Source organism: Setaria viridis, chromosome 6, assembly GCF_005286985.2.
Source record: "Setaria viridis chromosome 6, Setaria_viridis_v4.0, whole genome shotgun sequence".
NCBI lineage: Eukaryota > Viridiplantae > Streptophyta > Magnoliopsida > Poales > Poaceae > Setaria > Setaria viridis.
In genome coordinates this window covers 23,399,334-23,470,426 of record NC_048268.2, presented here as the reverse complement: position 1 = coordinate 23,470,426, position 71,093 = coordinate 23,399,334, and the positions used below count along the sequence as shown (strand labels likewise).

Genomic DNA, 71,093 nt, shown 5'->3' with positions numbered 1-71,093 from the left:
ATTATAGCCGATTTCTTTATTACAGCAAATTGGCCGATTCGCTGATAAGCTTCCTCGAGATCAGAACCTTAGCCAATCGCAACCTCTGGGATTTGACACATTTCTTTCCTTGCCAATCAACAGGTTAGATTGGCTGGCACGCCACGCGAACCGTATTAGGGCGATCACCCGAACAGGAGTTAAGCAGATTCTCCCGGGTCGTGTGTCCGACGCTAGAGATTCAATCGGCTGATTTCTAGTACCAACACACTTTTGGCATGCCCGGTGGGACCTACATAACCACTACCATGTCGAAAACTGCCAAAATCTCTAAAAATAACATCATCGAGGTGACGGAAGCAGACCTCAAGGATGACCAGAAGGAAGAGCTGGAGAAGCAAATAGCACACTACCGAAAGACATGCTTACAATCCTTCAGTCGTACCAGGTGTTGGAGGTATGCCCTAGAGGCAATCATAGAGATCATGATATTCCATTTGTATCCATGATTTGTATATTGTGTTCATTGAATATCCATTAAAGGCTACTTGAATTGATTTGTAATTATGTGAATTGTATGTGAAACTCTTTACTTGTATGGTTATTCTAAATTTGTCCCTAGTCGGAGTTCATGTGAGGACACACATGAATATTAGACTAGCACATTTATTAGTTGATGACTATGTTTCACAAGTCATGGACATGGAGATGTTGAACTAATAATGTGGACACATGTGGAGACATGTGCTAGGACTGACCCAACACGAGAAGTAGTTCTCTCTTTAAACAACATATACGCTTTGTCCTTAGACCTGAGATTGTCCCATGTATTCTAGATGTGGATCGACCTACTTAGGGGCTATCAAACGCTACACCGTAACAGGGTAGTTATAAAGGTAGCTTTCGGGTTTGTCAAGAAGCATGCTATGAGACATGGTCAATCAAGATGGGATTTGCCCCTCTCTGATTGAGAGTGATATCTCTGGGCCCCTCGAGTGATCGGATCCGAAAATGCATGGCCATGCTACGTATGGTTAAGAGTTAACCTACAAAGGGATTTCGAATCACAGGATCGAGAAAGAGCGGTCGGCTTGAAGCTAGACCAAATATCATGAGGCAAAGGGAATAGCATGTATATTATGTTGTGATGGTTCGTCTGATATGATCTTCGTGTGCGTATAGGAGTTGGCACGTCTTGCTAGAGGCCGCTACCGACTATTGGGCCGAGTAGGAGTACTCGGGCCATGTCTATACGTATCTGAACCCATAGGGTCACACACTTAAGGGGCTGGAAGCCCAATTCGGATCTGATCCGAGTTGGATTAGGTTTAGAAGTACTAATGGGCCTTGGACCTAGAGGCCCATCAGGAACCTCTATAAATAGAGGGGTGGGGGTGCCCTAGGGTTTACACCTTTTTAGCGAAACACACCTGCCGCGCCTCCCACGCCCTCGCCTGTTGCAACTCGCGGATCTAGCAGTCTGGCTTGCGACGCTTCCTCCCTGCACGTGTGGATACCTTGGAAGTGTTGCGCCTGCAGCACTTGGACGAGCCGCCGACGAGCCACGACGAGCCGACGACGAGCCGCGGCACCGGAGGCGATCTTGCTGCACGTGGACGAGCTGCTGAGGAGCTGCTGGACGTGACGTGATCGACTACGTACGACTATGTTGATCGACTACGTACGACTACGTGATCGTCTTCACTGCATCGACGCATATCTACATCTTCCGCACCAGTAGTGCGTCGAGTGGTAATCCCGTGATCCTTATACGGTAGTTCTTCCTGGTTTTACACGGTAGAAATTTTGATTTGCGCTACTGTAGCCTACCTCGTATCCCAACAGTGGTATCAAGAGCCGTAGCTGCTTAGTTTTGGATTCGGGATGTGTGCATATGGAGATATGCGAGTTTTCAGTTTGATCTATGTCCTGGTTTCTTGCCCTTGCTACAATGGTAGTGTAACGACATACTCCTACTGGTCGGTTTCCACCATCGGAGTTAAGTGATACACGTAAATCCAGTTGCAGTGAGCGAAGATCAATATGATTGGTCGAATCGAAATCCAGGGTCATACGCTAGGCGCATTAGATGTGCAATAGTAGATGAGATCTACTGCCGGGGTCGGGATTTTTGCCGTATGCATATGCTTCGGTAAATCAGACGTAACTTTTCGGTACGATCTCGGATGTATGTTTGTATCTTGTGATCAGTATGGCCCCCTTGTGTATTTGATGCATGTGTGTAACTCATTCGTGACCTGCGTGTCGCGCGTACGGCAACACGGCAGGAGCCATATGTGTTGTCACTTTATTGTATTTAATGGTTTGCGTACCAATCTGTGATGATCCAAGCAACTATGTAATCTTCATTACTAGATTCTTTACTAGCTATTAGGCGTAATAGCATGTTCTAGTTCTTGGAGGACTCATCACCAGGAGGATGGCGCACATGGAACATGGAGATGGAGATCACCATGGTGAACAGGTTCTATGGAGATGGAGATCACCATATGAAAACGGGCCATACTGTGTCACAACTGTGTGAATGTTATTCTGTTTATGTTTTACTTTCTGCATGCTGTGATGTTAGAAGTAGAACGATCCCTCACAAAGTTTAAGTTAGTATGCCCTCCCAAATAAAACTTGCACCGTCTCATGTCTTGTACAATTAGTGGTGGGTCTATGAAATTAGGGTGCCACTAGTTTTCCTTGACTAGACGGGTTTGTGTCGGACACTTACACGCATAAGGGTTGGTTTGCTTAACAAGGTTATCTTAACGGTTAAGGACCTTGGGGCATAAAGGTTGGGCGCCGAGACATAGAGATGTCACCCAACAACAGGAGTCATATGTGATATGATTAGCAAAAGTTGCTTACCGATCTACCTTGTTTGCTAGCGGTGATGCTAAAGCTCACTAGTGGACTTGTTAGTTGTGGATCCTGAATCACTAAGTTTCAATAGAGGGATATTGATTTTAGTGGGAGTAGATTCTGTTAAAATAGTTTAATGTAATTTGCTCTATCATGGATACGTTTGTCTTAGTGTATTTTGCATTACTTTTGTTGTAGATTAAATGGCACCTAGCAACACCACCACATCGTTTGCTTTGCGTTCGGTCCTTGAGAAGGACAAGTTGAATGGAACAAACTACTCGGATTGGATCCGTAACCTGAGAATTGTTCTCAGGGCTGAGAAAAAGGAAGATGTTCTAGACAACCCACTACCAGAAGAACCTGCTGAGGATGCACCCGCTGCTGCTAAGAATGCTTACAAGAAAGCATGTGATGCTAACCTCGAAGTAAGCTGCCTTATGCTTGCTTGCATGGAACCCGAGCTGCAGATGCAGTTCGAAACAAACCATGAGGCGCACGATATGATCGTGGCGCTTAGAGACATGTTCCAAACACAGGCCAGGACTGAAAGGTTCAATGTGTCTAAGGACTTTGTTGAGAGCAAGCTAGCAGAAGGCGCAGCAGTAGGACCACACGTAATCAAGATGGTTGGTTACACTCAACGGTTGGAGAAGCTAGGTTTCCCACTGGGCCAAGAGTTGGCCACTGATTTCATTCTTTCGTCTCTTCCTCCTAGCTATGGGAACTTCATCTCGAACTACCATATGCATGGGACGGAGAAGGGTCTGAATGAGTTGTGTGGCATGCTTAAAACAGCAGAGGCTGACATAAAGAAAAGCGCTAGTACCTGTGGCGGAACCGCCCAACTTAAGCTGGTTTAAGTGCGCCTAATTGCTGTCGGAACAGCAATTATCCGAAACGCACCTAAAACAGCGTAAGTCCGGTAGTCCGTCGAGTGTCCCTAGGACTCCTCGAAGGATCCACGACGTGTCTCATAGCCATACATCAGGATAATATCCGTGATGGGATAATATCAACAAATATTACATTTTTAAAGACATAACCAAGGTACGATATATTACAACCATAGTTCGAAACAACTTAATCATGCAAGTCAGCGTGGTTCTAAGAATTTAAAACCAGTCTGGACGAAAAACAAATATTTAAGTTTCAATCTAGAGTATCATGAGACTCATAAGATACCCTAGGTCTTCGGGGCTTCCTCTTCGGTGAGTCCCTGCTGGCTTTCTGAAAACAACAACAAGGGATCCCCTGAGTACGAAGTACTCAGCAAGTCTTACCCGACTAACCAATATAATAGCTTTCTTTAGAAGTGGATGCTTGGCTTTTTGGTGTACTTGGCTAATGCAACTTTCGCCGAAAAGCTTACTACAAGTAAGGCCTTAGTTTTATCTTTTATTTGGATTAAGTTATTACCTAATCATTCTAGATGATAACAGAAGTAAAAGCAACCACAGCTGTTAAGTCATACAATACTTGGCAACAGGAGATTTTATATTGCATGAAGTAATACTACGATGCTCAACGGTGATCAAGTGCATTCATAACCGAGAATTGCGGCGATCCGGATCAATTTACATCCTGCAGGAGAGTACCCCGATCACCAGCATTATACGACTGTTCCGGTCGTATCTCACAACCTCTCGATTAGCAAAGTCAATGATTAGGAATACAACTACCCGGACCCAGGGATGCACCCCCACATGGGACCCCACGTCTGGCCCGATCTCCATGTGAGTTTCAGGCTACACCCCTGCCAATCTCCAGCACGTCAAATGCGGGTACGAAGCATTCCTGATCATAGAATTTACTAACCTACTGGGCTTTACTGGTCCCATACCCAGTAAGTGATCAGATGTTATCACTTGACCAGCGGTTAAGACACGGCCCGGTCCTTAAGCAGATTAATCTAGCAGACAGAACTACATCTCTAGCTTCTGTCCGTATTCATATTCCAGACTATCCTTCATAAGCAACATGTATGACTTAAGAGTTTTCCTTAAGGTTGGTAAACCAATCATGTAAGCAAGTAAGCAATTCTAGACTTGGGTAGTTTCTAAGATTTGAACAAGTGGCAAAGATGTCCTTAAATCAAGGCATGATCATACACAAGAATAGGTTTCATTCAACTCCTAGACTTAGTGCATACAATAAACCAATAACCTATAACTAGTCACATGAAATAACGACTCCAAAATAGATAGGTATAAATGCACCGGGGCTTGCCTGGGATCAACAAAGGTTAGTTCTTCGGGAAACTTGTTTATTGAAAGAGGCACTCCACACTTCGCGAACGCTGTCCATTTCCAGCTGAATTCCATGAATTCCCACTCCAGGAGTTGTGACGTCTACGATTCAGTATATGCAAGCGTTAGAGATGCAAACTTTTGAATACAAGACTATACAACTTTCCTTCATGATAAAGTTGCAAGCCAACAAGGACTATACAATTTATCATGATAAAGTTGCAAGCCAACACACAAAAACCCGAAAAGATTAGCCCACCATTTTTATTTCCTTTACTAAACCTACCTTAGACCTTTTTATTTATTTTTAAAAGCATTATAATAATTTTCTAATCTCAAAAACCTAATTCCTATGAATTAATAATAATTTGTGGATAAAAAAGCACTTTCAAGTTTTATATATTTAATAAAGTTTAAGCATTTATTTAAATACCTTACACAAAAAGGCATTAAATAAATACCTAAATTTTTATTATTTTTCCTAGGGTTTAAGAATTTTAATGCATAAAGGAAAATAAAACAATCCTAAAAATTGGTTTCACTAATTTTGGGCACTTCTAAAATTTCTTGTGAATTAAATGGTGAAAACAGCATTTAATCTATTTTATCTAATAAAAGAAAACCTAAGGTTTAATAAAAACCGCCGGCCCAAACTTTTCTCACCCGACTTGCTTCTACCCACTATCACTTCCACCTAGGGCCCATAAGCTGGTCCACCAAACTTCTTTTCTCTTTTTCCCCTGGCGCACGGGCTTTGCTAATCTGACCCAACGAGTGCTCGGCCGGCCTGCCTTTCTTACAGGCCACGGCCCAGCTTCCTCCTTCTCAACCATTTCCGGCCCACTCTTTTCTTTCTTCTATTTTCCTCCTGGGCCGCACGGCTTATTTCTTCCCAACGCTCAACACGGCCCACCGGCTCCCCCTTTCCTTTTACTTGCGCGGGTCGGCTGGGCCGATTCCTCCCCCTTGGCCCACGAACGGACGGCGGCCCCTCCTTTCTTTTTCTTCTTCCCTATTCTCACTTGGGCCTCTCCTACCGCACACTGGTAACACGGCCCAAGCGCACAAACCGGCCTGCTTCCCTTCTCCTCTTCTTCTATGCCGCACGGGCTTAGCTGGGCCGCGCCTTTCCCTCGGCCCATGTCGCACGGCTGGCCTGTCTTCCTCCCCCCTTTATCCTCTCATCTTCCTGGCGCTCGGTTCCTTTCTCCCTGCGCCAAAACAGGGGCGCACGGGACTGATGGGGGCTCGCCGGCTGGCGGCTCGCCGGCGGCCGAGAGGGACGGGGTGGCGGCGCCCCAGGTCAGGCGCACCCGCGCCCACTGCCAGCTCGCCGGGAGGTGGCCCGAGTCGGCCCCTCCACGGGCGGCCGCGGCTTGGCCATCGGCCGGCCATGGCGGCGCACGGAGGCGGCACAAGCTGTTCCCCTGACTTCCCCAACAGCTCCCACATCCTAGCAGGACGCTCCTAAGCCCGCTAATTGAGAAGAACATTCGGTTCAGGAGCTCACCTTGGGGAATTAGGTGACGGCGGCCGGCGGACAGTAACGGCGGCGATTCGAAGCTTGCCGGCAGGGAGACGAGCAACGGTTAGGCTTGGGCGTCGTGGTGGGGCTAGTGGAGCTACTTGCTGGCGGTGACGCGAAGGGCAACGGCGGCATGGGTGTTGGCCGGCGCTGGCGCTAGCTTGCTCGAGCTCTGTTCGTCACGGTGAAATCCAACGGGATAAACGGATAGGCACAGAAGCTTGATTTATCCAAATTGGTACCGTTTGCATGCCATCCACCTCGACTTGTGGCAGATGCATGTAGATGCAACTGTGGATTAACTTGTTGCGCTGGCCGATGCTTCGAGATGCCAGTGACGATATGGCTCTGCCTGTCGCCTCTGTTCTTATCTCTTCCTTTCAAAACAATCTGTTCATCCCTCCCTTGCTCAAGATATTCCATCTCAACTCGTAGAACTCCCTTAAGCAATCTTGTAGATTAATCCGAGCACTACATTCGATAGATTGGCCTCCAACCGAATTAAGCACCCTAAGGTCGAGATTTTTGGAGCTCCAAGTTTCTGTCAACTTGTACTGAACTTCAACGATTCAGTTCGACAGTTCACAAAATGTGGTCATTTACTCTTCTTTGGCACCAATTTCAGTAGCCCAACTGTATTCCCTATAGGCCAACCACTCCCTATTTGTGTTCTACCACTAATAAGGATTCCATTTTGCACCAGAAACCATGTAGCCTTTGCACTGGATTTTCCTGAAAATTGCTCCAAACATTGCTAGTTAACATTGTTTTCAGACTTAGAATTTACGCAGCTCGAGAGTTGGCCGAAATAGCTAGAGTGCTGACTTTGAGTTCTGATTTAAATTTGATTCTTTCGCTATCTCTGAGCAACAACACCTTATTAAACATGTCCAAGGATCATACTTCACCGCTGTGTAGTTTCCTTTGCTCACTTACTTGAAAAATTGGGCAGAATTCGGTTTCAAACATAGATACTCGTCATGTTTTCCAGACTTAGACTTAATTCGGCAAGGAGCTCGAAATCCGTTCAATTGCTGACTTTTGGCTCCAATTTGAATTCAACCCTTCCACTTTCTCTGGACAACAACTATTCATTTACCTTCTCCATAGTCCATATTACACTAATGTCCAAAAACATCTGCTCACTTTTAAGGAAATTTCTCCAGAAATTGGTTCTAAAGTCATGTACTCAATGTCATTTTCAGACTTAACCAAATTCCAGCAAGGTCGCCTATTGTGACAAAGTGCCAACTTTAGGCCTCTATTTAAAATGGTTCCCTCCAATATTCCTGATCAACAACACCTAGATTTAGGAGTCCAAGGTTCATACTTCAAAATGGTATAGTTGTCCTGATTTACTTATTTGAGAAATTTATCAGAATTCACTTTCCAAAATGGACTCTGAGCTGTTTCTCTGATTTCATGTTTTCGGACGGTGAATAGTAAACGTAGCTTTTCATTTCCTTCTCTGATTTCTTTTGAGTCTTTAGGATCAAATATTATTCCAAATTGTTGACCCTTAAGTTCAAATCATCTTTATACTTACACTCTATATTTTCGCCGAATTTTTCTGAATTTCAAATTCAAAATTCAAATTTCGGCCGAATTTACCCGAATTTGATTTTCGGTCAATTCTTCTTTCTTTTCTTCTCGATTTGCTTCCAACTCTTCAAAGTCACTTTGATGACTAAAATGGCGGGTGTTACAGTACCAGCCATGTGATGGCGATACAGAACAAGCCCAGCTTTAAGAAGAAGGGCAATTCTTGGAAGAAGAAGGGCAAGGCTGGAACGTCCAAGCCAAAGCCACCGCCCAAGGTTAAAGCTGGACCTGGACCTGCTCCAGATAAAGAGTGCTTTTACTATCATGAACTTGGTCACTGGAAGAGAAACTGCAAGCAGTACCTAGCTTCGTTGAAGAACGGCGGAAGTAAGAGTACTTCTACCTCAGGTACGCTTGTTGTTTATGTTATAGACAACATATTTCTCGCTGATACAGTTATTAATTCTTGGGTATTTGATACCGGATCGGTTGCTCATATTTGCAATTCGATGCAGGGAATGATAAGAAGTAGAAGCGTGGAAAGAGGAGAAGTTGATTTCCGCGTGGGCAATAATGCAAGAGTTGCTGCTTTGACCGTCGGTACGATGCAACTCCACCTCCCGTCAGGATTTATTATGGAGTTGAATAATTGTTATTTTGTTCCTAGTTTAAGTCGAAACATTTTGTCTCCTTCATGCTTGATGAAGGATGGTTATTCATTTGCGAGTGAAAACAATGGTTGTGTGATCTCTAAGAATAATATGTTTATGGCTTTTGCACCCATTGTGAATGGATTATTTGTTTTAAATCTTGATGGTTCACCTGTCTGTAATGTAAGTGCTAAAAGGCCTCGGCCTAATGATTTGAGTCCTACCTACTTGTGGCATTGTCGTTTGGGTCATATAAGTGAAAAGCGCATGAAGAAGCTCCATTCTGATGGACTTCTAACTTCGTTTGATTTTGAATCATACGGGACATGCGAGGCTTGCTTGCTAGGCAAGATGACCAAGACGCCTTTCACAGGATTTCCTGAGAGAGCAGTAGACTTGTTGGAACTCGTACATAGTGATGTATGCGGACCAATGAGCACGACGGCTAGAGGAGGATTCCAATACTTCATAACTTTCACTGATGATTTTAGTAGATATGGCTATGTCTACTTGATGAGGCACAAGTCTGAAACCTTTGAAAAGTTCAAGGAATTTCAGAATGAAGTTGAAAATCAGCGTGGCAAGAAAATTAAGGCCTTACGATCTGATCGTGGAGGCGAGTATTTGAGCCACGAGTTTAGCAATCATCTAAAGAGTTGCGGAATTGTTCCACAACTTACGCCGCCTGGAACACCTCAGAGAAACGGTGTGTCCGAGCGACGTAATCGAACTTTGTTAGACATGGTTCGATCAATGATGAGCCAGTCGGACCTACCGTTGTCATTTTGGGGATACGCTCTAGAAACAGCAGCTTCCACACTAAATAGGGTACCATCTAAATCCGTAGTTAAGACACCATATGAGATATGGACTGGAAAGGTTCCTAGTCTGTCTTTTCTAAAGATTTGGGGATGTGAAGTGTTTGTCAAGCGACTTCAGTCGGACAAGATCACACCCAAGTCGGATAAGTGCATTTTCGTGGGATATCCAAAGGAAACTTTGGGGTATTATTTCTACAACCGATCAGAAGGCAAAGTGTTTGTCGCTCGGAACAGGGTTTTCCTAGAGAAAGAGTTTCTCAAAGGAGAAAAGAGTGGAAAGACAGTGCATCTTGAAGAAGTTCAAGATGAGCCGATCGGGCAAGAATCAATGAGTGATGCTAACGTAGCAGAACAAGTTGAGATACCCATGGCAAGAGAAGCACCACCACAACCACGAAGGTCGGCAAGGCTCCGCGAAATACGGGAAATATTATTGTTGGACAATGATGAGCCTGCGACATATGCAGAAGCAATGATGGACCCAGACTCCGAAAAATGGCAGAGTGCCATGCAATCCGAAATAGAGTCCATGGGAGACAATCAAGTTTGGAACTTGGTTGACCCGCCTGATGGTGTTAAAGCCATAGAGTGCAAGTGGATCTATAAGAAGAAAAAGGACATGGATGGAAATGTTCACATCTATAAAGCACGACTTGTCGCAAAAGGTTTTCGACAAGTTCAAGGAGTTGACTACGACGAGACCTTCTCGCCCGTAGTGATGCTTAAGTCCATTCGGATTATTCTAGCTATAGCTGCATATTTCGATAATGAGATATGGCAGATGGATGTCAAGACAGCTTTCCTGAATGGAAACCTAGCTGAGGACGTGTATATGATACAGCCCGAGGGTTTTATCGATCCGAAAAATGCTGGAAAGGTATGCAAGCTTCAGAGATCCATTTATGGATTGAAGCAAGCATCTAGGAGTTGGAACATTCGTTTTGATGAAGTGGTCAAAGGGTTTGACTTCACCAAGAACGAAGAAGAGTCTTGTGTTTACAAGAAGGTTAGTGGGAGCTCTGTAGTATTTCTAATCTTATATGTGGATGACATATTACTGATTGGAAATAACATTCCTATGCTTGAGTCCGTAAAGACTTCACTGAAAAATAGTTTTTCGATGAAGGACTTAGGGGAAGCGGCATATATTCTGGGCATTAAGATCTATAGAGATAGATCGAGAAGGCTTATAGGTTTGAGTCAAGATACTTACATTGACAAAGTGTTGAAGCGGTTCAGCATGGAAGAGGCAAAGAAAGGGTTCTTGCCTATGTCACATGGCATACATCTTAGCAAGACTCAGTGTCCTTCGACTGCTGATGAGCGGGATCGCATGAGTAGAGTACCATATGCCTCGGCTATTGGATCTATCATGTATACAATGATAAGTACTCGCCCAGATGTTTCATATGCGCTAAGTATGACAAGCAGACACCAATCTGATCCAGGTGAGAGTCACTGGACAGCGGTGAAAAACATTCTTAAGTACTTGAGAAGGACTAAAGATATGTTCCTCGTCTATGGAGGTCAGGAGGAGCTCGTTGTAACAGGTTACACCGATGCTAGTTTCCAAACCGACAGAGATGATTCAAAGTCACAATCAGGATTTGTGTTCACACTGAATGGTGGTGCTGTTAGTTGGAAGAGTTCCAAGCAGGAGACGGTGGCCGATTCTACAACAGAAGCCGAGTACATCGCGGCTTCGGAAGCCGCGAAGGAAGGTGTTTGGATAAGGAATTTCCTCATTGAGCTTGGTGTGTTCCCGAATGCGTCCAGCCCATTGAATCTCTACTGTGATAACAATGGGGCAATTGCGCAAGCAAAGGAGCCAAGGAACCACCAGAAGAACAAACACGTAATGCGGCGATTTCATCTCATTCGAGACTTCGTTAACCGGGGTGAGATCAAGATATGCAAAATACACACGGATCTGAACATTTCTGATCCGTTGACAAAACCACTCCCGCAGGCTAAGCATGTTGCGCATGTAAGAGCTATGGGTATTAGGTACCTTCTAGATTGACTCTAGTGCAAGTGGGAGACTGTTGGAGGTATGCCCTAGAGGCAATTATAGAGATGATGATATTCCATTTGTATCCATGATTTGTATATTGTGTTCATTGAATATCCATTAAAGGCTACTTGAATTGATTTGCAATTATGTGAATTGTATGTGAAACTCTTTACTTGTATGGTTATTCTAAAGTTGTCCCTAGTCGGAGTTCATGTGAGGACACACATGAATATTAGACTAGCACATGTATTAGTTGATGACTATGTTTCACAAGTCATGGACATGGAGATGTTGAACTAATAATGTGGACACATGTGGAGACATGTGTTAGGACTGACCCAACACGAGAAGTAGTTCTCTCTTTAAACAACATATACGCTTTGTCCTTAGACCTGAGATTGTCGCATGTATTCTAGATGTGGATCGACCTACTTAGGGGCTATCAAACGCTACGCCGTAACAGGGTAGTTATAAAGGTAGCTTTCGGGTTTGTCAAGAAGCATGCTATGAGACATGGTCAATCAAGATGGGATTTGCCCCTCTCTGATTGAGAGTGATATCTCTGGGCCCCTCGAGTGATCGGATCCGAAAATGCATGGCCATGCTACGTACGGTTAAGAGTTAACCTACAAAGGGATTCCGAATCACAGGATCGAGAAAGAGTGGTCGGCTTGAAGCTAGACCAAATATCGTGAGGCAAAGGGAATAGCATGTATATCATGTTGTGATGGTTCGTCTGATATGATCTTCGTATGCGTATAGGAGTTGGCACGTCTTGCTAGAGGCCGCTACTGACTATTGGGCTGAGTAGGAGTACTCGGGCCATGTCTATACGTATCCGAACCCATAGGGTCACACACTTAAGGGGCTGGAAGCCCAATTCGGATCTGATCCGAGTTGGATTAGGTTTAGGAGTACTAATGGGCCTCGGATCCAGAGGCCCGTCAGGAACCCCTATAAATAGAGGGGTGGGGGCACCCTAGGGTTTACACCTTTTTGGCTGAACACACTTGCCGCACCTCCCACGCCCTCGCCTGTTGCAACTCGTGGATCTAGCAATCCGGCTTGCGACGCTTCCTCCCTGCACGTGTGGATACCTTGGAGGTGTTGCGCCTGTAGCACTTGGACGAGCCGCCGACGAGCCGCCGACGAGCCACGACGAGCCGACGACGAGCCGCGGTACCGGAGGCGATCTTGCTGTCCACGTGGACGAGCTGCTGAGGAGCTGCTGGACGTGATCGACTACGTACGACTACGTGATCGTCTTCACTGCACCGACGCATATCTACATCTTCCGCACCAGTAGTGCGTCGAGTGGTAATCCCGTGATCCTTATACGGCAGTTCTTCCTGGTTATACGCGGTAGAAAATTTTGATTTGCGCTAGTGTAGCCTACCTCGTATCCCAACACTAGGACCGATGCTTGTACGAGTCCTCTTCATCACGAGTCTTGGCCAGCTTGGCGCGATCGGCCATGTGAGGTAGAGCCCTAAAGACCGCATCTATTCAATATAAGCGGCGGGTGCCAAGGCTTCTTCTGCTTCCTCTGGGACTCAGCCGCTGACGTCACCAAAGAGCTGCCGAATCAGCGAGGCATCCTCCACCAATCGGCCGATGTCTTCTTGAAGAAGGGACTGTATACTTTCAAGCTTAGCGCGGACGTCATCGGGGACGGAGCTCAAAGTGACTTGACGAGAAGCGACTTCCTCGTCATCAGAGAGCGCGACCGCAAATGAGAAGAGGCTATTATTGGGAGTGCCCTGTTCCTGCAAAATGACAAATGAAGAATAAGTCAGCTGATGGTGGTAGCAAATCGGCCAATGCGGGTTATAAGATTTCTTATTTCTTTGAAGCGGATCTCTTCCATTTGCGTCTGCGGAATCACTACCCTTGGCTCGGGGACTGGTGCGATCGGCTCGTTGGATGAGGAGGATTCGATGACAATCGGCGTCCTGCTAGGGCTGACTTCTTGAAGGATTTCTCTGGTAGATGGCTGTTCAGGGAGCACGGTTAGCATGCCGATGACCTGCATCAAAATCGGTAAGGTTATCGCTTAAAAATTAAAAGAGTTAAGTTGAGAGATACCTCAGCGGGCGGAGGCACTAGTACTTCGGTTTCTATTTGAGACATCGCCGATTGCTGTAGACCCACCGGGGCGGTTTGTGCTCCCTGGTATAGGGAAATTTAGTATTGAAGTAATGATCGGGAGAAAATCGAATGGTGAGTTTACCTGAACGGCTTCTACCAACAATGACGCGGCAACCGCTCCAGCTTCTGTAGCAGCTTGGAGGTCAACTTCTTCAGCAACCGGAAGGATTGGCGCGGCCGAAGTTTCGGCTGATGCAACCACGGGTGGATTGGCTGATTCCATGCGGGCTCGCACCCGGCGACTGGTTTTCTTGATGATCTTCTTCTGCGCTTGTTTTGCCCGGCCAACTATGTCGTCAACAGAGGGGGCGTGATAGCCGATGAGGGGAAATTCCGTGTATGGATAACGGTCCTCTATCGGCTGGCCACTCCGACTACGTCTTGGGGGAGCACGACTCTCAGAGTGAAAAAATAATAAGAGTCAGTATATAAAAAGAGGAAGTTGAAAATCAGCTAAAAAGAGAGCGATACCTCGGCATTCGGGTCAATGTTGTTGGGATCCAAGAGATTGCAGTATATTGTCGTAGAAGCGCAGAATAGATGTTGTTTCCATTCGACCCACCATAGCTTGAATTGCTGAACGGCGAAAGGGGCCACTATCCAATCGGTTAGGTCTATGGTGTTGGAGTCTGGGATCCGATCATACAGCCGACTGTAGTCGAGACCTTTGGTGAGCTCGTCTCAGAATTTTGCTCAGCCGGTGAAGTATGCATAAATCGGCAGTTGACCTAAGCCAAATTGTCGTGCTGCAATAGAGGGGTTGTAAAACTCATAAGTGGGGGCGTCCTTCCCCGAGAAGAAATTGGCCAACAGAATCCCCGGTTTGATCAACTCATCTATGAGGTCCTCATCAAATTTATTGGTGGCCGAGTCAAAACAAGAAGGGAGCTCGAAGAGTGGTTCCTCCTTTTGATAAGGGAACCAGCTGGTTGCGTCTTCGCTGAAACCATTGTAGAAGCATCTGAAATATTCGGCCACCTCGGTAGCAGAATATAGGCAACCAGAGAAGGCCAATGCTGCTTCACCGAAGGAAGTACAAAGGCGCCGTACGGTGGGGTTCTCTGCCGATTCGATGTTGGGGAATGTCATGTACTCCACACGCTGCTGGGAGATCTTGCTCATGTACAGGTTGAGCCACAAGTTGACGAACCACTAGGGTCCCCCTAGGTTTCCAATTGGCTCTCCTTTGGATAGCTTTACGCCGATCTGGTGCAGCATATGATAAACTGATCCCAATAAATGCTTTCCAAGAGGAACAGAAGCTCCTATCGATAGCGCCTCGGCTAGGGCCTGTGTGTTAGTAGATGGACCAGCTGCCCTCCTGCAAAAGAGGTGTTTCTCTAGCCACATCATCAGGAAGGCCGCATGCTCCCTTTCTACGACTGTCCCGGCCCTCCTGTTGCACTTGATGAATCCTTTCCATCCGCCGATTCCCTATGTCTCCAGCCGATGGGACGTTTTGGCCAGGTAACAGAAAGGAGTATCAGGGGAGGAAATATCAAGGCCGGTCAACATGACCAAATCGGCCAAGGTGGGAGTCATAAGCCCATGTCCGAAGAGAAACGCGTTGAGAGCATCGGACCAAAAGTAGGAGGCTGCTATTACTAATAGCTCATTCCTTTCCATTTGGGATAAAGACATATCGATGCACTGGCCGATTTTGTGCTCATCCCAGTGAACTCTTTTGGAGGCGGCTATCCGTTGGTACCATTCCCTCCAACTGGGGGTTTCATTCGGCCATGATCTAAAAGTGCCTGACCAGTGGTCTAGGTCCATGGTTGATTGCTTGAATGGAATTCTATGGGTTAACAAATTGATCAGGTCAGTTGGATCTGGATTTCCCATGGGACCAAGGCAGATAAGACCAGGGGTTTCGGTAAGGCGGATGGTAATTTGGTGTCTAACCGCCTAAAAAAGGGAAAAAAGGGGGCGGAAGTAAGAACGGATCTAAGGTAAATGCATTGGTATTAAAGAAAGAGAAGTTTCGGTAAAAACCTCCGGTATGAAGCTCATCGTGGTTGACGGGATCGCCGGCGAAGCTACGGGTGCTGAAGCTGTTGGTGGAACCTCCGTCGAGGCTCCCGCTCCCGCCGATGGAGCTCCCGCTCCTGCCGATGGAGCCGCCACCATTGCCGCTGGAGCCGCCGCTGGTGGAGCCGTATCCGGGGCTTCGGATGTTGGTGAAGTGCCTGAGGGTGTCGCCATTGGGGAAGTGGGATGGAATGTAGATGGAAGAAGATGTCGGAGGGAAAGATTGGAAGCTAGGAAGACGCCGGAGGAAGGAGGAGATCAGTGCGCCAAAGAAGGAAGACGTGAGCTTGTGAAAAGGAGTACGGGACGTGCTGATATTTAAGGATGGTCTGAGAAGGGGTAAAAGCGGGATTTTTACCGCGCTGTCGGTTCGATTTTTTTGGGAGGAGTGGTTGTCGTGGGCGCCCATTTCGAAAAGGTTGCAATCATCAGGCAGAAGACCGCGAAACGGAAGGGTATTTTCAACGCATTTGTTTCGGAAGGGAAGTTGAAAGGAATTTCGAAGTAAAGATTATGTTTTGTTCTGAAACTGGGGGGCATGTGTTGACGCTAGATTTTGACACGTATGGAATCGGCGTCAAGAAGGGTAAGAATCAGCTGATGCGGCGAGGCACGGAGGTCACGATTGGGAATCGGCCGATTGATGCTACAGTTGGAGATCGGCCAATTGGTGCTGCAATGTTTCGGCGAAGGGAGTTGATGGAAATCGGCCGATCGAGAGGCTGGAATAGTTGGGCCAATATGGGCTTAGAGTGGCTTACGAGGATAAAAGTGGTCGGCCCACAGAACATAGCAATCAACTCCGATGCGAGTCATACTTGTAAATATTCGTTTTCGTTTAAAATTAGAGATAGAGTCCTAGTCGGTTAAGAGATTGTTTGTAATAGGCTATAAATAGCCGCTTTCATAGATCTGTAAAGAATTATCAAATCAATACAACAACCTACTATTTCCTTGCACTTTACTTTTCAAGCAGGTGACTTCGCCAATACTTTTCTTACTTTCACGAGTTCGTGCGAGTTGGCGGGGTTGCATCAACTTGATCTCCGGCCGATTCTGTAAGTTCCGTTTATCGAGTAGTATCTAAGCTTTAACTTCGGGTGCATCGCTGTCGTTTCGTTTAGATTTATTCATCAGTTATTGATATTCACTTGAATTCTAGGTTTTACCTGTTGTTCTAGTTTTATCACCAGTTATCCAGCTTGGAATTAAAACTTTCGGCTTACTCACATCTTGTTGCTTAATCTACCACTTTTTGCATAGCCAATTAAGATCTGTTCCTAGTATTGCTACTGTAGCGTTGTTTAGTTTACTCTAGCAGTTTTCTTCACCAACGTTACCTAGTAATCGGCTGTATTATAGCCGATTTCTTTAATACAGCAAATCGGCCGATTCGCTGATAAGCTTCCTCGAGATCGGAACCTTAGCCGATCGCAACCTCCGGGATCTGACACGTTTCTTCCTTGCCAATCAATAGGTCAGATTGGCTGGCACGCCGCGCGAACCGCACCAGGGCGATCACCCGAACAGGAGTTAAGAAGATTCTCCCGGGTCGTGTGTCCGACGCTAGAAATTCAATCGGCTAATTTCTAGCGCCAACACCAGTAAACCCCAGGTGGTGCCCTGACGGATTGACCAAATCACAAAAATGAAGAATCCAGCATCTCCACCAATGGGAACAACAGGAAGAGGAGCAACAACAGGTGATGAACAAGAAAAATGACAAGCCTCGGGTGTGGCGCCCTAGAAGAAACGACAGGGAAGGCGATGACAACTAGGGATCGGCAGCCGATGTCAGCATGGTTTTCATTCTGCCGATGGAATTCATGACTCCTGCTGACCGACATAACATGTCAGCAATAGAAGAACAGATGCCGCAATTGGCTTTGGAGCCAATGACAGCCACCTTCGAGAAACCCGAGGACGAAAAAAGGCAGCACCTCAAGGCGTTGTTCCTCAAAGGACATGTCGACGACCGACCCGTCACCAGACTACTAGTAGATGGAGGAGCTGCAGTCAACATCATGCCGTACGCCATGTTCCGGAAGCTAGGAAAAAGTGACGATGATCTGACCAAGATGAACATGATGCTCAAAGACTTCGAAGGCAACGTGTCTCCCGCCCGTGGCACGCTTTGCGTCGACCTCACCATCGGCAGTAAGACTCTTCCCACCACTTTCTTTATTATCAATGGCAAAGGGTCCTACAATGTGCTACTCGGCCGAGATTGGATACATGCAAATTGTTGCATCCCGTCTACAATGCACCAATGCCTCGTACAATGGGTCGGCGATAACATCGAAGTGGTCACCGCCGATTCCGCGTACAGCGTCGCAGCGGCCGATGCACAGCAATGGAGCTGCACAAACATCAAGTGCATATCCGGGAGAATTTGGGACACGGATTTCCTAAAGGTGTCCGATTTTGGTCTACAGCCGATCCGATCAGTCGGCTCCGAAGATTCAGATTAAATGGATCAGTTCGTCCGGGAAGATGGGAAGCTAGGGCACGGGTTTACATCGGCCGATTCATTAGAGATGATAGATTTAGGCGATGGGACCAAGCCAAGGCCGACATACATTAGTGCTAATTTGGATCCGGAATACAAATGTAAATTGACAGATTTATTGAAAGAGTTTAAAGGTTGCTTCGCTTGGGAATACCATGAAATGCCCGGATTAGACCGGTCCATTGTCGAACACCGGCTGCCCATAAGGCCGGGATATCGGCCTTATCAGCAGCCCGTGCGACGATGTAATCCTAAAATCTTACCTGATATAAAGGCCAAAATCACAAGGCTGATTGAAGCAAAATTTATTCGGCAATGCCGTTATGCCGAGTGGATCTCCAACATCGTGCCCGTATACAAGAAGAACGAAAAGCTACGCGTGTGCATTGACTTCAGCAAACCTTAATCAGGCCACGCCAATGGACGGATACCCGATGCCGACGGTCGATGTGTTAATAGACGCCGCCGCAGGGCACAAAGTCATCAGTTTCATGGATGGAAACGCCGGATACAATCAAATACTAATGGCCGAAGAGGACATATCGAAAACAGCTTTCAGGTGCCCAGGTCACCTTGGATTGTTCGAATGGGTGGTAATCACTTTTGGTTTGAAGAACGCCGGCGCTACGTATCAACGAGTCATGAATTACATATTTCACAAACTTATCGGCGTACTGGTAGAAATTTACATCGACGACGTCGTGGTCAAATCAAAAGGACACCAGGAACATCTAGCCGATTTGCGGCAAATGTTGGAATGCACGAGAAGGCATGGGTTAAAAATGAATCCGAACAAATGTGCTTTCGGCGTATCCGCCGGACAATTCTTGGGTTTCATGGTTCATGAGTGTGGGATAGAGATCAACCGGAAGACTATAGCGGCTATCAATAAAGTCGTGGCCCTGCAGAATAAAACTGAGTTGCAGTCCTTGATTGGCAAGGTCAATTTCATCAGAAGATTCATATCCAACCTGTCCGGTCGTATCCAAGCTTTCACACCGTTATTGAAATTAAAACCCGACCAAGAATTCCTATGGGGAGAAGAGCAACGCAAGGCACTAGAAGACATCAAGCAGTACTTGGCTTCGCCACCCGTGTTGGTCCCACCACAAACTGGTAAGCCATTCAAGCTATATTTATCGGCCTGAGCGAGCTATCGGGTCGGCGTTAATCCAGGAGTTTGAATGAAAGGAACGGGTGATATATTATGTTAGCAGAAGACTTTTCGACACCGAAACAAGATATCCCCCAGTAGAACGGCTATGCCTATGTCTTTACTTCTCATGCACCAAACTCAGGCACTACTTATTATCAGCAGAATGCATAGTCGTATGCAAGGACGACGTAGTGAAATACATGCTTTCATTGCCGATTTTGAAAGGGCTGATCGGAAAGTGGATTTTGGCTTTATCGGACTTTCATCTACGATACGAATCGGCAAAAGCCATCAAAGGTCAGGTCATGGTGTAATAAGTACCATTTGAAGTATTACAATGACCATGAAAATTTGGAAAGAAATCCAAAAGAAAAAGAAAGGAAATTGGCAACAATTCCAAATTCGGCCAAATTTTGACCGAAAATTGAATTTCAAATTTGAAATTCAGAAAAATTTGCCAAAAATGTGGATTACAAGTGTAAGGGTGTGTAGGACTAAAGGATCAAAAATTTGGAGCTAAGCTAGTGCCAAAATCTTCAGAAGAATCAAAGAAAGAAAAGAAGAACTCAGTTTACTGTTCACCGTCCGAAAATAGGAATTCAGGAAAGCAGTCACAGAGTCTATTTTCAAAATTCAATTCTGGAAAATTTTTCAACCAAGTGCACCAGAACAACTATACCATGCTGAAATATAGACTTTGGACTACAATAATCATGTGTTGTTGGCCAGGAACAGTAAAAGGAAGGAAGTCAACCTCGAGCTCAAAGTCAGCACAAAATCACAATTGTCTGAAACTCTGAAAAATGCCTAAGTCTGAACAGCAGCTAGGCATCGACTTTGAATTCAAATTCAGAGCAATGTGGATCAAGAAAGGTACTTGTTCATGAGCAAAATGGAACATTGGGACATAGGAGGACATGTTTAGGAGGAAGTTGGATTAACAAAACAAGATTTAAGTCCTTAAATTGGTTCCCAAATTAAGGTCAATATCACTGTCGAACTGACGAACAACATTTACAATTCAGTCGAATTCAGAACCAGCTCGAGCCACTTTTCCAAAATTCTAGTGATTCGGTGTTTATCTCAAGCCGACGCCAAAATAAAAGATGGAGGTCTTGAGTTTATCTCCAGCTTCTGTTAAAGCACGGGAGGCCGTTGGATTGAGGATCAACCGTCGGTCGCTTCTGAAGATGACGGGCGCCAGAAGAGCGGTGACAGAGCACCCAGACGTGTCGCCGCCGCCGTCGTCGGTCGACCGCCAGGGCAACTAGCTAGGCCACCTCCTCACCACGCAAGCCTACGGGTAGGCCACGGTGTCGTCCATGCGAGGGGTTAAACGCTTGAATGTTTACTGTTCCCGCGCCACCGTTTCACTGCCATCCCTTTTTACCGCCGCCCGCTCTCCTCTGATCAGTATCGCCGCCAAGCAAAATTCTACCACCTCCCAGTAGCTCCCGTCGATTCCTCTCGCCCACTCCTCCACAGACACCCCAGCTACACCCTGAGCCAGTCGTTGTCCCACATCCTTGCCGGGATAGCCGTGCTCGCCGCCGCTTCTGTCCGCCGCCGTCGCGCCGCCCGCTCTCGGTGAGAACCACCTTGCGCTACTTTTCTTCCTTCTTGTGTAGTTGTAGTCGAGTCTTTAGGGTCCCAGGATGGAGTAGAAGTAGTCGTTTGAGTCGGTTAAGCTGTTGTCGCGAATAACCACTGCCGGCCGAGGGAGTCGCCGCCCATCGCCGTGGAGGGGATGGCTCCGGCCATCTCCTGGGGAGCTGTCGCCGTGCACGGGGTCGTGTAGGTCTAGGGTTGGTGTCGTCGCCTAGACCCGCCGCCGGGAGGGCGCCGGCCGGCGAGCCGCGCCGCCCCCTATCGCGGGCGCGTTTTGGCGGGAGGAGGAAGAAGAGTCCGGGCGCTCGGGCCCGCGCGTCAGAGGAGGAGAGGGGAAAGCAGGCCGAGGCAACGCGAGCGGTCGCTGGACCCCGGCGCGAGGGAGGCCCAGTAGCAGCTCGCGCGGTCGGTGGCAGGCCGGCGCGTCGGGAGCCCAGGAGGCAACGCGCGGTCGGTTGTTGGGCCGCGACTTGAAGGCCCAGCGGCGCGTGCGCGTTTATGGAAAAAGAAAAGGGCCGAAGGCCCAGTGGAAGCCGGCCGGTGTCGCGGGGAAAAGAAGAAAAAGAAGATGGGCCGTTGGGTCGGAGCTGGGCCGCAGAGGAAGAAAGGAAAAAGAAATCGGCCCGTGGGGCCCGTCGGGGGAGAGAAAAGCCGGCGGGTAGAAAGGAATAGGAAGGTGGGGTCCGCGCCGTGGGGACCAGTTATTCGTGAGAGAGGGTAGAGCGTGGGTGAGTAAGAAAAGTTTTTCCGGGGGAATTTCGGGAAAAATTAGATTTCTTTAGCAAAATAATTCGTTTAAATTCGTTTTACACCATTTTAATCACAGAAATTTGTAGAAATGTCCAAAATTAGTGAAACCAATTTTGTTAGGCTTGTTTTATTTTCCTTTATGCATTAAAATTTTTACACCCTAGGAAAATAATAAAAAAATTTGGGTATTTATTTAATGCCTTCCTTTTAAGGTAATTAAATAAATACTTAATATTTATAAAATGTATAAAATATGAATAATGAATAATACTTTATTAATCACAAATAATTCTTAAACCATAGGAGATTAGATTTTCAAGTTAGAAAATAATTACCACTTTTTCTAAAATTAAAAGAAAAGCTATAAGAAGGGCTAAATAAGAAAAATAAAAGTATAGGTTAATCTTTTTAGATTTTTGTGTGTTGGCTTGCAACTTTATCATGATAAGTCGTATAGTCCTTGTTGGCTTGCAACTTTATCATGAAGGAAAGTTGTACAGTCTGTTATTCAAAAAGTTTGCATTCTAACCCCTGCATGTATGTGCCATAGATCCAGAAGCACCGGAAGAAGATTACTGGGAATTTTCAGAAGGACCCTTGGAATCCGACGAAGTGTTCGAGTTTGTTCCCTGTGAAGCAAATCCGTCGGCGTCTACTAATCTTTTTAACGATCAAGGCAAGCCCCGGTGCATTTATACCCATCTATTTTGAAGTCGTTATTTCATGTGACTAGTTATAGGTTATTGATTTATTGTATGCACTAAGTCTAGGAGTTGAATGAAACCTATTCTTGTGTATGACTATGCCTTGTTTTAAGGACATCTTTGCCACTTGTTCAAATCTTAGAAACTACCCAAGTCTAGAAATGCTTACATGCTTACATGATTGGTTTACCAACCTTAAGGAAAAACTATTAAGTCATACATGTTGCTTATAAAAGATAGTCTGGGATATGACAACGGACAGAAGCTAGTGATATAGTTCTGTCTGCTAGATTAATCTGGTTAAGGCCCGATTCGTGTCTTAACCGCTGATCAAGTGATAAACATCTGATCACTTACTGGGTATGGGACCAGTAAATGTTGGGATACGAGGTAGGCTACACTAGCGCAAATCAAAATTTCTACCGCGTATAACCAGGAAGAACTGCCGTATAAGGATCACGGGATTACCACTCGACGCACTACTGGTGCGGAAGATGTAGATATGCGTCGATGCAGTGAAGACGATCACGTAGTCGTACGTAGTCGATCACGTCTAGCAGCTCCTCAGCAGCTCGTCCACGTGCACAGCAAGATCGCCTCCGGTGCCGCGGCTCGTCGTCGGCTCGTCGTGGCTCGTCGGCGGCTCGTCGATGGCTCGTCCAAGTGCTGCAGGCGCAACACCTCCAAGGTATCCACACGTGCAGGGAGGAAGCGTCGCAAGACGGACTGCTAGATCCGCGAATTGCAACAGGCGAGGGCGTGGGAGGCGCGGCAGGTGTGTTTCGCCAAAAAGGTGTAAACCCTAGGGCGCCCCCACCCCTCTATTTATAGAGGTTCCTGACGGGCCTCTGGATCCGAGGCCCATTAGCACTTCTAAACCTAATCCAACTCGGATCTGATCCGAATTGGGCTTCCAGCCCCTTAAGTGTGTGACCCTATGGGTTCGGATACGCATAGACATGGCCCGTGTACTCCTACTCGGCCCAATAGTCGGTAGCGGCCTCTAGCAAGATGTGCCAACTCCTATACGCACACGAAGATCATATCAGACGAACCATCGCAACATAATATACATGCTATTCCCTTTGCCTCACGATATTTGGTCTAGCTTCAAGCCGACCGCTCTTTCTCGATCCTGTGATTCGGAATCCCTTTGTAGGTTAACTCTTAACCGTACGTAGCATGGCCATGCATTTTCGGATCCGATCACTCGCGGGGCCCAGAGATATCACTCTCAATCAGAGAGGGGCAAATCCCATCTTGATTGACCATGTCTCATAGCATGCTTCTTGACAAACCCGAAAGCTACCTTTATAACTACCCTGTTACGACGTAGCGTTTGATAGCCCCTAAGTAGGTCGATCCACATCTAGAATACATGCGACAATCTCAGGTCTAAGGACAAGGCGTATATGTTGTTTAAAGAGAGAACTACTTCTCGTGTTGGGTCAGTCCTAACACATGTCTCCACATGTGTCCACATTATTAGTTCAACATCTCCATGTCCATGACTTGTGAAACATAGTCATCAACTAATACATGTGCTAGTCTAATATTCATGTGTGTCCTCACATGAACTCCGACTAGGGACAACTTTAGAATAACCATACAAGTAAAGAGTTTCAGATACAATTCACATAATTGCAAATCAATTCAAGTAGCCTTTAATGGATATTCAATGAACACAATATACAAATCATGGATACAAATGGAATATCATCATCTCTATGATTGCCTCTAGGGCATACCTCCAACAGTCTCCCACTTTCACTAGAGTCAATCTAGAAGGTACCTAATACCCATAGCTCTTACATGCGCATCATGCTTAGCCTGCGGGAGTGGTTTTGTCAACGGATCAGAAATGTTCAGATCCGTGTGTATTTTGCATATCTTGATCTCACCCCGGTTAACGAAGTCTCGAATGAGATGAAATCGCCGCATTACGTGTTTGTTCTTCTGGTGGTTCCTTGGCTCCTTTGCTTGCGCAATTGCCCCATTATTATCACAGTAGAGATTCAATGGGCTGGACGCATTCAGGAACACACCAAGCTCAATGAGGAAATTCCTTATCCAAACACCTTCCTTCGCGGCTTCCGAAGCCGCGATGTACTCGGCTTCTGTCGTAGAATCGGCCACCGTCTCCTGCTTGGAACTCTTCCAACTAACAGCACCACCATTCAGCGTGAACACAAATCCTGATTGTGACTTTGAATCATCTCTGTCGGTTTGGAAACTAGCATCGGTGTAACCTGTTACAACGAGCTCCTCCTGACCTCCATAGACGAGGAACATATCTTTAGTCCTTCTCAAGTACTTAAGAATGTTTTTCACCGCTGTCCAGTGACTCTCACCTGGATCAGATTGGTGTCTGCTTGTCATACTTAGCGCATATGAAACATCTGGGCGAGTACTTATCATTGCATACATGATAGATCCAATAGCCGAGGCATATGGCACTCTACTCATGCGATCCCGCTCATCAGCAGTCGAAGGACACTGAGTCTTGCTGAGATGTATGCCATGTGACATAGGCAAGAACCCTTTCTTTGCCTCTTCCATGCTGAACCGCTTCAACACTTTGTCAATGTAAGTATCTTGGCTTAAACCTATAAGCCTTCTCGATCTATCTCTATAGCTCTTAATGCCCAGAATATATGCCGCTTCCCCTAAGTCCTTCATCGAAAAACTATTTTTCAGTGAAGTCTTTACGGACTTAAGCATAGGAATGTTATTTCCAATCAGTAATATGTCATCCACATATAAGATTAGAAATACTACAGAGCTCCCACTAACCTTCTTGTAAACACAAGACTCTTCTTCGTTCTTGGTGAAGTCAAACCCTTTGACCACTTCATCAAAACGAATGTTCCAACTCCTAGATGCTTGCTTCAATCCATAAATGGATCTCTGAAGCTTGCATACCTTTCCAGCATTTTTTGGATCGACAAAACCCTCGGGCTGTATCATATACACGTCCTCAGCTAGGTTTCCATTCAGGAAAGCTGTCTTGACATCCATCTGCCATATCTCATAATCGAAATATGCAGCTATAGCTAGAATAATCCGAATGGACTTAAGCATCACTACGGGCGAGAAGGTCTCGTCGTAGTCAACTCTTTGAACTTGTCGAAAACCTTTTGCGACAAGTCGTGCTTTATAGATGTGAACATTTCCATCCATGTCCTTTTTCTTCTTATAGATCCACTTGCACTCTATGGCTTTAACACCATCAGGCGGGTCAACCAAGTTCCAAACTTGATTGTCTCCCATGGACTCTATTTCGGATTGCATGGCACTCTGCCATTTTTCGGAGTCTGGGTCCATCATTGCTTCTGCATATGTCGCAGGCTCATCATTGTCCAACAATAATATTTCCCGCATTTCGCAGAGCCTTGCCGACCTTCGTGGTTGTGGCGGTGCTTCTCTTGCCATGGGTATCTCAACTTGTTCTGCTACGTTAGCATCACTCATTGATTCTTGCCCGATTGGCTCATCTTGAACTTCTTCAAGATGCACTGTCTTTCCACTCTTTTCTCCTTTGAGAAACTCTTTCTCTAGGAAAACCCCGTTCCGAGCGACAAACACTTTGCCTTCTGATCGGTTGTAGAAATAATATCCCAAAGTTTCCTTTGGATATCCCACGAAAATGCACTTATCCGACTTGGGTGTGATTTTGTCCGACTGAAGTCGCTTGACAAACACTTCACATCCCCAAATCTTTAGGAAAGACAAACTAGGAACCTTTCCAGTCCACATCTCATATGGTGTCTTAACTACGGATTTAGATGGTACCCTATTAAGTGTGAAAGCTGCTGTTTCTAGAGCGTATCCCCAAAATGACAACAGTAGGTCCGACTGGCTCATCATTGATCGAACCATGTCTAACAAAGTTCGATTATGTCGCTCGGACACACCATTTCTCTGAGGTGTTCCAAGCGGCGTAAGTTGTGGAACAATTCCGCAACTCTTTAGATGATTGCTAAACTCGTGGCTCAAATACTCGCCTCCACGATCAGATCGTAAGGCCTTAATTTTCTTGCCATGCTGATTTTCAACTTCATTCTGAAATTCCTTGACTTTTTCAAAGGTTTCAGACTTGTGCCTCATCAAGTAGACATAGCCATATCTACTAAAATCATCAGTGAAAGTTATGAAGTATTGGAATCCTCCTCTAGCCGTCGTGCTCATTGGTCCGCATACATCACTATGTAGGAGTTCCAACAAGTCTACTGCTCTCTCAGGAAAACCTGTGAAAGGCGTCTTGGTCATCTTGCCTAGCAAGCAAGCCTCACATGTCTCGTATGATTCAAAATCAAACGAAGTTAGAAGTCCATCAGAATGGAGCTTCTTCATGCGCTTTTCACTTATATGACCCAAACGACAATGCCACAAGTAGGTAGGACTCAAATCATTAGGCCGAGGCCTTTTAGCACTTACATTACAGACAGGTGAACCATCAAGATTTAAAACAAATAATCCATTCACAATGGGTGCAAAAGCCATAAACATATTATTCTTAGAGATCACACAACCATTATTTTCACTCGCAAATGAATAACCATCCTTCATCAAACATGAAGGAGACAAAATGTTTCGACTTAAACTAGGAACAAAATAACAATTATTCAACTCCATAATAAATCCTGACGGGAGGTGGAGTTGCATCGTCCCGACGGTCAAAGCAGCAACTCTTGCATTATTGCCCACGCGGAAATCAACTTCTCCTCTTTCCACGCTTCTACTTCTTATCATTCCCTGCATCGAATTGCAAATATGAGCAACCGATCCGGTATCAAATACCCAAGAATTAATAATTGTATCAGCGAGAAATATGTTGTCTATAACATTAACAACAAGCGTACCTGAGGTAGAAGTACTCTTACTTCCGCCGTTCTTCAAGGAAGCTAGGTACTGCTTGCAGTTTCTCTTCCAGTGACCAAGTTCATGACAGTAAAAGCACTCTTTATCTGGAGCAGGTCCAGCTTTAGCCTTGGGCGGTGGGTTTGGCTTGGACGTTCCAGCCTTGCCCTTCTTCTTCCAAGAATTGCCCTTCTTCTTAAAGCTGGGCTTGTTCTGTATCACCATCACATGGCTGGTACTAGCGCTTTTCTTGATGTCAGCCTCTGCTGTCTTGAGCATACCACACAGCTCATTCAGACCCTTCTCCGTCCCATGCATATGGTAGTTCGAGATGAAGTTCCCATAGCTAGGCGGAAGAGACGAAAGAATGAAATCAGTGGCCAACTCTTGGCCCAGTGGGAAGCCTAGCTTCTCCAACCGTTGAGTGTAACCAACCATCTTGATTACGTGTGGTCCTACTGCTGCGCCTTCTGCTAGCTTGCTCTCAACAAAGGCTTTAGACACATTGAACCTTTCAGTCCTGGCCTGTGTTTGGAACATGTCTCTAAGCGCCACGATCATATCGTGCGCCTCATGGTTTGTTTCGAACTGCATCTGCAGCTCGGGTTCCATGCAAGCAAGCATAAGGCAGCTTACTTCGAGGTTAGCATCACATGCTTTCTTGTAAGCATTCTTAGCAGCAGCGGGTGCATCCTCAGCAGGTTCTTCTGGTAGTGGGTTGTCTAGAACATCTTCCTTTTTCTCAGCCCTGAGAACAATTCTCAGGTTGCGGATCCAATCCGAGTAGTTTGTTCCATTCAACTTGTCCTTCTCAAGGACCGAACGCAAAGCAAACGATGTGGTGGTGTTGCTAGGTGCCATTTAATCTACAGCAAAAGTAATGCAAAATACACTAAGACAAACGTATCCATGATAGAGCAAATTACATTAAACTATTTTAACAGAATCTACTCCCACTAAAATCAATATCCCTCTATTGAAACTTAGTGATTCAGGATCCACAACTAACAAGTCTACTAGTGAGCTTTAGCATCACCGCTAGCAAACGAGGTAGATCGGTAAGCAACTTTTGCTAATCATATCACATATGACTCCTGTTGTTGGGTGACATCTCTATGTCTCGGCGCCCAACCTTTATGCCCCAAGGTCCTTAACCGTTAAGATAACCTTGTTAAGTAAACCAACCCTTATGCGTGTAAGTGTCCGACACAAACCCGTCTAGTCAAGGAAAACTAGTGGCACTCTAATTTCATAGACCCACCACTAATTGTACAAGACATGGGACGGTGCAAGTTTTAGTTGGGAGGGCATACTAACTTAAACTTTGTGAGGGATCGTTCTACTTCTAACATCACAGCATGCAGAAAGTAAAACATAAATAGAATAGCATTCACACAGCTTGTGACACAGTATGGCCCGTTTTCATATGGTGATCTCCATCTCCATAGAACCTGTTCACCATGGTGATCTCCATCTCCATGTTCCATGTGCGCCATCCTCCTGGTGATGAGTCCTCCAAGAACTAGGGCATGCTATTACGCCTAATAGCTAGTAAAGAATCTAGTAATGAAGATTACATAGTTGCTTGGATCATCACAGATTGGTACGCAGACCATTAAATACAATAAAGTGACAACACATATGGCTCCTGCCGTGTTGCCGTACGCGCGACACGCAGGTCACGAATGAGTTACACACATGCATCACATACACAAGGGGGCCATACTGATCACAAGATACATGCATACATCCTGCAAAACAGAGTTAGGCGTCCTAACGTTCCAAACTTCGGAGGCCCGAAACTCCATCTTCCAAGCTGAATTTGGGAAATCTAATTTCGCCGAAAACGGCGAAGCGTTGAATTTCATGTGTAACTTTTTCTGTAGATCAATTTTCATATAAAAATCGCCCCGATCCGAGATCGTACCGAAAAGTTACGGCTGATTTACCGAAGCATACGCATACGGCAAAATCCCGACCCCGGCAGTAGATCCCATCTACTATTGCACATCTAATGCGCCTGGCGTATGACCCTGGATTTCGATTTGACCAATCATATTGATCTTCCCTCACTGCAACTGGGTTTACGTGTATCACTTAACTCCGATGGCGGAAACCGACCGGTAGGAGTATGTCGTTACACTACCATTGCAGCAAGGGCACGAAAATAGGACATAGATCAAACGGAAAACTCGCATATCTCCATATGGACACATCCCGAATCCAAAACTAAGCAGCTACGGCTCTGATACCACTGTTGGGATACGAGGTAGGCTACACTAGCGCAAATCAAAATTTCTACCGCGTATAACCAGGAAGAACTGCCGTATAAGGATCACGGGATTACCACTCGACGCACTACTAGTGCGGAAGATGTAGATATGCGTCGATGCAGTGAAGACGATCACGTAGTCGTACGTAGTCGATCACGTCCAGCAGCTCCTCAGCAGCTCGTCCACGTGCACAGCAAGATCGCCTCCGGTGCCGCGGCTCGTCGTCGGCTCGTCGTGGCTCGTCGGCGGCTCATCGATGGCTCGTCCAAGTGCTGCAGGCGCAACACCTCCAAGGTATCCACACGTGCAGGGAGGAAGCGTCGCAAGCCGGACTGCTAGATCCGCGAATTGCAACAGGCGAGGGCGTGGGAGGCGCGGCAGGTGTGTTTCGCCAAAAAGGTGTAAACCCTAGGGCGCCCCCACCCCTCTATTTATAGAGGTTCCTGATGGGCCTCTGGATCCGAGGCCCATTAGCACTTCTAAACCTAATCCAACTCGGAACGGAAGGATATTTTTAATGCATTTGTTTCGGAAGGGAAGTTGAAAGGAATTTCGAAGTAAAGATTATGTTTTACTCCGAAACTTGGGGGCATGTGTTGATGCCAGATTTTGACACATATGAAATCGGCGTCAAGAAGGGAGAGAATTGGCTGATACGGCGAGGTAAGAAGGTCACGATTGGGAATCGGCCGATTGGTGTTACAGTGGGAGATCGGCCGATTGGTGCTGCAATATTTCGGCGGATGGAATTGGTGGAGATCGGCCGATTGGAAGGCTGGAGAAGTTGGGCCAATATGGGCTTAAAGTGGATTATGAAGATAAAAAGGAGATTGGCCCATGGGAGCGCAATGACCAACTCCGATACGAGTTATGCTTGTAAATATTCATTTTCGTTTAAACTTAGAGATAGAGTCCTAGTCAGTTAAGAGATTGGTTGTAACAGGCTATAAATAGCCATCTTTAGAGATCTGTAATCATCATCAAATCAATACAGCAATCTACTATTTCCTCGCACTTTACTTTCAAGTTGACAACTTCGTCAGTACTTTTCTTCTTTTCACGAGTTCTTACGGGTTGGTGGGGCTGCATCAACTTGATCTCCGGCCGATTCTGTAAGTTCCGTTTATCGAGTAATATCTAAGCTTTAACTTCGGACGCATCGTTGTCGTTTCGTTTAGATTTATTCATCAGTCATCGATATTCACTAGAATTCTAGGTTTTACCTGTTATTCTAGTTTTATCACAAGTTATCCAGTTTGGAATTAGAGCTTTCGGCTTACTTATATTTTATCACTTAATTTACCGCTTTTTTCATAGCCGATTAAGATCTGTTCCTAGTGTTGCTACTGTAGTATTGTTTAGTTTACTCTAGCAGTATTCTTCACCAACGTCATCTGGTAATCGGCTGTATTATAGCCGATTTCTTTATTACAGCAAATCGGCCGATTCGCTGATAAGTTTCCTCGAGATCAGAACCTTAGCCGATCACAACCTCTGGGATCTGACACATTTCTTTCCTTGCCAATCAACAGGTCAGATTGGCTGGCACGCCGCGCGAACCGCATTAGGGCGATCACCTGAATAGGAGTTAAGTAGATTCTCCCGGGTCGTGTGTCCGACGCTAGAGATTCAATCGGCTGATTTCTAGCGCCAACAGTAGTCAACTCCTTGAACTTGTCGAAAACCTTTCGCGACAAGTCGTGCTTTATAGATGTGAACATTTCCATCCATGTCCTTTTTCTTCTTATAGATCCACTTGCACTCTATGGCTTTAACACATCAGGCGGGTCAACCAAGTTCCAAACTTGATTGTCTCCCATGGACTCTATTTTGGATTGCATGGCACTCTGCCATATTTCGGAGTCTGGGTCCATCATTGCTTCTGCATATGTCGCAGGCTCATCATTGTCCAACAATAATATTTCCCGCATTTCGCGGAGCCTTGCCGACCTTCGTGGTTGTGGCGGTGCATCTCTTGCCATGGGTGTCTCAACTTGTTCTGCTACGTTAGCATCACTCGTTGATTCTTGCCCGATCGGCTCATCTCAAACTTCTTCAAGATGCACTGTCTTTCCACTCTTTTCTCCTTTGAGAAACTCTTTCTCTAGGAAAACCCCGTTCCGAGCGACAAACACTTTGCCCTCTGACCGGTTGTAGAAATAATATCCTAAAGTTTCCTTTGGATATCCCATGAAAATGCACTTATCCGACTTGGGTGTGATCTTGTCCGACTGAAGTCACTTGACAGAAAATTCACATCCCCAAATCTTTCGAAAAGACAAACTGGGAGTCTTTCCAGTCCACATCTCATATGGTATCTTAACTACGGATTTAGATGGTACCCTATTAAGTGTGAAAGCTGCTGTTTCTAGAGCGTATCCCCAAAATGATAACGGTAGGTCCGACTGGCTCATCATCGATCAAACCATGTCCAACAAAGTTTGATTACGTCGCTCGGATACACCATTTCTCTGAGGTGTTCCAGGCGGCGTAAGTTGTGGAACAATTCCGCAACTCTTTAGATGATTGCTAAACTCGTGGCTCAAATACTCGCCTCCGTAAGGCGTCTTGGTCATCTTGCCTAGCAAGCAAGCCTCACATGTCTCGTATGATTCAAAATCAAATGAAATTAGAAGTCCATCAGAATGGAGCTTCTTCATGTGCTTTTCACTTATATGACCCAAACGACAATGCCACAAGTAGGTAGGACTCAAACCATTAGGCCGAGGCCTTTTAGCACTTATGTTATAGACAGGTGAAGCATCAAGATTTAAAACAAACAATCCATTCACAATGGGTGCAAAAGCCATAAACATATCATTCTTAGAGATCACACAACCATTGTTTTCAGTCACAAATGAATAACCATCCTTCTGTTGGGATACGAGGTAGGCTAGACTAGCGCAAATCAAAATTTTTCTACCGCGTAAACCAGGAAAACTACCGTATAAGGATCACGGGATTACTACTCGACGCACTGATGCGGAAGATGTAGATTCGCATCGATGCAGCGAAGTCGATCAGCGTAGTCGTACGTAGTCGATTACATCGACGTCCAGCAGCTCCTCAGCAGCTCATCCACGTGCAGCAAGATCGCCCTCGTGCCGCGGCTCGTCGTCGGCTCGTCGTGGCTCGTCGGTGGCTCGTCGTGGCTCGTTGGCGGCTCGTCGTAGCTCGTCGGTGGCTCGTCCAAGTGCTGCAGGCGCAACACCTCCAAGGTATCCACACGTGCAGGGAGGAAGCGTCACAAGCCGGACTGCTAGGTCCGCGAGCTGCAATAGGTGAGGGTGTGGGAGGCGCGCGGCAGATGAGTTTCGCCAAAAAGGTGTAAACCCTAGGGTGCCCCCACCCCTCTATTTATAGAAGTTCCTAACAGGCCTTTGGGTCTGAGGCCCATTAGTACTTCTAAACCTAATCCAACTCGGATCACATCCAAATTGGGCTTCCAGCCCCTTAAGTGTGTGACCCTATGGGTTTGGATACGTATAGACATGGCCCGAGTACTCCTACTCGGCCCAATAGTCGGTAGCGGCCTCTAGCAAGACGTGCCAACTCCTACACGCACACGAAGATCATATCAGAGGAACCATCACAACATAATATACATGCTATTCCCTTTGCCTCACGATATTTGGTCTAGCTTCAAGCCGACCGCTCTTTCTCGATCCTGTGATTCGGAATCCCTTTGTAGGTTAACTCTTAACCGTACGTAGCATGGCCATGCATTTTCGGATCCGATCACTCGAGGGGCCCAGAGATATCACTCTCAATCAGAGAGGGGCAAATCCCATCTTGATTGACCATGTCTCATAGCATGCTTCTTGACAAACCCGAAAGCTACCTTTATAACTACCCTGTTACGGCGTAGCGTTTGATAGCCCCTAAGTAGGTCGATCCACATCTTGAATACATGCGACAATCTCAGGTCTAAGGACAAAGCGTATATGTTGTTTAAAGAGAGAACTACTTCTCGTGTTGGGTCAGTCCTAGCACATGTCTCCACATGTGTCCACATTATTAGTTCAACATCTCCATGTCCATGACTTGTGAAACATAGTCATGAACTAATATATGTGCTAGTCTAATATTCATGTGTGTCCTCACATGAACTCCGACTAGGGACAACTTTAGAATAACCATACAAGTAAAGAGTTTCACATACAATTCACATAATTGCAAATCAATTCAAGTAGCCTTTAATGGATATTCAATGAACACAATATACAAATCATGGATACAAATGGAATATCATCATCTCTATGATTGCCTCTAGGGCATACCTCCAACAGTCTCCCACTTGCACTAGAGTCAATCTAGAAGGTACCTAATACCCATAGGTCTTACATGCGCATCATGCTTAGCCTGCGGGAGTGGTTTTGTCAACGGATCAGAAATGTTCAGATCTGTGTGTATTTTGCATATCTTGATATGTGTGTAGCCTACCTCGTATCCCTACACCCACGCACATCTCTTCACTAGGATCCCCGGCCGCGTGCTCCAACGCCTTCTGGCTTTTCCGTCGTCCCTCAGTCTTGCTGCCCACGTGTGCGCCCCCCGCAACGATACCGCCTCCGCCAACCACTACGCCAGCAGTGACAACTCCTTTCCCCCGCCTCACCGGTAGCGTGCCATGGCAAAGCCGCTGGTTCTGCACTTGATAGCATCGCCGCTTGCCTTGTCACCTCGCCTGCAGCGCCCTCGCCTGCAGTGCCCCTTCCCTCCTTCCTGCCGCACGCTGGCCGAGTCACCGCACCCAATCCAGCACTTGATGCGACCAGACCCACTGCTCGACCTCACCAATCCTTCCGTCTGGCAAAACCACACCTGCATAGCACTGTCTTCAGTTCCCAATACCGTAAGACCCTGTCCCCGAAGCTCCGCTTCGTCGGCCAATGGAGACGTTGACCAATCGCCGCCACGGCAGAGCACTCCATCCTCTTCGACCTTATCCTCGTGCTGCCGAACTCCTTCTCTTCCGCGCAGCTATAAAGGGAGTACCAGAGCCTCTACCGAAGTTCCCTTCACCATCGCTGCCTTTGCCGCACCTTCCTCTGTTCCGTGCTCAAGCGCTGTCGCACAAGCTCTTTGAGGAACTCCCCCTCTCCGCTCAACACCCACCTTTCCAAACCCACCAGCCGCTGGTTTCCTCTGCACGGTGCTAGAGCTTACTTGTTGTCCACAAGAAGCACCACCGCCGCCAGGACACCCGCCGGACCTTGCCACCGCCCAAGCCTTAGCGCCTTAGTCGTTCCACCTGAGCTTGCTTCTTTCCGACCCTAAGATTTCGTCAGTAGGCCCAAAGGTAAGCTGTCGGCCCCTATCCATTTCACCCAACCCCTTTCCATCTCGCCCGACCCCTTCCCGTTTTGCCTGACCCGTTTCCGTCTTGCCCGACCCCTTTCCGTTTCGCCCAACCCCTATCTGCTTCGCCCGACCCCTTTCTGTTTCGCCCGATCCCTATCTGCTTCGCCCGACCCTTGTTCGCCTCGCCCGAGGGCTCGGCTGTATCTTTTCCTTTTGACCAAGGGTATCTGTGTAAAATTTCGAGGACTTCTCTGTGTTAAGTCTGAGGACCCCAGTATAGTCATTCCTTGGATCTGAGGGTCAGATCATAAGTTTTCCCAATCCGACCCTTTTATCTTGTTCTCTATCAACAGAAGCTTGAGAAATTCATCTTAAATCGAGGAAAAATCCGAAAAGTGTGAAATCACTTGGCTTGGAATCCTCTTCCTGAGTAGAATCCAATAAAATGGAATTCCACACCTTTCCTGTAGTTTTGCTACAGTTTCTGGGCTAAAACTTGCAAGTGCTGTTGAATAACCGTCTAAGTATTTTAACCCCTGCATTTGCATTTCCGTGTAGAGCTAAACCTCGCCGACGGCACATACGAGCTGCACCCGGTGCCAGAAGATGGAGCTGTAGCCGAGCTGCCGCCTGCAGGAGCTGAAGTCGAGAGCACCGAAGACCCGTTCGCTTCCACCGTGAACGAAGGCAAGCCCCGGAGCATAACCCAATCCTTCTAAAACTTGCGGATGCCTTCATTTCTATGTATGTGCATTTATGTTATAGGAGTTGTTTGAAACCATAGATGCATGACTTGTGATAGGCCGAGTAGTTGCGGTGCTTAACAGGACTCGGTAAAAGTTGAGTGATTCCCTGTCTCTCGCAAGTTATAGGGTTGCTTGTTCTCCTTTTTGTTACAACTATAAGGATGGTGGACAGGGCAGGGCCTTGTGAACTATTTTGGTGGTCGGTGGATTGCCCCGTCTGTCTACTTGAAATTGGACTAAGGTCGAGATGTGATAGTGTTCGTGATCAAGTGTTTGAAAGTACTAATCTCATACCTAGTATGGGATGGGGAAGCCTAGTACCTGATTGAACCAGGACGTGAGCGGTTCGATCCACTGTCTCTGGAACAGAGTTTTCCCTTGCGGCCGCATGTGGTGACAAGTGTGGTCACAGAACGGCAGAGGCCAGGTCTGTGGAACCTTGTACCAAGAGAAGTGGGCTCGACACGGGTCAGGGGATTGATGGGGACGGCCAACAAGGGAAGCGACCCTCTGTGGTGCGTGGATGTCATGAGATTAGGTTCTCCATGCATGGTTAAGAAATTCGAATCGATTCGTCTACCTCTCACAGTTTGGGACTGCTTGATCACTATGCTACACTGAGTAAAGATGGAACATGATGATGATGTGAACCTTGAGGCTTGTTCTTTAAACTGTTTGCAACCTATGTTTGTTTAGTATAAGTTGCCAACATAGACTGGTTAATGAACCTAGAATCGGAGCTAAAATGTTGAAAGTAAGGACCTATTGTAGTCGCTTTTGGCAAAACAAACCCTCAGCCAAAGAGCCTTGCATGTCTAGAAGTTGGTGGAGTAGTTTCCCACCGGTCGGTTAAGTCTTGTTGAGCTTAGTAGCTCAGCCTTGCTTGTGGCACATCTTTCAGGTGATGTTGAAGCTCCTGAGTTGGCCGCTGTTGGCACTTGGCCTCCCCAGCTTCCTCCTGGGTGGACGATCGAGTGGGATCCCTCCTCAGACGGCGAGGAGAGGGATCATTGATGTCCTGATCGACCTCATCAGGGACATCCGACCCCGGCGTTAGCTTCCGCTGTTTTATCTTTTCTGCTGCTCATAAAACTCTGATTTCCGAACCAATGTTGAAAGAGGTTAATGTACTTGTTTAAGTGGATGATCTGTTGTATTCTCTGGAACCACTCACCTTCGTATGAGCTATGCTAACTCGGTCCTGTATAGTGGTTTTATCGGATGAAATCTGACGGATTGCTGAATTAACTTGATTAAAGCATATGATCGCGTGTTAGGTGACTTAATTGTGCTTTAGCTAAGTTAATCCGAGCGGTTCTGCCATAGCTTGGATGGTTTGTTAAACTTTAACACCAAAGGTTGGAATTGACACCATTGCCCCTCAATTACTCCTCTTAATGGCAGCCTAATACCCCTGTGCTGTTTTTTTTTGCCGCCAAGGTCTAGCTCTCATTTCTGGCGCCAAGTACTGGCGTTGCATGCATTCGTACCCTTCTATGCTCATAGGTATTTCACTTTTTTTTCTCATTTGGCCAAATCAAAGAAGTGAAGGGGAAATACATTCAAATTATTTATATTGTCCAATAAACACGATACAACACAAAAGAGTGCACAAAGATTGTCAATGTCATTACAACACAACCATACAAATAATCTACAATTTATTGTACAAACCATTAGCTAATTCATCACGAAATGCATTCATATTACAGTCTTCATCCCCTGCTTGGGTATTCGTCGCATGTCCTTCAGAGTTTGATACTTAAGCCATGGGAACCAAATTTTCATCTCGATTGCACATACCAAAGGCCCTATCGGCCATATCATTCTCTCGAATGAAATTATGAATTATCATGCATGCTACTATTATTTTGCTTTGTTTGTGCATTGGAAACTTGGTATACCCAACAAAATCCTCCACTTCATCTTCAATACTCCAAAGGACCTCTCGATAACATTTCTAAGGGACGAATGTGCGTAATCAAATGTCTCTTTCATACCTCTTGGCATTGGACCACTTCGAAACTCCGAGAGATGATACTTTATACCCTTGTAGGGTGCAAGGTAACCAGGATGGTTAGGATATCCTGAGTCAACTAGGTAAAATTTGCCTACAAATGAACTACAAATGAAGACAATTTCATGATGTTAACGAAGTTGGGACCATACTTGTATGAATGAAGACAATAGAAGTATAGAAAGAGATCTACCTGCAGGAGGATGCGGAAACCTGTCACCATATTTGGTTAAGGCATCACTGAAGACTCTCATATCATGAACGGATTCAGGCCATCCACTGACAATAAATGTGAACCTCATATTGAAGTCACCAATAGCCAGCACATTTTGTGTGGGATATTCATGTCTCTCGGTGTGCTGAACCACCTTATCATTTGGCACCAAAACTGGTACATGCGTCCCATCTATAGCTCCTATAAAATTGTTGAAGTATGGAGCAAATCGAGGGTTTTTCAATCTTTGGTGCACGGTCTTGAATTATGGATCCTTTGGCTTAATAATATCTATTGCTAGCTTAAGAACACTACACAAAATACTATCGAATGTACGGCTTATTGTTTCTAAGGACCTTACAAACTGGTCCTCAACTCGTCTAAGTGATTGGGGCGCACCAATTATCCAAAGGAATATTCCTAAAGCCTCCATCGTTGACATTCCTCTAGTTGCCCTCAAACCATAGGTCTCTCTACTAACAAGTCATGCAGCTGATAAAATAATGGGTTTGACATCCTAAACATGTTGTAGCAAGAGGTTCTATTAGACAGTGTTTCATGAACCCATTCTATGCCCGGTACAGTGGGTACCCTCCTTGGAGCTTTGTCCATGTATGTATCATAGTGCGTACCAATCATGATTGCAGCCTTTAAGATGTCCCTAGTCCTTTTACGACGATACTGCCTCATCTTCATGAAAAGTTCAATCTCCTTTGAGAAGTTCTCATCACAATCACTTGTATCACGGTCATCACCATCCTAAGTCAGGAAACAAAAACATGTCAGCCACCAGAATTGTATGAAAACATGCACAAATATTGCATATTGTTCAAACAGTCACAACTATTATTCTAACTGCATGCGAATGTAACGAATGCCCTCACCTTTGTGTTGTCTTTCCATCACCATTCTAGGGTGGATACAGTACCATCTGCCTTCCTTCCAAGTACACTCTGCTTTTGAAGTTCTTTCTAGAATCCAAACACAATTTTCAATTGATTAATTATGTTTCTAAGCTGCATCTTGTCATGTTTCAAACCAGTGACCATGGAGTATTTGTCAACAATTATCTTGTAACCTCTTCCAAACATGGTGCCTTTGTGGCAGTTGCCTGCTCTAATTTGCTCAACCCATAAATCACACAACAGATGGGTATTTGGTTCTATCCATTGTGCCTTGTCAGTTTTTATCTAGTGCATAACAGAAACATAGAAACCCATCACACACTGAACCATTTCATATTCTGATCGCGGAGGCGAGTATTTGAGCCACGAGTTTAGCAATCATCTAAAGAGTTGCGGAATTGTTCCACAACTTACGCCGCCTGGAACACCTCAGAGAAATGGTGTATCTGAGCGACATAATCGAATTTTTTTAGACATGGTTCGATCAATGATGAGCCAGCCGGACCTACCGTTATCATTTTGGGGATACTCTCTAGAAACAGCAGCTTTCACACTAAATAGGGTACCGTCTAAATCCGTAGTTAAGACACCATATGAGATGTGGACTGGAAAGACTCCCAGTTTGTCTTTTCTAAAGATTTGGGGATGTGAAGTGTTTGTCAAGCGACTTCAGTCGGACAAGATCACACCCAAGCTGGATAAGTGCATTTTCGTGGGATATCCAAAGGAAACTTTAGGATATTATTTCTACAACCGATCAGAGGGCAAAGTGTTTGTCGCTCGGAACGGGGTTTTCCTAGAGAAAGAGTTTCTCAAAGGAGAAAAGAGTGGAAAGATAGTGCATCTTGAAGAAGTTTGAGATGAGCCGATCGGGTAAGAATCAACGAGTGATGCTAACGTAGCAGAACAAGTCAAGACACCCATGGCAAGAGAAGCACCGCCACAACCACGAAGGTCGGCAAGGCTCCGCGAAATGCGGGAAATATAATTGTTGGAAAACGATGAGCCTGTGACATATGCAGAAGCAATGATGGACCCAGACTCCGAAAAATGGCAGAGTGCCATGCAATCCAAAATAGAGTCCATGGGAGACAATCAAGTTTGGAACTTGGTTGACTCGCCTGATGGTGTTAAAGCCATAGAGTGCAAGTGGATCTATAAGAAGTAAAAGGACATGGATGGAAATGTTCACATCTATAAAGCACGACTTGTTGCAAAAAGTTTTCAACAAGTTCAAGGAGTTGACTACAACGAGATCTTCTCACCCGTAGTGATGCTTAAGTCCATTCCGATTATTCTAGCTATAGCTGCATATTTCAATTATAAGATATGGTGGATGGATGTCAAGACAACTTTCCTAAACGGAAACCTAACTGAGGACGTTTATATGATACAACCCGAGGGTTTTGTCGATCCGAAAAATGCTGGAAAAGTATGCAAGCTTCAGAGATCCATTTATGGATTGAAGCAAGCATCTAGGAGTTGGAACATTCGTTTTGATGAAGTGGTCAAAGGGTTTGACTTCACCAAGAACGAAGAAGAGTCTTGTGTTTACAAGAAGGTTAGTGGGAGCTCTGTAGTATTTCTAATCTTATATGTGGATGACATATTGCTGATTGGAAATAACATTCCTATGCTTGAGTCCGTAAAGACTTCATTGAAAAATAGTTTTTTGATGAAGGACTTAGGGGAAGCGGCATATATTCTAGGCATTAAGATCTATAGAGATAGATCGAGAAGGCTTATAGGATTAAGTCAAGATACTTACATTGACAAAGTGTTGAAGCGGTTCAGCATGGAAGAGGCGAAGAAAGGGTTCTTGCCTATGTCACATGGCATACATCTCAGGAAGACTCAGTGTCCTTCGACTGCTGATGAACGGGATCGCATGAGTAGAGTGCCATATGCCTCGACTATTGGATCTATCATGTATGCAATGATAAGTACTCGCCCAGATGTTTCATATGTGCTAAGTATGACAAGCAGACACCATTCTAATCCAGGTGAGAGTCACTGGACAGCAGTGAAAAACATTCTTAAGTACTTGAGAAGGACTAAAGATATGTTCCTCGTCTATGGAGGTCAGGAGGAGCTCGTTGTAACAGGTTACACCGATGCTAGTTTCCAAACCGATAGAGATGATTCAAAGTCATAATCAGGATTTGTGTTCACGCTAAATGATGGTGCTGTTAGTTGGAAGAGTTCCAAGCAAGAGACAGTGGTCGATTCTACGACAGAAGCCGAGTACATTGCGGCTTCGGAAGCCATGAAGGAGGGTGTTTGGATAAGGAATTTCTTCATTGAGCTTGGTGTGTTCCCGAATGCGTCCAGCCCATTGAATCTCTACTGTGATAACAATGGGGCAATTGCGCAAGCAAAGGAGCCAAGGAACCACCAGAAGAACAAACACGTAATGCGGCGATTTCATCTCATTCGAGACTTCGTTAATCGGGGTGAGATCAAGATATGCAAAATACACACGGATCTGAATATTTCCGATCCTTTGACAAAGCCTCTCCCACAAGCTAAGCATGATGCACACATAAGAGCTATGAGTATTAGATATCTTCTAGATTGACTCTAGTGCAAGTGGGAGACTGTTGGAGGTACGCCCTAGAGGCAATAATAGAGATGATGATATCTGATTGTATCCATGATTTGTATATTGTGTTCATTGAATATCCATTAAAGGCTACTTGAATTGATCTGCAATTATGTGAATTGTATGTGGAACTCTTTACTTGTATGGTTATTCTAAAAGTTATCCCTAGTCGGAGTTCATGTGTGGACACACATGAATATTAGACTAGTACATGTATTAGTTGATGACTATATTTCACAAGTCATAGACATGGAGATGTCAAACTAATAATGTAGGCATATGTAGAGACATGTGCTAGGACTGACCCAACATGAGAAGTAGTTCTCTCTTTACACAACATGTACGCTTTGTCCTTAGACCTGAGATTGTCGCATGTACTCAAGATGTGGATCGACTTACTTAGGGGCTATCAAACGCTACACCGTGACAGGGTAGTTAAAAAGGTAGATTTCGGGTTTATCAAGAAGCATCCTGTGAGACATGGTCAATCAAGATGGGATTTGCCCCTCTCTGATTGAGTGTGATATCTCTGGGCCCCTCGAGTGATCGGATCCGAAAATGCGTGGCCATACTACGTACGGTTAAGAGTTAACCTACAAAGGGATTCCGAATCACAGGATCGAGAAAGAGCGGTTGGCTTGAAGCTAGACCAAATATCGTGAGGCAAAGGGAATAGCATGTACATAATATTGTGACGGTTCGTTTGATATGATCTTCGTGTGCGTATAGGAGTTGGCACGTCTTGCTAGAGGCCGCTACCGACTATTGGGCCGAGTAGGAGTACTCGGGCCATGTCTATACGTATTCGAACCCATAGGGTCACACACTTAAGGATATGATCCGAGTTGGATCAGGTTTAGAAGTACTAATAGGCCTCGGACCTAGAGGCCTGTCAGGAACCTCTATAAATAGAGGGGTGGGGTGCCCTAGGGTTTCATCCCTTTGGTCGAAACACATCTGCCGCGCCTCCCACACCCTCGCCCTATTGCAACTCGCGGACCTAGCAGTCCGGCTTGCGACGCTTCCTCCTTGCACGTGTGGATACCTTGGAGGTGTTGCACCTGCAGCACTTGGACGAGCTGCCGACGAGCCACGACGAGCCGTCGACGAGCCACGACGAGCCGATGACGAGCCACGGCACGAGGACGATCTTGCTGCACATGGACGAGCTGCTGAGGAGCTGCTCGACATCGACGTGATCGACTACGTGTTCGACTACGCTGATCGACTTCGCTGCCCCGACATGATTCTACATCTTCCGCACTAGTGCGTCGAGTGGTAATCCCGTGATCCATATACGGCAGTTTTCCTGGTTTACGTGGTAGAAAAATTTTGTTTTGCGCTAGTGTAGCCTACCTCGTATCCCTACAACTAAACCAACCCATTTCAAGCATGACATTTCAAGCACGACAAATCATAATTGTAACCATCAAATTCTAACCAATTCCTAGTTGTAACCATCACAAGTAAGCAGGCACAGGGACAACCATGAAGAAGAAGATGAGTTCAAGAAAAAACCTTAGAGCCTGGGAATACAACTTCCACATTCTATGCACCACCGTTTTCTTCATCAACATCAACTCAATCCTCTCCACCAAAAGGTGCTCCATCATCTGCAATGGATGTTCCTCCTCTTCTGCGGCCATAGGGACGTCCTACGCTACCGGTAGCACCCTCGGGCAACGAACCAACAAAGAGAGACCTCGTTGCACGCCCTCTCCTGCCGCCGGCGCCTCTGCTGCCGCCACCACCTCCCCTGCTGCCGTCGGCACTTCTGCTGCCACCGCTGACTCGGCACCGCCACCTCCTCTGCTACCGCTGCCTCCTCTTCCTCCATTGCGAGGGGCGCGTAAGCTGAGGGTGCGGCTGCCACGGCCCTGGGGTGCTCCTTCTCCCCGAAGCATCTCGGAGTATGAGTTGAGGTCGGGGAATTCTTCGGCCTAAGAGTTGAGATCCAGTGACTGCAAACCGTGACGAGGAGCTCCAGAAGACTCCGCCTGCGAAAAGAAGTCAATCCCGCCGGCGGGGAGAGGTGGATCCGCCTGGGAGAACAGGTTTTGCAACCCATCATCGCCGTGGCCGTCCATGAGCCCCGGTCGAGGGTTCAGGGCAACACGGCGCACTCCGGGCGGCGTGGTTGACGTGGATCTAGGGCGGCGTGGATGTCGTGGATCTGGAGAGATGTGGGGAGGAAACGAAGAAGGGTGGGAGTGGAGGAGATGCGGATGGGGATGACGGCGGGAGGGGAGAAAGGGGGGAGGGGAAGGCGACGGGTACGAAGGAATGGCTGGCGGGGATGGCGGGAGGGGAGGACCTGCGGGCGGTGATGGCGGTCGGGAAGGATGGCCGGTGGGGGGAGCTGGCAGCAGGAGGGGAGGATGCGATGTGGGAGGAGCTGCAGCGGGACAGACGCGATGGGGCGATACGGGAGGAAGAAGGGGGCAGCAGAGGAGGGAGAGAGAGGGGCAACCAGGGAATAAGTGCACTAGGGACCACTTTTAACAAGTTTGTGTTTATGAAATTGGGGTCCCCTGGGCCTGAAGATTAAATTCTCCGAAAAAAAACTAAGTTTGAGAGAAATGGTATAAAGAATTTAAGAAAATCAATAGAAAAAAGAACGAAAAATAAGCGAGCAATTCCGCTCGTCTTGTCCGCCACTCCGTCCCGTGGAAGTCTCGTGCCAGCCTGACGCCTTCCTTATCCCCCGCGGCGAAACAAGCAAAACACCCTCTTCCACCCAACCCGCCGCAGCCTTTCGACTTATGGCAGCTGCCGCCGCCGCGGCTGGAGCTGCATCGGCCACTGCCGCCACCGCGCCAGCCGCCGCCCAGGACCCCATGAACGCGCTCCGCGCGGCCGCCCTCCGCCGTTCCGCGCCGCACTGGTCCACCGCCGCCGCGTCCTTCTTCTCCCCGCCCTTCCGCCGCTGCCGCTGCCGCCGCGCGCCCGCTCCCGCAGCGACCACTCGTACCCCGAGGTCCCGCGCGGGTGCCAAGGCCCGGGCGAAGCTCCTGTTGGAGGCCGAGCCCCGGGACCCCTGGCTCGCCTCCCTCTCGCTTCTCCCGGCCGACGACAGCTCCGGCGCCGGCGCCGCCCCCAACGGGTGGGCGATTGGGGTGGATCCCGACACCGGCGGTGCCATCGCCGTCCTCTCGCCCGACGGCTCCTCTCAGGTTTGGCCGGCCGCCATGCTGGAATAGGCTTAGCTTGTGTGTACGGCGCGAGCGTTGTTGAGCATACATTGGCATCCTGCAGGTGTTCGACAACCCGCTCGTGCACATTGTGGTGTCGAAGGTCATCCGGAAGCGCCTTGACACCAAGTCCATCATCCAGCTGCTTCACGGTCTCGATGCACCTCCCGGTAATTGTGTATTTGGAGCACAAATAACTGCATTGCCACTCTGAAGACTAGATAGTTGCAGTGAATTGGCGATCACATTCTTCTTCAATACATATGATGCGGAAGGTAGAGCTGTTTTCTGATGAAATATTTTTCTGTCATTTTGAAGGAACTACGGCATACATTGAGAAATCTAGTCCATTTCCAACTGATGGAAAGCTGGTCTGTTTCTTGTCTCCCAAATAACATGCACTAAACGTCCTTATTTGCAAGATAGCTGTAACTAGCACATCAATTTTCTCTGTGTTGGTTTTTGGAGCGATATTATGCTGTCAGGTAGTGCATATGAGAGTAGTTTGAGCATTGATAGTGCTCACTAACATGTCTTATTACTATCCTACACTTGTGCAACACTAAATTCTGCCCTTGATATTTTGGTATCTCATCTTTCTGATTTGTCCTAGCATATATGCACTGGACAATGGAATTAGTTACACCTGGTTCATACTGATCGAATATTTAAATTTCGTGTATTGCCAATGTTTTTAGCTGTTACAGAATCTTTTAAATAAATCTTCCTTCTATTGTTTTCTGATATACAGGGATGGTGGAGTACAGGTTTTTCATATGGCTTGTGGATTGCTTCTCTAGTATCATTGGGGTTTTCAGTTGTTCCAGTTGCATCACAGACATGGAAAGCTTACTTTGGGCTATCACGAAGTGAATCGCCAAAGGTCTGTGACTCATGTTAAGTGGAGCATACAGTGGCTTTATGCCAATCATTTACATTGTATAAAATTTGCTTGTTTGTTAATTAGAGCTCAACATTAGTGCCCAAATGTCAACACAATACTTTTGTCTGCCCTATTGATGTCAGTAAGACAGTAAGATTGCAGAGTAAGATGTCTACTTAAAAGAATAAAAGAAATGGTAGATGAATTTGCAAACCTGGTTATGGGATAAGCTAAAACTTTGGTGGAAATCAATGGGTTTTGCTGCAGTGATATGCATTGATGACAGACACAACAAGCATGTAATTGTAACTAATGAGATTTTTTAATTAATATCCAAAAATTTCCCTGTCCTGCATCTGAAATAATCACTTGTTACCAGCATCATTCTTATGTTCTACCAGTTCACCAGATCTAACATAGTCCTGTTGTGTTTCTAATGCATAATTTCTTACAGGATGATAGCAGACAAGCTGCATCCATTTTGTTCCCTGACAAAGCTCTATCCCTGAAGTTGAAAAAACATCATGGTACACATCTTACTAGTGTCAACAGCTTATCCAGTAGTTTTGGCATCTGGGGGCCAATCTATTATGCTAATTCTAGTTTGCAGTGCATATTAGCTAGTTTTGCAACATGTTGGGCTGTGTGGATTTATGCACCAGAGATGAGTTTTAGAAGCTTTTTTCATTGGGTATGGTTAGCTAGCTTTAGCTTGGAATTTATGCACCAGAAATGAGTTTAGAAGCTTTTTACTACTGTGTAGCATTTGCTAGTTTTAGCTTGATCCGTTCTATTAAAGGACTCATCGAGAGTAGATTGCAATTTACTTGCATGTTTTGCCTCAGCTTGGTGATGCTTCTGTCATTCTTACGCAGGGCGAGCGGAGGCTCTTCTGTTAGCAGCCTATGGGAAAGGCCTTGTCCTACCCCAACTTGACATTGATGTTGATTGCTGATTGACTGGCCATTTTTCATATTGATGGCACTGCAAACAAATTGTTGCGTAGGGGGTTCCATCAAGTACATAACTTATTGAGGTTTGAGTGCACTGTGTGCCTGCAGAACTGCAACAGAGATCGTAGCTGACCCATTCAACTTTTGTGGAATGCATTGGATATTTCTCATTGTATTTTGAGCTTAACAGGCTAGCGCAGATGAGACATGAACGTTTTTTTTAACATGTACCTATTCCAAGTTGAGAAGGAACCAAAGCTTCGCAACTGTTTGCTGAGACTGTTGTCTTCAAGAACTTTTTTTTTAACATGTACCTATTCCAAGTTGAAAAGGAACCAAAGCTTCGCTACCGTTTGCTGAGGCTGTTGTGGTCTTTCTGGTAAAAAGTGGTCCTACATTTGGTCGTTTTGCTAGACTTAAGGGGTGTTTGATTCCACGGACTAAAGTTTTAGTCCATATCGTATCGAATGTTTAGATACTAATTAGGAGTATTAAATATAGACTAATTATAAAATCAATTACACAGATGGAGGCTAGATACTAATTAGGAGTATTAAATATAGACTAATTACAAAATCAATTACACAGATGGAGGCTAATTCGTGAGACGAATCTATTAAGCCTAATTAATTCATGATTAGCATATATTTACTATAGCATCATATTGTCAAATCATGGACTAATTAAGCTTAATAGATTCGTCTCGCGAATTAGTCTTCATCTGTGCAATTAATTTTATAATTAGTTCATATTTGATCCTCCTAATTAGTATCTAAACATTCGATGTGACAGGAACTCAACTTTAATTCGTGGAACCAAACACCCCCTTACGTGACTCGCAATCTTGTGCTTATTTAGCCAGATGAAGATGGCTAGAAATGTGCCACCTCTAATGGCAGAATAGCATTGCTGTAGTATTTATTTGTTGTCTTGAACAGACACCTCATGACAGAACAGCATTGCTTATTTCACAATCTCATGCCCATTTTACAGCTGTTACCTGCGATAGTGGATCATGGTAAATTTCTAAGCCTCAGAGTTTCGACGCATTTGCAGTAACCTTTCTTAGTGCGGTCGCTGCCTTGGAACCAGACTGGCGCCCCAGATGCTTGCAGATGAACTCGCCGGCTGCCATCACCTTTCCCAGGTCTACACCCATTTTGATCCCCAGCCCGTTGAGCATGTACACAACATCCTCGGTCGCCACGTTTCCTGACGCGCCCTTCGCATAAGGGCAGCCGCCGAGGCCGGCGACGGAGGAGTCCACGACGCTGATCCCCATCTGATTTGAGAAGAGGGCACGCTTGATCACAGAGTCACTTCAGCTTGCGATGATACGTTCGGTGTTTCAAATGCGTGTTACCTGGAGAGACATGAGGATATTTGAGAGCGATTGGCCGTAGGTATCGTGGAAATGGACAGCAAGTTTCTCCACAGGAACCGCGGACATGGTGGCCTCAAGCATTGGAACCACGGTGCCTGGATAGACGGAACAAGCTGAAACACATCAGGTCTGTGCAGATGGAGAAAGGGCAATCAAGCAAAATAATCAAGCATGATATGGTATAAAGAGAAGATTGGGGTTTACATGTGCCTCATGGTTTACAGTTATCTTTTTCCAAGTGATATGGTCTATATAGTATAAACGGGTCCATATTTGAAATTGTAATAGGCCCTGGTTAGTTTAAACTTTATTGAAACAGATTAGCATTATGCAGGAAAAAAATCTTGTTTGTCTTAAAAAAACATAAAGTTGTCATATGTATAAGCATCTCCAAGCCCTATAAAGAGTGTTACCCTATAAGCTATCATATGGATTTCTCTCAGAAACACAAGAAAAAGGGAGGGGGGAGAGGGTGGTTGCAAACACAGATGTCCATGCAGCCCGCAGCCCGACAACCCAGCACGAAGCCCAATTTTTTGGCCCGTACCAAACCCGGCCCGGCCCGTAACACTTCGGGCTCATGCTGGCCCGGCCCGATGGTTCGTGCCGGGCGTGGGCCGTCGCCTTGGCCCGACGGGCGGCCCAGCCCGGCACGATTTTACTACGGCTGCTCGAAATGGCCCGTTAATCTTCTCCAACTGGCCCAACAAAGCCATAAAGGCCAATCTGGCCTGTAACTCACCCTTTCCATCCGTCACCTCTTCCTCTGCTACCCACCGCCACCTCCCTATGACCTGTTGTATCTTCCAGCTCCCCTTCATGGCTCCATGGCTCCATCCTCCCTTTACCTCTCCATTCTCCAACCTCTTCCCCTCCAGCCGGGAGCGGCAGCATCGGCGCCGCGGCGCGGGGGGCCGGGAGCGCCGACGGCGGCGTGGGGGATCGCGAGCGGCGGCGCCGGCACGGGAGGCCGCGAGCGGCGACGTGAGGGGCCGGGAGCGGCGGTGCTGGCACAGGAGGCCGGGAACGACGGTGTGAGGAGCGGCTGCGGTTGCTCGGGTACGCGGGAGCAACGGCGTCGGCGCGGGAGGCCGCGAGCGGCGGCGGCGGCAGCGCGGGAGCCGGGAGCGGCGGCGGCGGCTTGGGCGTCCGGGAGCGGCTGCGGTGGCGTGGGCGGCCGGGAGTGGCGGCGGTGGCGGCTCAGGTAGGCAGGAGCGACGGCGTCGGCGCGGGAGGGTGGGAGCGGCTGCGGCGGCGTGGGTGGCCGGGAGTGGCGGCGGCAGCGCAGGCGGCCGGGAGGGGCGGCGCGGGGAGGACGGCAGCGGTGGAGGCAGCGCGAGACCCGTCGTGCCTCGCGTTGGCCCGAAGCCAGCCGGGCCTGACGGGCTGGCCCGGCACGGAAAAGGCTCAGTGGGCCCGTGCTTGGGCTGTCGGTGAGGCCCGTGGGCCAGCACGGCACAGCACGACAAAGTCGTCGTGACGGGCCAGGCCCGGCACGAAATTTAACGGGCCTCACCGGGCCCGTGCCGGATCGGGCCGGGCGGCCCGAATGGACATCTATAGTTGCAAATGTAATGTACGTCACCTGGGGTACCAACTCCAATAGTATCACCAAGTGAAACCTCATAGCAGCCCATGTCATAAAGCTCTTTTGCTACATAAGCTACATTTGACGGTGGTACTGGTCCATCTACTGGGCATCCAACCACACAAGAAACATACCTACATTCTCAGCAAATAGAGAAACATAAACTTTAGCACTGTCCACATGTCCAGCAATCCCTAATTATAGTGACCTGTTAATTGTGTGAATACTACTACAAGCTACTAAGTTCATCAAGATTTTCTCATGATCATTTTAAACATGTGCATAAGACTAGGCCACAAAACTGGCAATGAAAGCAAGAAAATAACACCAACAAAAATGGTAAGCATTACCGAAGGCAGGTCAGTACAAATGAGAAAAACTGGAAGTAATGATTTAAATCATGAGTTACTCAAGCTAGCTAGATTGAAGGTGTTACAGTGCTAACCGCTGAATAACATGGCACAAGCCCATTGTCTCTTCTAAGCAGGAGATAGTTCTATCAATTAGCTCCACCTCTCAAGTTATTGTTTACTATTGGTTTAGAAAATGGACTAACTCTTATGGAGGGCACCATAACCTATTATTTAACATTTGTTAGCAGCCAGAAAACATTTGAATGTAGCCAGCATACTGGTTGCAGTTTCAACAGAGTATATGAACCACTGGAGTTTAATTACTTTATACAAACATACCCTGAGATTTGGCTACGATGAACAATGAAACTTGATGTTGCACAAAAGAAAAGAGCTCACCCTCGGACAGGAATTTCTCTCTCTTTTGCAGCAAGAGCGACATCATTATAACGCGCAAGGCTCTCTTTGATTGTGCAGTTTATGTTTGACTTGGAAAATCCTTCAGAAGCTGATGCAAATATTGCAATTTCTTTTGCCCCTGCTGCAATAGCAGCCTCAAATCCCTGATGGGTGATGACAAATATAAAGAACTGAATATTGAATGAGGCAAGTGTAGAATATGTCATAAAAAACAGCCAGCTGAATCCACATAGTTCACCTTAAGGTTTGGGGTCAATACAGGAAGACGCACACCCTCAATATTCCGAACTGCTTCCATGACATTCTTTGCATCAGCTAGCTACAACAACAAACATCATATTATGAAAAAATTACTAGTAAATACATAACAAACATTAAACTAATGGCCAAGCAATAGAAAGGTAAAATTAATGAAATAAGGCCTAAGTAAAAGAAATTATGAAGTAAACAAGCAATTTTACATAAAACATCAATGTTTGTAAATATGAAAAGAATGATGAATCAAGTTTAGCAGAGTACTATCAAGAGATCCACTTCCATCTTTTTATGTGATATATTGCATATGTAATGCCTGGTAATTAATTTCGAGAGTTTCCTCCAGGGTTCAGTGAAACTATTTGTTTTGTTTTACTTAATCGCGTCCGCCACGATTTGAACTCGAGACCTCTAGTCCTAATACCATATTGAGTTGCATGCACCAACCAGTTCAACCCAAAAGCTTAAGCTGATGGGGAGAGGTGGGAAATTCACTTATACTCCAACACTCCTCCTCACATGTAGGCTCCCTCATGCCGCATACGTGGAGATTGGAGTTGGCTGCAATTATTTTATTTAATCACGCCCACCAGGATTCGAACTCGAGACCTCTAGCCCTGGTACCATATTGAGTTGCATGCACCAACCAGTTCAATCCAAAAGCTGAAGATGATGGGGAGAGGTGGGCAATTCACTTATACTCCGATAGTCAAGGCCACATTTGTAACTATTCTTATGTTCAGGAAAACTTTTCAGAGCTTGTGCATCATCTTTGCACTAATTCCTATTTAGATAGTTCCTTTAAAAGTATGCAAGTATCCATGATTCTATTGTCATGGGTTCATTTTATTGGAAACTCGAATTAATATCAGCATTACTGTCCCCAGGCAAAAGTACTAATACCCAGGAACATAGCATATGCAGAATCAATCAATACACATTTGAAACAGATAAAGTTCATTCAAATGGATCCACCATAACAACTGCTTCTAGTAACATGATTTAACATCACACATTCTACTCAACCTTAAGGTTGTGGCACATCCTACCAAGGATCCACAAATTCCCAGACTAACCATCATATTGCAGCAATCTTCTGGTGACACAGGAAAGAATCAGTTTTGTATAACTAACAAATTTCCATGGAGATGCTCCAATCAAAGAGTAAGGTTATGCACTAGCTCATATAGAAAATGTAAACAAGTTAGAACCAAATCCAAATGGCTGTTCTGATGTGGATGATCTCACCACTTCCTCACTTTCTACTCATAAGAGACAAAAATACACTATACTAATCTATTTTAGGAGGAAAAACTTTTAATACTTGGAAGATACATGACAGTATTATAACATCTGGACAGTTAAGAGTCCAGATGGCTTATCAGTGCAATCTCCAGATATTTTATAAAGCTACGTACCTGTGGTACCCATTTTGGAGATACAAAACTAGTTGCCTCAACAACTGGTAACCCAGAGGCAGCCAATCTCCGTATAAGCTCAACCTTTACAGGTGTTGGTACAATGTCTTTTTCATTTTGAAGTCCATCTCGTGGCCCAACTTCGACAATTTTTACACACCTTGGCAGATCACATATATGCTGGAAAACATAGACTTATACTTCAGTAACCGTACTGTCAGATCTCAAACATCCACAATGATGATTGGAAATCTCATGTTAACCACATTTAAGTTGTTTTAAATGAGTATCATAAAATACTAGTCAAATGATCTTGAAAAGCCTACGAAATGGGAATGGTAAGCAAACTACTACATGGATATGGATACATGAACACACCTTGTTTCCAGCCCATATCCTCTGTTGATCAGAAGAGGATGAAAAATATCTGTAACTCTGATGATACTGTGAGGAACAGCTTGCGACAGAAACATGATGGTTTGATCCAGCAGTCACTGTGCCCCGATCTAGCATCGGATGCCTTTGATATGGCACTCTACTCAACTGATATCCTTCCCTACCATAAACAGAAGGTAGAAGTAAAAGACATAATCCTGGGAAATTACTGGACATTTCATCCGTGCAGGATGCGAGTTAGGAGATCCTTTGTTGAGCAATCACAATTCCAAGCAAGGGAGACAACCAATCAATCGTCATAGTAGTTGCTAACAATTGAGGTCCCCGGTCATGGGATTAACCAATGCCGCTACCCAAACCCGAGCTCGTGGTTCTGATGCTCACCTCGATTCGCCCGACGAGGTGCAGTGCCGCGGTGGCGGGTCGTCGGCCGCGGGACCCCTCCCCGTGTCGCCGAACCCGGCCCCCGGAGGAGCGGGCTGCCTCTCGAGCGCGCTCATCCCGGATGCCAGCACGGGGGAGCTCGTCAGCGCCGCCGCCGCCGTAGCAGCAGCAGCAGCACCGGCGGGCGAGGAGGCGTGCGGAGAAGCGAGCCTAGAGCAGACCCTGGCGGACGCCGCCAGCATCGTGCCCGCCGGCCGCCGAGACGCGCGCGCGCACGGGGGCTCAGCGCGCCATACCGATCGGCGGCCTGGAGTGCGGGATCGAGGGACGGAGCGGCAGCCGACGGGGCAAGGAGCTTTCAACGCGGGGGAATGAGAAGGAAGCGAGGGAAGGAGCAGCAGCAGGAGTTGCGTCGGGGCTCTGGGCTCTCCGCTCTCGGCTCCCGTCTCGCGCGAGTCCGAGCGTTTTTTTTTTTTTTGGAAAACAAGGTGGGAAGGGGGAACTAGGGACCGTTACTGACGTGGAATCTAGCTAGGTGGGCAAGATAAGGCGATGATCCTTGTCAGTCCCATGCTCCCGTGTCCCGTGCCGTTCTAGAATTATTCTTCGAGAAAACCCCCGTGCTACTGATCGACGAGGCGCCCATGTTTACCGGGCACGCTTAATTTCCGATTCTAGGTGAGTCCGGCACGGCATTAGTAGAGGTGACGGTGTATTTATTAGCAGCGGGTAACTTTTTCAAACACAACAAACAAATTGCAAGCAAAATGACCGATAAAGTAGACTCGGCCAGTTTGTCCATCCGGCACGGCACGGGCACGGGTAGGCCCGGGCACGAAACTACCGTGCCTGGCCCGGCACGATGGAGGTATCATGCCGTGTCGTGCTGGTCCACAGGCTACACCGACGATCTAAGTATGGATCCGTAATGCCTTTTTCATACCGGTCGGTCCGCGAAGCACGGCTGAATTCACGTGCCATGCCTACAGCTCATGGATCAAAAAAATCATTCATCAATTTCAAATTCAACACTGAACTCAGATGTAAAGATCAATTCAACCAAATCATACATAGTCATCACACATTCAGAGTTCATCATACATAGACATAACACATTCACATTTCAAACAGAATGACAGAAATATATAGATAGAGTTATTACTAATTCAATACTTGATCTATGTGATCAAGTGTTGATTGCCTCATTAAAAACCTTCCTGGGTAAAAACTCACACCTCATGAGAAAACTCTAGGAAGGAAAAAAGAGTACAACCCAGCTTAAAAAATAAGTTCATGATCATAAAAGCACAAGATAACTTAAGACACTGGAACAGTAGTCTTCCAAACTCCACGGGCCACACCTCATGACTCCAGTAGCTTGCTCTTGATCCGTTGGCATTGGCAGGGTAGGCCTAGCAAGTACATTAATCATGTTAGGGCGCGTTTGGCGCGGCTCCACATGGAATGGCTCCGGCTCCTGTTGCACTGTGCGTTACTGTTTTCTCATTCCACTCATTTTTTGCTTAGGGGACAGGAGGAGCCGGTGGAGCTAGGTTGGAATGGCTCCCACGGCTCCGTCATAGTGGCGTACAATGCCAGAGCCGGAGCCAGCAGGAGCCACGCCAAACGCGCCGTTAGTATGTTACTCTAGTTGAAGGAATCATGAAAATAGACAATAGAAAAACAGAACAGAACATATACATGTACTTACTGAATTTGGGAATGAGCGCAGTCATAGCAGAAGTATTAGAAGAAGCATTATCAAGTGTGATAGAAAATCTTATCCTTCAAAAAAAATTCAGAAACAACAACTTCAATACTGTTGGGGGGAAATATTAACGACCTCCCAATGACCCTTAAAACGACAATCATAAAGGCCCAGACCCACCAGCAGTAATGACGATTACCACCGGCCCAACATGAGCAGGGAACACCCCGCTCCATCTCGCCCGACCCGGGACCCTGGGGTCGGACACTACCGACCCCTCGATGGTAGAACTCCGCCTCGCCCGACCCGTGGTCCTAGGGTCGGGAGCGCCCGACCCCTCGATGGCAAAACTCCACCTCGCCCGACCCACGGTCCCAGGGTCGGATGCGCCCGACCCCTCGCCGCAAGGCTCCGCCTCGCCCGACCCCGGGCGTAGGGGGTCGGACTCATCCAGGCCCACAAGGCAAGAGTCCGCCTCCGGCGCATAACCAGCAGACGAGGGCACGGATCTTGTGGGCCCCTCTCCGATCTTGCCATAAATGCGCCACGGCTCTTACGCGCAGAAAGGCGCCCGCGCCTCTCGATGTGACCGCCACAAGTACCCGAGCGGAACACTGTAGCCACGACCGCACAGGCTACAGTGGCCGCCGCTCCCCCTGATTCATCAAGAGGCACTCATGGCCTGCGCCACCCGGCGTAGGAGGGAGCTCCGCCCGTTCTCGCGCCCTGCGTATTCGGCGACAGGGATGCGACATCCGTGTCCCACGGACCGTAAGCAGGACAACAGGGATCAGCCGTCTCCCCCAACGTGCACAGTTGCCATGAACGAACACCATCATCATGCTTGGCGGCAGCAGTCGCTAGGAAGATCGTCGACAGGATTCGAAGACAACCGCCCTCCTCCGGCGGACGCGCTGACAAGAGCCGAAGGTCGGGGCAGGAGGCGGCGACCCGAGGACTTGGTCCTTCTCCTTGTACTTTACTTTGCTTAGCTTATCTCTTTTACTTCTCCTCACGTCTGGTTCATCTGTAACCCTGGGCTCTCCTTGTGCTATAAAAGGAGGATCGGGGGCCCTGAGACGAAGAGAACTCTCAAGCCAACAGAACGCACACACACACTCTCCTCTAGAGCATCAGTGCACACCTAAGAGACTTGGAACCGACTCCCTCTCTCGCCTGTTTGTAACCCCTACTACAGACCCCGCGTGGGCAACAGGAGCAGCTCCTCATACTGGACGTAGGGCTTTCCTTGCCTGAACCACTCTAACCCCGTGTCTTCCCACGCCACCATCTGAAGCCTTACGCGCATAAAAGAAATTTACTAGCCATAGTCTTGATCCGCTAATCTTAACAACGACAGTTGGCGCGCCAGGTAGGGGACCTTTGCGTGTACATCACCGGCTTCAGATGGCCAGCCACGACGCCAGCTTCACTCCGGGCTCCCTCGTCCGCTTCGGGAGCTTAGACTTCCTCGCCACAGGGGAGGGGATCGAGCTGATCCCTCTCCTTGTCTTGCCCGCTCACCCCGTCATCTCTGGCTCCGCTGCCGGGATAGTGGTGAGCGGTCGGACGCGCGCCACGGGGCTCCCTTCAGAGGAGTGTCCCTTTGGGCTGCACAATGCCGCGGCGACCTATGGTCGCCTCCTGGCGCGGTCCATGACCATGCCGCCCACGAGCTCGTGTGGTGAGGACAACCTCCGACGCCGGCTCAAACAACGGGAGCCACCACCCCTCGCGCGAGTGCTTCATGGTCGACGCGCACTCCGAGGGGTCCAACGATGACAGTGCCGAGGGGAGGTAGCGAACTCCCCCACCGCGTGCCGCAGCTACGACCGAGGCCCTTGCCAGGGCTCCGGTGCAGCCTCGACAGCCAGAGCCGCGCGCGGCGCCCCACCAGGAGGTCGAGCGCCCCCGCAACGAAGGCGGGGCCCAACAACGAGCGCGCGACGTCCAGCGACGCATATGCGCAGACGAAGATCGCCCTCAGCTCTTCGCCCGTGCTAGCCAGAACATCGCTGCAGTGGCGGCCCTGCTTCGATGACTCCCCGAGCTGGCGATGCCCGAGGAGCGTCAAGCGCACCAAGAGGTGCGCAACCTGCTCGAGTGCGTCGCCGTCCAGCAGGCGGAGAGCTCCACATCCCGGTGACATGGGCACAATGCTAGCAGGACGGCACCCACTGGGCCTCCCGAAAGGCGTGGGGAGTCTGTTCACCAGCCTCCTCCCGGGGCGAACAGGGCCGCACCCGTGCGACGGACACCGCCACCCACAGGAGGCGGGGCTCAGTCCGTCCACTGGCGCGTCGGTCCCATTCACGACGCCCGTGACACTCTGGATGCGCGGAGGCGTTCCCGCGCGGACAGAGAGGATGGGGTAGACCGCGGCTATTACGTCCACCGTGGCGGCCGCTACGACAACAAAGAGGGCTTTCTCCACGCACATCCTGAACGCGCCATTCCCGGCGCGCTTCAGGCAGCCTACGAACGTGGCCAAGTACTCCGGGGAGACGAACCCCATGCTGTGGTTCAGCGACTACCGGCTTGCATTTCAAGCCGGTGGGGCGGATGATGACCTGTTCATCATCCGCAATCTCCCACTCTTTCTGGCCGACTCGGTGCAAGCCTGGCTGGAACACATCCCTTTGGGTCGGAACCGTAGCTAGAACGACCTGAAGGAGATCTTTGTGGGGAACTTCCAGGGCACGTACATGCGCCCTGGCAATTCCTGGGACCTTAGGAGCTGCCGCCAGGGGTCAGACGAGTCCCTCCGGGACTACATCCGGCGTTTCTCTAGGAAGTGCACCGAGCTCTCCAACGTCGTGGACGCCGACGTCATAGGAGCTTTCCTAGCAGGAACTTCCTGCCGGCCCCTTGTCCACGAGCTGGGATGCCGAGGCCCACGGACCACGGAGGAGCTCCTCAACATCGCCACCAGCTTCGCCTCAGGCGAAGAAACCGTCGGGGCGATCTTCGACCGCTCCAAGGGCAAGGTGAAGCGGGAGGAGGACGCCAACAAGGGGACCTCCAACCGTCAATAGAAGAAGAATAATAAGCAGCGGCGCGAGGCTCCCCTCGTTGTCGTTGCTGAACGCAAGCAGGGATAGCCGTCCCCAGAGGGCACCCTCGGATTCTTCGACAAGCTGCTCGAGGGACCGTGCCCGAACCACGAGTTCCCTGCGAAGCACGCCTACAAAGACTGCAACCTCATGAAGAGGTATTTTGTAGGCAACCCAGTGAAGGGTGACCGGAGACGGAAGCCCGACGAGGAGAAGAAGGACGGCGAGGAGAAGGAAGATGGCTTTCCCAAGGTGGACGGCTGTTTCATAATCTTCGGCGGCCCGACGGCTTACGACTCCAAGCGCCGCCGGAAGCTGGAGCGCCGCGAGGTCTACGCGGCCGAGCCTGCTACATCGGCCTTCCTCGACTGGTCAGGATCCGCCATCACCTTCGACCGGTCCGACTACCCGGGGCGTGTCCTGCAACCAGGACGCTACCCACTCGTCGTCGACCCCGTTGTCGGCACAACGCGCCTCACCAAGGTGCTCATTGACAGGGGTAGCAGCCTCAACATCCTCTACGCCGAGACTCTCGACGCCATGGGGATCGACCGCTCCTACCTCCGCCCCAGCGCAGCGCCGTTCCACGGCATCGTGCTGGGGAAACGGGCGATGCCTCTCGGGCAGATCGACCTGCCCGTCACTTTCAGGACTCCTTCCAACTACAGGAAGGAGACCCTCACCTTCGAGGTGGTGGGTTTCCGAGGAACCTACCACGCCATCTTGGGGCGGCCGTGCTACGCCAAGTTCATGGCCATCCCCAACTACACCTACCTCAAGCTCAAGATGCCGGGGCCTAACGGGGTCATCACCGTCGGCACGTCTTTCCAGAAGGCGTACGAGTGCGACGTAGAGTGCTACGAGTACGCCGCAGCAATCACCTGCGCAGAGGGTCCTGCGGTCCAGCTTGCGGAGAGCGCAGAGGACCAGCCCGACTCCAAGAAGTCTGCCATCTCCTTCAAGGCCACCGAAGGCATCAAGGAGGTCCCCCTCGACCCCAGCAGCTTCGACGGCCGGACCATGCGGATCGGCGCTACCCTATCTCCCAAATAGGAAAGCGCGCTCGTCGACTTCCTCCGCGCGAACAGTGACGTTTTTGCGTGGAAACCCTCGGACATGCCCGACATCCCGAGGGAAGTCGCCGAGCACTCCTTGAACATCAAGGCCGGCTCCAAACCGGTGAAGCAAGGCTTGTGTCGCTTCGATGAGGAGAGGCGCAAGGCCATCGGCTAGGAGCTCCAGAAGCTTTTGGCGGTCGAATTCATCAAGGAAGTGTACCACCCCGAGTGGCTAGCTAATCCTGTTCTTGTACGAAAAAAGAATGGGAAATGGAGGATGTGTGTTGATTATACCGGTCTCAACAAGGCGTGTCCAAAGGATCCGTTTCCTTTGCCATGTATAGATCAGATAGTCGACTCAACCGCCGGGTGCAAAACCCTTAGCTTCCTTGACGCATATTCTGGCTACCATCAAATCGCGATGACAGAGTCCGACCAGCTTGCGACCTCTTTCATCACCCCCTTTGGCCCGTACTGCTACGTTAAGATGCCATTCGGCCTCAAGAACGCGGGGGCTACATTCTAAAGATGCATGCTTAAGTGCTTCGGGGACCTCATCGGGCGGACCGTTGAGGCTTACGTAGATGACATCGTAGTCAAGTCCAAGAAGGGCGACCAACTCATCCCCGACCTCGAACTAGCCTTCGAAAGGCTGAGAGACAAGTGCACCAAACTCAACCCCAAAAAGTGCATTTTTGGGGTTCCGAGGGGCATGCTACTAGACTTCATCGTCTCCGTGCGCGGCATCGAAGCCAACCCGGAGAAAATAGTAGCCATCAGCGACATGGGGCTTATTCTAAACATAAAAGGAGTTCAGCGTGTCACGGGATGCCTGGCAGCCCTGAGCCGCTTCATCTCGCGCCTCGGCGAACGGGGGCTCCCTCTCTACCAACTCCTGAAGAAGACCGATCGCTTCATGTGGACCGCCGAGGCCTAGGAGGCGCTTGACCAGCTCAAGAACCTTCTGACGAAGGCCCCAATCCTAGTCCCGCCAACCGATGGGGAGCCCCTCCTGCTCTACATCGCAGCGACCACCCAGGTGGTTAGAGCGGCTCTGGTGGTGGAGCGAGAGGAAGAGGGACACGCCCTCAAGGTGGAGCGTCCGGTGTACTTCGTCAGCGAGGTCTTGTCCGAGTCCAAGGCTTGCTACCCGCAGATCTAGAAGCTCATATACGCCATCCTCATCACGAAGAGGAAGTTGCGCCACTACTTCACCTCTCATCCGGTGACGGTCGTTTCATCGTTCCCCCTCGACAAAGTGATCCGAAATCAGGACACCACGGGACGGATCGCGAAGTGGGCACTCGAGCTCATGGACAAGGGTATCACCTATGCCCCCCGCACAGCTATCAAATCCCAGGTACTCGCTGACTTTGTCGCAGAGTGGACGGAGATCCAGACGCCATCAGCGCCAGAGAAGCAGGAGTACTGGACGATGTACTTCGACGGGTCGTTGATGAAGGCTCGCACCGGAACGGGTCTGGTCTTCGTCTCTCCACTCGACGTACGTATGAGGTACATGGTCCGCCTCCACTTTCCTGCATCTAACAATGTCGCTGAGTACGAGGCTCTCCTCAACGGGCTTCACATCGCCATCGAGCTGGGCATCCGGCGGCTGGACATCCGAGGTGACTCTCAGCTAGTCGTCGAACAAGTCATGAAGGAGTGGAGCTGCCATGACCCCAAGATGGCGGTGTACTGCAACGAGGTGTGCAAACTCGAAGACAAGTTCGACGGGCTGGAGCTCAACCACGTCGCAAGACGTTTCAACAAGGCGGCTGACAAACTGGCGAAAGCGGCATCCGGCCAAAAGACCGTCCCTGACGGCATCTTCGACAGCGACCAATACAAGCCCTCCATCCGCTACAAGGAACCGGGAGGGGTCGGCAACACGCCACCTATCCCAGGCTCGGGCGCCAACCCGGGAGAGGACGGCAACGCACCACCTGTCCCGGACTCGGGCGCCGACCCGAGACGAGTCGGCGACGTGCCACCTGTCCTGGACTTGGAGGCCGACCCCTCCGACCCTGAGGTCATGGAGATCGACGCGAACCTAGTAGAGGGGCCCGACCCTCCGCCTAACTGGAGAGTGCCATACCTCGACTACCTCATCCGCGAGACGCTCCCAACGAACAAGAAGGAGGCGTGCAGGATTGCGCGTAGCGCCAAATCCTTCGTCATCATCGACAAGGAGCTCTACAAGTGGAGCCACACCGGCATCCTCCAGCGCTGCATCCTGATCGAGCAGGGAAAGGCGTTGATACAAGATATCCACACCGGGGCCTGTGGTCACCACGCCACGCCAAGAACCCTGATCGTGAACGCTTTTTGACAGGGCTTCTACTGGCCGACGGCGGTCGCCGATGCCACCCACGTGGTACGCATCTGCGAAGGGTGCCAATTCTTCGTGCACCAAACCCATCTACCCGCCCAGGCACTCCAGACCATCCCTATCACGTGGCCCTTCGCGGTCTGAGGGCTGGACCTCGTCGGGCCTTTCAAGAAGGCGCCGGGGGGCTTCACCCACTTGCTTGTCGCCGTCGACAAGTTCACAAAGTGGATCGAGGCACGACCGATCGCACAAATCAAGTCCGAGCAGGCGGTACAATTCTTCACCGACATCATCCATTGCTTTGGAATCCCCAACTCCATCATCATGGATGATGGCACACAGTTCACCGGGAAGAAGTTCCTCCAATTCTACGACGACCACCACATCCGAGTAGACTGGCCAGCCATGGCGCATCCCCGCATGAACGGGCAGGTTGAGCGGGCCAACGGCATGATACTCCAGGGTCTCAAGCCACGGATCTTCGACTGCCTCAAAAAGTTTGGCGGCCGGTGGGTCGCGGAGCTCCCCGCGGTCCTATGGAGTCTAAGGATGACCCCTAGTAGGGCAACTGGCTTCACCTCGTTCTTCATGGTCTACGGGTTCGAGACAATCTTCCCCACCGACATGGAGTATGGGTCGTTGAAGGTCAAGGCGTACAATGAACAAGGAAATCAGGCATCGCTCGAGGACACGCAAGACCAGCTCGACAAAGCGCGAAATGTGGCCCTGCTGCACTCGGCCAAGTACCACCAGGCCTTATGACGATACCACAGCTGCAAGATGCGAGGCCGAGTCTTCAATGTTGGCGACGTGGTGCTTCGCCTCGTCCAGGACAACAGAGGCCGACACAAGCTGACCCCTCCATGGGAAGGTCCCTTCATCATCGCACAAGTACTGCAGCCAGGCACGTACAAGCTGACGACCCCCGATAGGCAGATCTTCAACAACGCTTGGAACATAGAGCAGCTAAGACGCTTCTATCCTTAGTTTTTGTTTCCAAATTTATACATACATACTTCTGTAACTTTTTTAGTTCACGGAAAAAGGCAATTTTGAGTTGATCTCGTCCGAGTCTCGTCCCGAGCTCAGGGATATCCGACCCTGGCTCTACCTCAGGGTCGCATATCCCTCAGGGGCTATCAGGGGCTCCGGCCCAAGGCACTTGATGTCTTCTCAAAACACCTTTTCTCCGAAGCGACCCTCTTCCTAAACGTTTGGGCGTGAAAAGGAGAGAGTGCACAAACGATGCCCAGGCAAGACTGATCGGACTGCGAAAAACCTACACCCCAGCAGCTACGGTGCCCTCGCTCATCAGCGCTTACTGACGAGTTCGACCCGCGCTCTAAACTTCTCAAACCCAAAAAACAAGAAAAAGGATCGAAAACATTTTTTCGACAAGTCATAGACAAGGCCTCCGCGGCCATCACAAAAACAAGTTCAAAGTTGACTAATACACTTACATTCTGGGGCATCTAAGCACGATACAGCTAACCCGTTCCTGGGTCCTCGGGCGGGATGACTTCATCCTCTAGAAGCTTCACCAAGGCCTCCGCTGGGTTGAGCACTGACGCATTGATCTCGTCCAGCTCAGCCTCGGAGTAACCGGAGGCATACCCCCCGCTCATCCCGGCGAAGTTGATGCTGGAGTAGTGAGAGCCGAAGACGCCGAAGGCCCACCTCACGCCAACGTGGAGCGCCTCCCGAGCAATCTCACAGGCCCGCCGGTACATCCCAAGGACACGAGCCGCCAACAAACTCGTCCCCTCCCCCTGGACCACGCCGAGGCCGTCGCAGACAACGCGGACCGCGTCCCACAGGTTGCCGTGCTTGGCGCGCTCCGCATCGAGGACCTTCCTCAGCCGGGTGACTTCGTCTGTCAGGCCCGTCCACAAAAATCCGCAAGTCAGAAACCATCGCAACAACACAAAAGCAAAGGGACAGGAAAAGCCTTACCCTCAGATTGAGCCTTTAGCTCACGCTCCCGGTCGAGCCCCTCGGCCACGGCGGTCTGAAGCCCTTGCACTTGCACGTGGAGCTGACTGACCTCCGCCCCGAGCTCGAGCGCTATCTTCTCGACCTCGGCCTTCCGGGTCACCTCGGAGTCTCGCTCCTACCAAGCCTTCTGCTGCTCGCGCCGGATACGCTCGACAGTTTTCTGAAGGGCCTCATAGTCCCCCTTCAGCCGTGCAAGTTCCTCGACAGCATGGCGGGCCTTCTCGGCAGCAGTCTAGAACTCCTCAAAATCGAGGCGAGCCTTCTCCACGACGCCCTGGAACATGTCCTCCGACCGTCGCGCGTCCTCCCGCGCCGCTTGCTCGCGCCTACGCAGGTCGTCGATGACTTGCTGAGCAGTGGCGACCTACGCGGTCAGCTTCCCGGTCCACCGCCTCTCCACGGAGAAGCGTTCCCAGAGCCCCCACTCAAGCCGGAGGAAATCGGACCTCCCCTGGCTGCATTCCTGGAGGGCCTACAAAGCAAATTATGCTCAGCAACGGAGAGATGAGAGGAAAACAACCATCGGGGAGAACACCGTACCTGGCCACCGGGGACAACGACGCCGTCCAGTTCCCCCATCACGGAGGACAGGGCAGCGTGGACATTTGCAAGCCTGCCTTGCACCGCCTGCCACTTTCCCCACTCCTCGGCGTCGTCCAGCATGAAAAGGGGCCTCGGCGGGTCCTCACGGGACATCCAGCGTAGGGTAGGTCCACCCCATGCCTTGGGGACGGGATTAACCGGGACAAGGGTGGTGGCCGCTCCGGCCGATCCCGGCACCGCTGTCCCCGACGCCACCGCAGGGACAGGCGCCACCGCCCCTGATTCCGCCGGCCTCATTGACGGCCCCGGCACATGCGCCGCCGTCTCTGATGAAGTCGTCGTGGCCATCGTCGACGCCGACGCGCGTTCCGCTCCATCCGCCACCGCCACCGTCTCCGTCACGGCTGCCGGAGTAGGCGTTCCCGTTCCCGCCGCCGCCACGGCCTTCGTCGCGGCCGCTGGGGCAGGCGTCCCCGTCTCCATCGCGGCTGCCAGAGCGGGCGTTCCCGTTCCTACCGCCGCAGCAGCCTTCATCGCGACCGCTGAGGCAGGCGTCCCCGCCTCTGTCGGGACTGCTGGGGCAGGCACCCCCACCTCCGCCTCCATCGCCGCCTTCGTCGCAGCCGCTGGGGCAGGTACCCCCGCCTCCGCCGCCGCCGCTATCCCCGTCATGGCCGCGGGGGCGGACTTTCCCTCCTCCGTCACAGCGGGTGGGGCAACTGCCCCCATCTCCGCTACCGCCATCTCCGCCGTCGCCGTCGGAGCTGCAGGCTCCTCCGCCTCGTCGTCGAGGTATATCACCTCACCGGCCGGAGGAACCCCAAGGGCAACACCATGTCCCGTAGGGTCAGCCGCGGAGGCAGAAGGTGGAGCAGGGGTCGGACCCTGCCCTATGCCCGGCTCTGACACCCTACCTCCGGTTGCCGCCGCAGAAGCCACCTCCGCGGTAGTGTAATAAGTACCATTTGAAGTATTACAGTGACCATGAAAATTTGGAAAGAAATCCAAAAGAAAAAGAAAGGAAATTGGCAACAATTCCAAATTCGGCCAAATTTTGACCGAAAATTGAATTTCAAATTTGAAATTCAGAAAAATTTGCCAAAAATGTGGATTACAAGTGTAAGGGTGTGTAGGACTAAAGGATCAAAAATTTGGAGCTAAGCTAGTGCCAAAATCTTCAGAAGAATCAAAGAAAGAAAAGAAGAACTCAGTTTACTGTTCACCGTCCGAAAATAGGAATTCAGGAAAGCAGTCACAGAGTCTGTTTTCAAAATTCAATTCTGGAAAAATTTTCAACCAAGTGCACCAGAACAACTATACCATGCTGAAATATAGACTTTGGACTACAATAATCATGTGTTGTTGGCCAGGAACAGTAAAAGGAAGGAAGTCAACCTCGAGCTCAAAGTCAGCACAAAATCACAATTGTCTGAAACTCTGAAAAATGCCTAAGTCTGAACAGCAGCTAGGCATGACTTTGAATTCAAATTCAGAGCAATGTGGATCAAGAAAGGTACTTGTTCATGAGCAAAATGGAACATTGGGACATAGGAGGACATGTTTAGGAGGAAGTTGGATTAACAAAACAAGATTTAAGTCCTTAAATTGGTTCCCAAATTAAGGTCAATATCACTGTCGAACTGACGAACAACATTTACAATTCAGTCGAATTCAGAACCAGCTCGAGCCACTTTTCCAAAATTCCAGTGATTCGGTGTTTATCTCAAGCCGACGCCAAAATAAAAGATGGAGGTCTTGAGTTTATCTCCAGCTTCTGTTAAAGCACGGGAGGCCGTCGGATTGAGGATCAACCGTCGGTCGCTTCTGAAGATCACGGGCGCCAGAAGAGCGGTGACAGAGCACCCAGACGTGTCGCCGCCGCCGTCGTCGGTCGACCGCTAGGGCAACTAGCTAGGCCACCTCCTCACCACGCAAGCCTACGGGTAGGCCACGGTGTCGTCCATGCGAGGGGTTAAATGCTTGAATGTTTACTGTTCCCGCGCCACCGTTTCACTGCCATCCCTTTTTACCGCCGCCCGCTCTCCTCTGATCAGTATCGCCGCCGAGCAAAATTCTACCACCTCCCAGTAGCTCCCGTCGATTCCTCTCGCCCACTCCTCCATAGACACCCCAGCTACACCCTCAGCCAGTCGTTGTCCCACATCCTTGCCAGGATAGCCGTGCTCGCCGCCGCTTCTGTCCGCCGCCGTCGCGCCGCCCGCTCTCGGTGAGAACCACCTTGCGCTGCTTTTCTTCCTTCTTGTGTAGTTGTAGTCGAGTCTTTAGGGTCCCAGGATGGACTAGAAGTAGTCGTTTGAGTCGGTTAAGCTGTTGTCGCGAATAACCACGGCCGGCCGAGGGAGTCGCCGCCCGTCGCCGTGGAGGGGATGGCTCCGGCCATCTCCTGGGGAGCTGTCGCCGCGCACGGGGTCGTGTAGGTCTAGGGTTGGTGTCGTCGCCTAGACCCGCCGCCGGGAGGGCGCCGGCCGTCGAGCCGCGCCGCCCCCTTTCGCGGGCGCGTTTTGGTGGGAGGAGGAAGAAGAGTCCGGGCGCTCGGGCCCGCGCATCAGAGGAGGAGAGGGGAAAGCAGGCCGAGGCAACGCGAGCGGTCGCTGGACCCCGGCGCGAGGGAGGCCCAGTAGCAGCTCGCGCGGTCGGTGGCAGGCCGGCGCGTCGAGAGCCCAGGAGGCAACGCGCGGTCGGTTGCTGGGCCGCGACTTGAAGGCCCAGCGGCGCGCGCGCGTTTATGGAAAAAGAAAAGGGCCGAAGGCCCAGTGGAAGCCGGCCGGTGTCGCGGGGAAAAGAAGAAAAAGAAGATGGGCCGTTGGGTCAGAGCTGGGCCGCAGAGGAAGAAAGGAAAAAGAAATCGGCCCGTGGGGCCCGTCGGGGGAGAGAAAAGCCGGCGGGTAGAAAGGAATAGGAAGGTGGGGTCCGCGCCGTGGGGCCCAGTTATTCGTGAGAGAGGGTAGAGCGTGGGTGAGTAAGAAAAGTTTTTCCGGGGGAATTTCGGGAAAAATTAGATTTCTTTAGCAAAATAATTCGTTTAAATTCGTTTTACACCATTTTAATCACAGAAATTTGTAGAAATGTCCAAAATTAGTGAAACCAATTTTGTTAGGCTTGTTTTATTTTCCTTTATGCATTAAAAGTTTTACACCCTAGGAAAATAATAAAAAAATTTGGGTATTTATTTAATGCCTTCCTTTTAAGGTAATTAAATAAATACTTAATATTTATAAAATGTATAAAATATGAATAATACTTTATTAATCACAAATAATTCTTAAACCATAGGAGATTAGATTTTCAAGTTAGAAAATAATTACCACTTTTTCTAAAATTAAAAGAAAAGCTATAAGAAGGGCTAAATAAGAAAAATAAAAGTATAGGTTAATCTTTTTAGATTTTTGTGTGTTGGCTTGCAACTTTATCATGATAAGTCGTATAGTCCTTGTTGGCTTGCAACTTTATCATGAAGGAAAGTTGTATAGTCTGTTATTCAAAAAGTTTGCATTCTAACCCCTGCATGTATGTGCCATAGATCCAGAAGCACCGGAAGAAGATTACTGGGAATTTTCAGAAGGACCCTTGGAATCCGACGAAGTGTTCGAGTTTGTTCCCTGTGAAGCAAATCCGTCGGCGTCTACTAATCTTTTTAACGATCAAGGCAAGCCCCGGTGCATTTATACCCATCTATTTTGAAGTCGTTATTTCATGTGACTAGTTATAGGTTATTGATTTATTGTATGCACTAAGTCTAGGAGTTGAATGAAACCTATTCTTGTGTATGACTATGCCTTGTTTTAAGGACATCTTTGCCACTTGTTCAAATCTTAGAAACTACCCAAGTCTAGAAATGCTTACATGCTTACATGATTGGTTTACCAACCTTAAGGAAAAACTCTTAAGTCATACATGTTGCTTATAAAAGATAGTCTGGGATATGACAACGGACAGAAGCTAGTGATATAGTTCTGTCTGCTAGATTAATCTGGTTAAGGCCCGATTCGTGTCTTAACCGCTGATCAAGTGATAAACATCTGATCACTTACTGGGTATGGGACCAGTAAAGCCCAGTAGGTTAGTAAAATCTATGATCAGGAATGCTTCGTACCCGCGCTTGACGTGCTGGAGATTGGCAGGGGTGTAGCCTGAAACTCACATGGAGATCAGGCCAGACGTGGGGTCCCATGTGGGGGTGCATCCCTGAGTCCGGGTAGTTGTATTCCTAATCATTGACTTTGCTAATCGAGAGGTTGTTAATACGACCTGGACAGTCGTATAATACTGGTGATCAGGGTACTCTCCTGCAGGATGTTTTATGATCCGGATCGCCGCAATTCTCGGTTATGAATGCACTTGATCACTGTTGAGCATCGTAGTATAAACTCATGTGTTATAAAATCTCCTGTTGCCAAGTACTGTATGATTTAACAGCTATGAGTGTTTTACTTCGGTTATCACCTAGAATGGTTAGGTAATGACTTAACTAAAATAAAAGATAAAACTAAGGCCTCACTCGTAGTAAGCTTTTTCGGCAAAACCGTGTCAACCAAGCACACCCAAAGGCTAACATGCATTCCAAAGAAAAACTATTATATTGGTTAGTCGGGTAAGACTTGCTGAGTACCTCGTACTCAGGGTTTTCCCCTTGTGGTTATCTTTTAGAAGCTCCACAGGAGGCTACCGAGGAGGAGACCCCGAAGACCTAGAGTATTGACCTGAGTCTCGCAATACTCTAGAAAACAGTTTATTGACGCATCTTCCCCTGAACTATTTATGTTTAATCTTAGAGCTTGTCTAACTCTGCATCACTAAGTTTGCCTCAACTTATGTCTTGTAATAACTCGTATCTCTCTCTTATGTATGTAAAAATGTAATGTTTGTTGATATTATCCCATCGCGGATATTATCCTGATGTATGGTGATGTGACACACCGTGGATTCTTCGAGGAGTCCTAGGGACACTCGACGGACTACCGGACTTACGCTGTTTTAGGTGCGTTTCGGATAATTGCCGTTCTAACGGCGATTAGGTGCACTTAAACCAGCTTAAGTTGGGCGGTTCCGCCACAGGTAGGCTCCGCGGTCTCCTCGGCGACACTGCCGCTCGCTGCCGGTGGGGTCACAGCCCGCCCCGCGGAGGCAGACGACACCCGTAGCGCCTTCTTCGACGCCAACGGCGGGACGAAGTCCCAAGGGGCGGCGCTGTGAAACAACAAACAATATCACTAAAAAACGCTCGATGCCGGGAAAGGAATAAGATGCGCGAGGAATTTCCACTTACACTCCCTCAGCGCGAGGACGGCGGGCACGTTTCGCCTCCGAGCTCGATGCTAACCCCGGGGCATCTGGCAGTGGCCACTTGCCGCTACTCCTCTGCTCGCGGGATGCATGCAAAGGGTGAGGGGTCGGCTTCGTCGACTCCCGAGGCGCGCCCCGCGCCGACCCCGGGGGCGCGGCCCTAGAGCCTTGCGGGGGCGGGTCCTGGGCAGACGATCTGCTCGGCTTGTCCCCCGTGGCCAGTTGGGGGCGCTGCTCTCGGATGACGAGTGCGCCCGGTCGGGGGGCCAGAGTGAACTCGTCCTCCTCCTCCTCCTCGTCTTCCTCCTCTTCCTCCTCATCGTCGTCGTCGTCGTTGTCCGACATGACCTGGCCCCGCCGCCACCGCTGGAGCTCCTTGGCGGCCTTCTTTTTCTTCCTCGCTGTCTCTTTGTCCTTGCGCCTCTTCTGCTTCTCGGTGAGGAGGCGGTTCTGCTACCGCCGCTCAGCGTCCTCTGGCACTGGCGGGCACGAGTCGACGACATTGGTCATGTGGCCCTGGAGATGCAAAAACTCCGCATCAGAATGACGAACCAAGAAATACAGGAAACAAGAACGAGAGCGCTAAATCCTCACCAGCTCGACGAAATTCTCGTCCAGGAGCATTGGAGGGTGACCGGGCACCGGGTAATCGGCGTCCTTGTCGTCCAGCGCCTCCCGGACTCGCTGCCGGATCTCGGAGTCGGCAAGGGCGCCCGTCGCAAGGATGGTGCCCTCGGTCGGCGCGCTGGGAACCATCTCGACGAGCGAGCAAACCCGGAGCATCAGCGGCGCCACTCTCCGAGTGTGATACGCCCCGATAACTCCAGCCCTGGTCAGGCCTTTTCCCTTCAGGTACTTGATGGCCTGAAGCAGACCGTTGATCCGCTTCTTCTCCTTCTCCACCAGGCCGTACGACCACAGCTCCGGCGCCGCCTCAATGACGCGGCCGGTGAACGCCGGAGAGGGGGAATTAGCGTAGTTCTTCACATAGAACCACTGCTGCTGCCACCCCTTGTGGGACACCGCGGTCTTCATCACCATATATTCCTTGGCGCGGTTCTGGCGGAGGTGGATGGCAGCGCACCCTATCGGCACCGGGGTCGCCCGCTGCTGGCTCCCCTTCTGGTACAGGCTGACCGCGAAGAAGTACTTCTAGAGCGAGAAGTTGGGCTTGATGCCCAGGAACCCCTCACACAGCGCGACGAATGCCGCGATGTGTTGGATCCCGTTGGGATTAAGGTGCTGCAGCTCGAGCCCGTAGTAGTGCAGCAGCCCGTGGAAGAAGTGGCTCGGTGGAGTCGCGAACCCCCTCTCATGGAAGTGGGCGAACTAAATGATGTAGCCGACGGGCGGACTCGGCACCTCTTCCCTCTCGGGGAACCGCCATTCGCCCCTCTTGGTTCTCTCGCAGAGGAGGCCTTTCCTCACGAGGCTGTCGGCGCATGAGGTACCGAAGCTTGAGCGCGTCCAGGACTCCATCGCGAAGGTGAGAAGGGGTCGACGGCGGAGGGCAAGAAAAGCTGTTGCGCTAGGCGGAGGAAGGTGTCGGGGATACATCCCTAGTACCCGCAAGGAAGGAAGAAGTCAGACTCCTACTACGATTCCCCTGTAATCCGACTAGGACTAGTCCCGAGTACTCCTACTGGGACTCCTCCTTGTAATCTGACTAGTACTCTGCCCCCTGGACTATGTAAAGGAGGGCAGGGGTACCTAGCTCGGCAGGTCAGATCCCCAAGATCAATACAAACCAACACACAGGACGTAGGGTATTACACGATCTAGCGGCCCGAACCTGTCTAAATCGTGTTCCTTGCATCACCATTGATTCCTTGATTCTCGACGACCCTTACCGCATAAAAGACCACCTAGGGTACCCCTAGGCGAGTTGCCGGTCTAAAACACCGACAGCTGGCGCGCCAGGTAGGGGCTCTCGTCGAGTTTCTCAGCGCGAACTCAATGGTGAAAGTCATCATCGCGCCCGTCTTCTTCATCGAAGCTGGCGCCACCTTCGTTTTCGGATCCTGGCTCTGCATCGCCGAAGGCTCGGGATCGTTCTGGCGCCAGATCATCGACTCTCAGGAGAAGAAACCAAAAGTTACCAGAAAAAATCAAGATTTCAAAGTCAACAAGTTCGAGTTCGGCTACGCGTCGGGTTCGACTTCGCCTCGGACTACTCCAACGTTTCGCTCAGGGGTCGGGCACTCCCGACCCCAGGATTCGGGGTCGGGCGAGGCGGAGTCTCGCTCAGGGGTCAGGCTCTCCTGACCCCAGGACTCAGGGTCGGGCGAAGCGGAGCTTCGCTCGGGGTCAGGCGAGGCGGAGCTACTCCTCCAAAGGGTCGGGCTCCGCCGACCCCAGGACTCGGGGTCGGGTGAGGCGGAGCTACTCTTCCAAAGG

The 71,093-nt window shown here is 48.9% G+C and overlaps 3 protein-coding genes and 1 long non-coding RNA gene across 5 annotated transcripts; 2 read left to right on the top strand and 2 right to left on the bottom strand.

Moving 5' to 3' along the window:
* Nucleotides 1-3,857: 3,857 nt before the first annotated feature.
* On the bottom strand, nucleotides 3,858-7,031 carry LOC140223142 (uncharacterized). The gene is made up of 3 exons (XR_011898582.1): nucleotides 6,610-7,031; nucleotides 5,080-5,201; nucleotides 3,858-4,080 (listed from the first exon to the last, which is right to left on the bottom strand). It is a non-coding gene; the product is annotated as an uncharacterized lncRNA (long non-coding RNA).
* Nucleotides 7,032-44,141: 37,110 nt separating this feature from the next.
* On the top strand, nucleotides 44,142-46,920 carry LOC117862134 (Holliday junction resolvase MOC1, chloroplastic). Of its 2 annotated transcripts, XM_034745648.2 has the most exons (6): nucleotides 44,164-44,651; nucleotides 44,734-44,839; nucleotides 44,988-45,040; nucleotides 45,421-45,552; nucleotides 46,007-46,079; nucleotides 46,428-46,920. In XM_034745648.2, the coding sequence occupies exons 1-6, from the start codon at nucleotides 44,241-44,243 to the stop codon at nucleotides 46,505-46,507; spliced, it is 855 nt and encodes a 284-aa protein (XP_034601539.1). In that variant the 5' UTR covers nucleotides 44,164-44,240; the 3' UTR covers nucleotides 46,508-46,920. The 2 variants fall into 2 exon arrangements, with proteins under 2 accessions (XP_034601542.1, XP_034601539.1); XM_034745651.2 differs by lacking the exon at nucleotides 46,007-46,079 and having other exon boundaries at nucleotides 44,142-44,651.
* A 417-nt stretch (nucleotides 46,921-47,337) lies between these two features.
* Nucleotides 47,338-53,118, bottom strand: LOC117862234 (uncharacterized). The gene is made up of 8 exons (XM_034745770.2): nucleotides 52,704-53,118; nucleotides 52,302-52,479; nucleotides 51,924-52,103; nucleotides 50,489-50,569; nucleotides 50,230-50,393; nucleotides 49,475-49,611; nucleotides 47,869-47,984; nucleotides 47,338-47,787 (listed from the first exon to the last, which is right to left on the bottom strand). The coding sequence occupies exons 1-8, from the start codon at nucleotides 52,943-52,945 to the stop codon at nucleotides 47,539-47,541; spliced, it is 1,347 nt and encodes a 448-aa protein (XP_034601661.1). The 5' UTR covers nucleotides 52,946-53,118; the 3' UTR covers nucleotides 47,338-47,538.
* Nucleotides 53,119-60,209: 7,091 nt separating this feature from the next.
* LOC117861824 (uncharacterized) lies at nucleotides 60,210-60,854 on the top strand. The gene is made up of 2 exons (XM_034745355.1): nucleotides 60,210-60,677; nucleotides 60,771-60,854. Exons 1-2 carry the CDS (start codon nucleotides 60,210-60,212, stop codon nucleotides 60,852-60,854), a joined length of 552 nt encoding a protein of 183 aa, XP_034601246.1.
* The last annotated feature ends 10,239 nt before the right edge of the window (nucleotides 60,855-71,093 follow it).

Excerpts from the sequence above, each read along its gene's own strand:
- LOC117862134 (XM_034745648.2), top strand. The coding sequence starts at position 44,241 with ATGGCAGCTGCCGCCGCCGCGGCTGGAGCTGCATCGGCCACTGCCGCC. Across the intron at positions 44,652-44,733 it reads CGCCCGACGGCTCCTCTCAG|GTGTTCGACAACCCGCTCGT; the intron begins GTTTGGCCGGCC and ends GGCATCCTGCAG. Across the intron at positions 45,553-46,006 it reads CACGAAGTGAATCGCCAAAG|GATGATAGCAGACAAGCTGC; the intron begins GTCTGTGACTCA and ends AATTTCTTACAG.
- LOC117862234 (XM_034745770.2), bottom strand. The coding sequence starts at position 52,945 with ATGCTGGCGGCGTCCGCCAGGGTCTGCTCTAGGCTCGCTTCTCCGCAC. Across the intron at positions 52,480-52,703 it reads ACCTCGTCGGGCGAATCGAG|GGAAGGATATCAGTTGAGTA; the intron begins GTGAGCATCAGA and ends TGTTTATGGTAG. Across the intron at positions 49,612-50,229 it reads AGAGAAATTCCTGTCCGAGG|GTATGTTTCTTGTGTGGTTG; the intron begins GTGAGCTCTTTT and ends CTGAGAATGTAG.
- LOC117861824 (XM_034745355.1), top strand. The coding sequence starts at position 60,210 with ATGGCGGTGTACTGCAACGAGGTGTGCAAACTCGAAGACAAGTTCGAC. Across the intron at positions 60,678-60,770 it reads AGAAGGAGGCGTGCAGGATT|GGAAAGGCGTTGATACAAGA; the intron begins GCGCGTAGCGCC and ends CTGATCGAGCAG.